The 72,089-nt window shown below is 37.6% G+C and overlaps 3 protein-coding genes across 3 annotated transcripts; all 3 read right to left on the reverse strand.

Moving 5' to 3' along the window:
• Positions 1-22,338: 22,338 nt before the first annotated feature.
• On the reverse strand, positions 22,339-23,079 carry LOC110874452 (NDR1/HIN1-like protein 1). The gene is made up of 2 exons (XM_022123100.2): positions 22,974-23,079; positions 22,339-22,847 (listed from the first exon to the last, which is right to left on the reverse strand). The coding sequence occupies exons 1-2, from the start codon at positions 23,077-23,079 to the stop codon at positions 22,372-22,374; spliced, it is 582 nt and encodes a 193-aa protein (XP_021978792.2). The 3' UTR covers positions 22,339-22,371.
• A 5,402-nt stretch (positions 23,080-28,481) lies between these two features.
• Positions 28,482-29,174, reverse strand: LOC110876008 (NDR1/HIN1-like protein 1). The gene is made up of 2 exons (XM_022124191.1): positions 29,087-29,174; positions 28,482-28,957 (listed from the first exon to the last, which is right to left on the reverse strand). The coding sequence occupies exons 1-2, from the start codon at positions 29,172-29,174 to the stop codon at positions 28,482-28,484; spliced, it is 564 nt and encodes a 187-aa protein (XP_021979883.1).
• Positions 29,175-30,473: 1,299 nt separating this feature from the next.
• On the reverse strand, positions 30,474-39,734 carry LOC110878036 (histone-lysine N-methyltransferase trithorax). Its single transcript, XM_022126293.2, has 12 exons — positions 39,638-39,734; positions 39,185-39,527; positions 36,925-37,102; positions 36,795-36,844; positions 35,842-35,934; positions 35,667-35,755; positions 34,986-35,064; positions 34,791-34,873; positions 33,366-33,444; positions 31,716-32,361; positions 30,893-31,205; positions 30,474-30,817 (listed from the first exon to the last, which is right to left on the reverse strand). The coding sequence occupies exons 1-12, from the start codon at positions 39,667-39,669 to the stop codon at positions 30,685-30,687; spliced, it is 2,118 nt and encodes a 705-aa protein (XP_021981985.1). The 5' UTR covers positions 39,670-39,734; the 3' UTR covers positions 30,474-30,684.
• Between the last annotated feature and the right edge of the window lie 32,355 nt (positions 39,735-72,089).

The following is a 72,089-nucleotide window of genomic DNA, read 5'->3' on the forward strand; positions in this document are numbered from 1 at the left end:
TTTAGAATATCACAGATATTTATGTATGGTTTATACTTAGAATATTCTAGATCATGAGCCACTAGTATGTAACACCCCAAAATTTAGAAAATTTTAATCAGATTTATAAAGTATTAATCGAACAAGAGCAAGCTAACTAGGAATCGATAACCCAGTTAGTTTCGAATCTTGAGGTGACATATAATAAGGTTAAAACACCTAAACTATAAGTTAAACAAAAGTCAAGGGACCAAATTTGTAAAAATTGAAATTTGAATGCTTAAAGTAGTAAATAACTCACCAAACACACACTTGAATGTGTGTCTGGATCGAACAGAACAAGAGGGCGACCATGGGTTTCTCTACAAACCCTAATTCTCACAAAAACTCACAAATTGGAGGCCTAAATCAAGTCAGAATCGAAATCTGAACATAGATTGGTGATCACCTCGTTGAAGGGATCATAAGGTATGTCATATTGGGTTGTTTCGATTCAACTCAAATTTCTAGTATATGATAAAAATCAAATATTTAGCTTGATTATGTGTTGTATTGATGAAATTAGAAGTGATATGATGTCTAGGGATAAACCCTAGATGATTTCTTGTTAAAATCTTGCATGATACTTGTGAGGTTCATAATCACCATTGTAGGTGATTAACGGTTTTGTAAAAAAAAAACTTGATAAACACTAGGATCATGATTCCTGTTCTAGTGTAATCTGAATTTGTGAGGTAATTTCTGAACTATTGATGTTAAAACATGTGTAGAATTACCTAATTGAAGTTGTTTTAGATGGAAATAACAAGTCATGAACTTGGTATTGATTATGTAAAAATGTGACCCGCTAGGTGTTTGTTAAAATGCCTAAGTGAGGATTAAAATGTTAAAAGAATCGGATGAAAACGCAGATTTGATTATTGTAGCGAATTATGCGTTAATGATTATGAAAAGAGTTCTAAATTTATGGTGAATTGAACTCTCTAGGCAAAGAATCCGGATCGTCGAACGGATAAGCCGGAGGGAATACGCGTTGAAGGGTGTGCTCTAAAGGTACGTGCCTTGTCGTCTCGTTACACTTATGTAGATAAACCTAGTCGTAGATATGTCTGATATTGATATAGCATAGATGATTGTGTTTGGTATGTCAATGAAGTGATGTAACTCACTCGACAACCAAACAGGTCAAAATAGTTGAATGAATATGTTTGTCGATAATATTGTTTAAAATAGCCGTGTTGGGACGTTAATGAAGTGGTGTAACCCACTCGACAAACCAAACTGGTTAAATAATGATCAAATTGGTAGTTTGAAGTGACTTAAACATCACTCATTAAGTTTGAGTTATAATAGCGTAAACATGGAATGGGCGTGATACACTAAGGTTGACGAGCCCGGGGATGGGTAATTATGGTGAGAAACCGGTGTTGATGAAATAGGTAAGTACGCGACCTATGGTTTCGATACATTACGTTTATTTATTTATATTAGCTTGTTATATTGAAAATTGGCGAAAGAGGAAACCCGTTAAGTCACGGAAGTGACGAAGCTCACAAGACAAATAAGACTGGTCAAAACATTTGTTAAAATAGAGTTTGGTATGTCTTTCGAATGGTGGTCTCCATTCGACATCCAAACGGATCAAAGCAATTTCGAGTTGTAAATGTAGAAGTGAATAACCATCACTCGTTGATTGGTTATAATTAAAGCGTAAGCCGTGAAGCGGACACGCTAAACTTGATGCAAAATGAACCCTTGGTATGGGGATTAAAGTTCAGAAATTATGCTTGTCAAATTGTTAAGAAAAGCATGTTTAAATCCTTGAAAATAAGCATGACATTACTGCGTAAGAAATCCTCGAAAGGGGAGTGAAACGCTGTAGTTGGTAAACCCGGGAATGGGTAAAATGGCTGAAAACATGAGAGGGTTACAAAACAAGTTGTAGAACTTGTAAACAAACGGGTCGAATAAACAGAGAGCCGAATTATAGGCCAACTGTGACCATCACTCGTTGATTGGTTATAATTAAAGCATAAGCCGTGAAGCGGACACGCTAAACTTGTTGCAAAAATGAACCCTTGGTATGGGGATTAAAGTTCAGAAATTATGCTTGTCAAATTGTTAAGAAAAGCATGTTTAAATCCTTGAAAATAAGCATGACGTTACTGCGTAAGTAATCCTCGGAAGGGGAGCGAAACGCTATGGTTGGTAAACCCGGGAATGGGTAAAATGGCTGAAAACACGAGAGGATAACAAAACAAGTTGTAGAACTTGTAAACAAACGGGTTGAATAATCAAAAAGTGGAATTATAGGCTAGTTGTTCGTATACTGAATTTTATGTGATTTGTGTTGATAAATGGGTCCGTAATTTAATTACGGGCGCATAGGAAAAAGAATCGGTTAAAACGGACGCTCGAGTCAAAAGTTATGATAGTTTAAAGATTTTGATATGAAAATGGTGAAGCTGGGCTTATATACAACACCAGCTAACGAACTTACTGCCCAAAAAGTGGCGTCTCGCCACGCCACGATGAAACAACCTCATGGTCGCGTGATGCTACGGCGGTGGCGGGCCGCGAAGTGTCACACCCCGATATTTCCACGTATTACCGGTGGGCCCTGGTGGGAGTATCGTGACGTAGTTGATGTCGTCATAGTCAAACAACACAATTTAAATGCACAGCGGAAGCAAATGATGAATATATTACAAACCGATATCAAGTAATATCAAAGTGTTACAAACGGAAAGTAAAGGATCCACATGCGGATCAAAGATAAATGAAACATTGTTCAACAGACTTTAGGCATCTAAGCTTGCGAGACTCTTTATTGATGCTAGGAGTAGCCAGCCTATTCCGATTAGCACCTGCACTTAGCCTTTTTGGAAAATACGTCGGTTTTCACTGGTAAATACAATTTAACTGACTCATTTTGAAAATGTTTTAAAAATTGATTTGAATGCACATGGCACAAAACTTTTTATAACTTGGGATAATTAATCAAATTTAAACTTGTAAAAGAATTACATGTTTGTTATGCGTTTAGTCGCCCGGTTCGTGCCGGGTTTAAGATTAATAGACACACCACATAGTATAAATCTGCGGCGGGAAACCAGCGGTTATACCTTAATAAATATGGACACATTGTCGGGTGTACGCCTACACCCGCGTGTCAAGGTCGTGGCCATTTCATGAATGATGCCAAGGATATCCGGGACATGGTCATTAAACTCCCAAAGGCGTAAAACAAACAAAACCAATTTTCAAACGGGTCATCTTGATAATACTTAACCACTAATCGATTAAGGTCAAATACCCGACCAAGCAGTATTTTATATACCGTACCCCAAGCCCGTATAAGGGAAAATAAGTTAAAAGTATTTACCTGAGCAAATTTATACAATTTATCCCAGCCGTATACCACCAAGCAAGTACAGATAGCTTTTACTGGGCTCCTAAATCTGGAACGAAGGTTTTTGATAACCTATTAGATTCCTAACGGGTCAATTAAGCCTAAGCTTAGACCAATTAGTTTTTAAAGGAGGATACGGTTCAATACGCATGATGATGCGAAGACCGGATTAGAATGTGGTTTAGACCCGAGAAGCTTGTATACTTGTGTAATAAGGGTAAACTAAACACATTCTGGATTTTGAGATAAAAATGATATGGTTTGACCCGTTTCGGCTAATATATGCAAACTAGTTACAAAAGCCGACCCGAACGCGAAAAGTGCGTAACGGGTAACCAAATGAGTCATATACAAGTTTATTAAGTTAATATACCTTAAATATGTTGTGACATCAGTAAGATATCTTCTATTATGCCCCAAATGAATTTAAACTCAAATTATGCCCCGTAAGGGCATTTTGGTCATTTAAAAGGTTATAAAAGAGTTTAAATAAAATTCTGAGTTTTGGGTCTGATGTAATAAGTAAAAATACTTAATTTAATAAGTTATATTAGTAGGGTATAACCTATATGTGAAATTTATCATTTCTAACCATACTATGCACCGAATGGGGCGTTTTGGTAATTTCACTTAAGGTTTAAAGGTCAAATCTGGAAATCTGAGTTTAAAAATTTTGCTTACTGCTAAGGTATAGAATTTTACTTAAAACATCAGTAGGTATCAAGCCTTATATATCTAAAATGGTTTTAATACATACTATGCGTTAAAAATGCTTAAAAAACGCTTAAAAAGACGATTTTGAGCTATTTCCGGGTTCTTAAAGGAAAGCTGATATTTTTACTATTCCAGAAGGCTTAAAATATTCTATTTATCATATTGGATCAGTAGAAAAAGGTTTGGTATCAAAATGTTTGGTAAAACTCATTTTATAGCCTAAAAGGGTAAAACCGACGACTACCGAATTAAGCTTAGAATTCTAGGTTATGTTCCGCCTAAAAATAAATAAAAATCTCCAAAAATCCCAAAATATTATTTTACATAAGTAGGTATAAAGTTTGGTATCAAAAATCGGGTTTAGATAGGCTATATGCTAATTACGCCTTTTAATTACTAAAAACTTTTTAATTACGCTATTGAGCGTAACTCTTAATCTAAACCGCAAATTAATGTCAAATTTTAGGTACAAGTTTATAAATCAGTAACTAAGGTTTCTACTCTTTTACATTTTCAAAATTCATGTTTTAAGGTCAAAAGGGCATAATAGTCAACATTTAAGCATTTAACGGAAACATGCATATGAATCGGATAACTAAGGATCCAAGTTGTATAACCTCAGAGGGTTATACTAACCTATAATATGGTCCTAAAGGAATCCTAAGGCATATCTAAACTAAGCTAAATCGGGTCAGAACTGAAAGTCAAAGCAAAAGTCTACTTTTGCGACTTTCGGTTCCGAACCGAGCCTATACTCAAAATCGTCGGGTTGAACATGGTTAAACATGTTCTTATATTAATTACCAAGTTATTTAACTGTGAAAACATGTTCCATAACTTCAGTATTATTAGTTATGATTTTATTTGAAAAGACTGACTCGTTTGACTTTTTATTAAGAAGTTTGACCCGACAATTGACTGAGTAAACGTGGTAATTAGGAGGTATAGTCACAGGAGACTAAAACCATCGTGATTACTCTCACGTTATGAAGTTCAAACGAACTTCATGTTGACCATAAACTGGTCAAAGGAGAAAGTCAAACACAGTTTGACTTTCACGCGAAAAAAGAACGAAAGAGGACTTACAACGGGTCCAAGAATGGAAATCTAGATCCAACTTGCTCAGGTATGAGGTGCTAAGCCCCAACTTAGAGCAAATAGATCAGATTGTGTGAGTTGCAACAATGAGGAGCATGGGTATTTATAGGATTTCTAGGACCGTTAGGATCGTTCCTCGAAAAACGAGCTTCGATCTCATCCGTACACATGTGCCCATGGTTTTGTGAAACCATGGGAGCCCCTAGTTTCATTAAAACTATGTGCAAATGAGGGGAACATCTGGAACAAGCTGGAATTTAGATTTTTCATTTTGGTCCCTTCCTAAGATAACTATGGCAGATTGTCAATTTTGGTCCTTGAATGTGCAAGAAATGGTTTTTGATGCATTTCTGACACGTTTAAGCCCCGTTAATCCCATTTCAAGGATCTAAAATGAAGTTGAAGTATAGGGAACATGAAACATGCTCAAAAATATCTCGGATGTCGATTCGTTTGGTCGTACGGTTGCGTTGTTCGGTTAATTACGACGAAACACGAACGAATGCGAAAAACGATCCAAATTACACGACGAATGGATTTTATCATGCCAATCACTAAAATAAAATATTTTAATGATTAGATAAATTTTTGGATGTCCGGATATATTCAGAATGTAAGATATGCGCGAAAATGCAAACTTGTGCACTTTTTGACACTTTTAGTCCCTGCATGACTTAAAAGTTTATTTTTGCGCACAAAGCACCTCTAAGCCTATATCTAAGCTATATAAAGGATAAATAGGGTATGATTAACTTATGGTCATATTCCGGAAGGTCCGATTCTATACGAATCGACATACTTTTGCAGTTTGACGTAATTAGTCCTTTAATTGCGCAAAATAGCGTGGAATGTCGTTTAATGACATCCAAGCCTTCCATGGCCCATAATAGGCATTCCCATGCATAAGTTTAACTATTACTACGCTCCCGTTCACTTAAATGGTCACCGAAAGGCGTAGATTCAAAAGTTGACGCTTTAGGCCCCTCTATTGCACAAACTTGCGCATCTCATCCTTTAATAGTATTGAAGCCTCATCTAATCCATATTAGGCATTCATGAAAATACTATTAAAAATCACGATGCTCCGGGTTTGCTAAAAGGTCATTCAGAGGTATAATTAAACATATTGACACTTTTAGTCCCTCTAACTTGCAAAGTTGCGCGTAACTTTACTTATAGGCATAAAAACCTTAGACGGCCATTATTTGGCATTCCCGAGAGTATAATTAAATATTATGAAGCTCCCGGTTTGTTAAAAGGTCACTCAGAGGTAAGAATTAACATGTTGATGCTTTTAACCTTTTATTGCGCAAACTTTCAATTAATTACGCAAACGGCTTCACTTGATTGACAAGTGGCTCATTTGTGAATATAATCGTCGTGAGAGGTTATCTAGAAATTTATTTTAGGTATGCTAACACTTCCAGTCCTTTCATAATCAAAGTTTTCGATTTTTTGAAAAAATTAGTCCCTTAAATTCAGTATTTGACTTCATTAGGGTTTATTACACGTGTCAATATATCATTGGACGTGATTTTACGAGGTGTTACACGAAGGCTTGGCCAGCCCCCGTCACGCGGCGCGACGACCTTGATAGCTGGAAATTTTGTTGTTTTGCAATATTTGAGCAATAGAATCTATATTTTATCAATTTTAAAGAGTCAAAACTAACCTTTTACGTGGTTTTTGACCATAGGTGAAGATGGACTTAATCCGGATGGCGATTAAGCACAATTACAAGAACCGAACACGAACTTTTGAAGCTTCCGCATTGATCTATTTTGTTTTAGTTAATATGTAAACTTTTGGATATTACGTTTGAAGGTTTAAAAAGTAGGATGATGTCTAGTATATGTTGTTCATGTACAATCATAAACCCAACCAAGCTTTTGTAAGCTCGCATTTTTGTGATAAATGCGTGTTAATATTATAAAATTCTGTTACATTAAGATGGGTCTTACAAGCTGGTAATCAGAGCTCAAAGTTGTTAATAAAGTGTGTTCGGTTCAAGCTTGATCAAGCATCCGGTAAGAGCTAATTGTTTTAAGTAGACTTAGTAAATATAGAAAATGAATACGATTAGATGTGCATGGGAAGAGTGCGTAATACACTCAAACCCGGAAAGTGCACCAAACATGAATGGTCTAAGCATGTAGTGAACTTGGCTAAAGCAAAGCGAAAGATGCAAATGATACAAAATGAAATGTTTAACAATTAATATAAACATCCAGATTCAAGATGACTGATGAAGGCAACGATAATGATACGGTGCCGAAGGTCACCGAACAGATGAAAGAAATGTCCGGTGTAACCGGGGGCGAATTAACATCTCAATTAACTGAAGAGATGGAAGCTAAAATTTCTGAGGAAGTCGGAAAGGCAATAGAAGCCAGTCTACCGCAGTTCGCCGAGAGACTACAAACCACAATTTTCCTAGCAGTAGAGGATATGATAACTAAATTAAAAGATAGTCCTCACAAGAAAAAGATGACGGGAGTGAGTCGGATGTGGACCCAGGACCCGTAAAGAAATCAAAGCCTGATACCCCGAAAGAGAAGACAAGGTCTTGCCACACAACAGCCGCGGAGGCTAAAGCTGAACCTGATGTCGTTTCAGGTATGCTTATTACAAATTTAATTTCGCTGTAAATTTTATTCAATACTAGTGTGAACAATAATTGCATAGGGGCATACATGAGTAGTGAAACGAGCGAGTTATGTAAAAGAAATATATATGCATGAGAAAATAAACCCAAGGAAAAAGTAATCACGATCAATATAGTTGTGGGAAGGAGTGCGTGTACACTCGAACCCGGGAACTTAATAGAGTGAATAACTGACGTATTGGGAAGAAGGGTAATAACCAGAGGGGTCTCTGAAAATTTACGTACCCTGTTCGAGATTGAAAAAATGTGCCCTTCCGTTATGTATTGTTATTATTTAAAAAAAATCAAATTAGCATTGGGCTCAATAAAACTAATTTCAAGTGTACTAAATTCTAAATCATAAAAAATTATTTGTAAATGAGCCTATATTGGAAGTGGTATGTGTTTACTGTTTAAAAAAGATAACATATACGTATCGTATTTTTTTTAAATCGCATGCCCCTCGAAATCGCGGGACTTGTGCGGAGGTCCTCCCCGCACACCATCAAAGCCTCCCATGGTAATAACACCCGATGATCAAACCCTTATTAATCAAACCCTATGTGGAAGGACGATGATCACAGTGATGGATGTGATTATATAAAAGATTAGTAAAATTAACGTTATGAAAGTGTTAGAATAAGAACGGGTAAACCCCAAAAGCCGAATAACAATAGCAGTAGTTTACCAAATAAGACTTGAGAAATGGGCCCTCGGGACATTAGTAAAAGAAACAGACCTAAGGGTCGCTAACAAAAGAAAGGTGGTGTTCGGATTAAATAAGTAAAGTGCTTGATAATAAAGGTAAACGGAAGCCGGATAATGGGAGCGTATTACACTAAGATAATGAGCCCAAGGGAAGGGATAAGAATCAAGTTAATTAAAATTATAAAACCAACAAACAAGAATGTTAAGGCATAAGGGTAAAGTTCGACTATCATAAGTAATAAAGTTCACCAGAACAAGTCAAACAAAAATGAATGAAAGAATTAAGGACTTGGTGGAATAAAGGCGACGGGTTACGCTAATACTACCGAATAAATCAAAACAAAGTCTTAATGCATGTCGTAATGATGGCTTTGATAATGAATTCGGTAAAATACCGATAGATGGGTAGGATTACGGATATATGCGTAAACAAAGAGACGGTGACGCAGATTAAAAGTCAAAAGACGATAAAATTTCGCAAAACAGAAATTTTGATAGTTATGTTTGACTATCGCAACGCCAGACGGGCTGAATAAAGTATAATACCTAACATTTCAAGTAAGTGCAAAACGAATAATGGAAGTGCGAAATATTACTGAATCTATGTGATAAGTCGTAAAAGAGTATGGAAAGGAAAACGCAAACCAATAAAACTGGAATGTTAAAAACATTAAGATAAAGAACCTGGGTAACGGGTTGAAAGGAATAGTGGTGTAAATCAAATAACGGTATGGAAAAAAGTAAACCGACGCGGAAGTGACATAAGATGTCATAGAGTCGGAAGGATAATTCGAAAGAAAGCGGGTGTAGCCTTGGCTACGGTCGAATCAATAAAATTCGAAAATAAATAAATTTTAGGCTTAAAAAGGGTGTCATGACACCAGGAATGTACTTCTAAGTATACAAAAATTTCCTTAAGCAAAGATGGTATGCGGGATCGTCATAACATTTGGAGTTATAAACAGAGTAAGGGTTTAAAGGACTAAATGAATCTAGCATCAGCAATAGAAAGAAATGAATCAAAAAGGGATGAAAGTCTAAGAAATAACCTAAGAGGCTAAGCAAAAGAACCTTCGAGTCACTCGGGGTACAGTAAGAGGACTGGATACGACCCCCCCCCCCGGCGTAATATAATAGCGGATAAGAATAAATTCTTGTCGTCAATTCCTGGATATGGGTAATTGACAAAAGTTAAAAAGAGATAAACAATTATACAGAAATTCAGTGTTAGTGAGGAACAACGTTTAACAAAAATGAATGTTATGAGACAAATTAAGAAACAGTTAATAATAAAAGACATAGGTCTTAACACCGATAGGTGTAAGGTGATACATTAGAAATAAGATAGTGATAACGAAAAGATTATCTAAACTTAAACATGACGTGATACGATCACGGGTAAGAAAAGTGATACATAATATAGTCATGTTGTAGCATGAGTTATGGGATGGAAGATTATAAACTTACCTAAGTTTGATTATGGCAAAAGGGGGTAGACGCGAAATTAACGGGGCATGAAGTGACGGTGACTAATCAGTCTGGCCAATGGGCCCGTATGAAGTCAAATTAGTGTTAGGATTTATGCAAAACCCTTGTCAAAATAGGGTTAGTATAGAATAAATATGTGGGCAACTCATACTATTGAGTGGTCAAATGTTAATTGGGACAAGTACGTGATAAGATAAAAAACACATGACACAAGTTAAAGTCCATGAGGACTTACATGTGGAAAATGCATGCGTTAAGGCAAACGATAACTTTTGACTAAAAGAAATAAGGTCAAAAAAACAAGACTAAGTTAGTTTGGTCCAAACCAAAGAGCTACTTAACGAAGGTTTCGGAGACGAAACCCTTTTTAAGGGGGGTGGACTTGTAACACCCCGAAATTTATAAAAATTTAATCAGATTTATAAAGTATTAATCGAACAAGAGCAAGCTAACTAGGAATCGATAACCCAGTTAGTTTCGAATCTTAAGGTGACATATAATAAGGTTAAAACACCTAAACTATAAGTTAAAAAAAAGTCAAGGGACCAAATTTGTAAAACTTGAAATTTGAATGCTTAAAGTAGTAAATAACTCACCAAACACACACTTGAGTGTGTGTCTGGATCGAACAGAACAAGAGGGCGACCATGGGTTTCTCTACAAACCCTAATTCTCACAAAAACTCATAAATTGGAGGCCTAAATCAAGTCAGAATCGAAATCTGAACATAGATTCGTGATCACGTCGTTGAAGGGATCATAAGGTATGTCATATTGGGTTGTTTCGATTCAACTCAAATTTCTAGTATATGATAAAAATCGAATATTTAGCTTGATTATGTGTTGTATTGATGAAATTAGAAGTGATATGATGGCTAGGGATAAACCCAAGATGATTTCTTGTTAAAATCTTGCATGATACTTGTGAGGTTCATAATCACCATTGTAGGTGATTAATGGTTTTGTAAAAAAAAAACTTGATAAACACTAGGATCATGATTCTTGTCTAGTGTAATCTGAATTTGTGAGGTAATTTCTGAACTATTGATGTTAAAACATGTGTAGAATTACCTAATTGAAGTTGTTTTAGATGGAAATAACAAGTCATGAACTTGGTATTGATTATGTAAAAATCTGACCCGCTAGGTGTTTGTTGAAAATGCCTAAGTGAGGATTAAAATGTTAAAAGAATCGGATGAAAACGCAGATTTGATTATTGTAGCGAATTATGCGTTAATGATTATGAAAAGAGTTCTAAATTTATTGTGAATTGAACTCTCTAGGCAAAGAATCCGGATCGTCGAACGGACAAGCCGGAGGGAATACGCGTTGAAGGGTGTGCTCTAAAGGTACGTGCCTTGTCGTCTCGTTACACTTATGTAGATAAACCTAGTCGTAGATATGTCTGATATTGATATAGTGTAAATGATTGTATTTGATATGTCAATGAAGTGATGTAACTCACTCGACAACCAAACGGGTCAAAATAGTTGAATGAATATGTTTGTTGATAATATTGTTTAAAATAGTTGTGTTGGGACGTCAATGAAGTGTTGTAACCCACTCGACAAACCAAACGGGTTAAATAATGATCGAATTGGTAGTTTGAAGTGACTTAAACATCACTCGTTAAGTTTGAGTTATAATAGCGTAAACATGGAATGGGCGTGATACGCTAAGGTTGACGAGCCCGGGGATGGGTAATTATGGTGAGAAACCGGTGTTGATGAAATAGGTAAGTACGCGACCTATGGTTTCGATACATTACATTTATTTGTTTATTTATTTTAGCTTGTTATATTGAAATTTGGCGAAAAAGGAAACCCGTTAAGTCACGGAAGTGACGAAGCTCACAAGACAAATAAAACAGATCAAAACATTTGTTAAAATAGAGTTTGGTATGTCTTTGAAATGGTGGTCTCCTTTCGACATCCAAACGGATCAAAGCAATGTCGAGTTATAAATGTAGAAGTGAATAACCATCACTCGTTCATTGGTTATAATTAAACCGTAAGCCGTGAAGCGGACACGCTAAACTTGATGCAAAATGAACCCTTGGTATGGGGATTAAAGTTCAGAAATTATACTTGTCAAATTGTTTAGAAAAGCATGTTTAAATCCTTGAAAATAAGCATGACATTACTGCGTAAGAAATCCTCGGAAGGGGAGTGAAACGCTATAGTTGGTAAACCTGGGAATGGGTAAAATGGCTGAAAACATGAGAGGGTAACAAAACAAGTTGTAGAACTTGTAAACAAACGGGTCGAATAAACAAAGAGCCGAATTATAGGCCAACTGTGACCATCACTCGTTGCTGAGAGACTGGCTTCTCGGTTGTTAGTAACGACTCAGACAGAGAGACTGGCTTCTCGGTTGTTAGTAACGACTCAAACGGGCCGCGAAGGCTTGGCCAGCCTCCGTTGCGCGGCGCGACGACCTTGATAGCTGGAAATTTTGTTGTTTTGCAATATTTGAGCAATAGAATCTATATTTAATCAATTTTAAAGAGTCAAAACTAACCTTTTACGTGGTTTTGACCATAGGTGAAGATGGACTTAATCCGGATGGCGATCAAGCACAATTACAAGAACCGAGCACGAACTTTTGAAGCTTCCGCATTGATCTATTTTGTTTTAGTTAATATGTAAACTTTTGGATATTACGTTTTGAAGGTTTAAAAAGTAGGATGATGTCTAGTATATGTTGTTCATGTACAATCGTAAACCCAACCAAACTTTTGTAAGCTCGCATTTTTGTGATAAATGTGTGTTAATATTATAAAATTACGTTATATTAAGTTGGGTCTTACATAGTATAAATATGTAGTGAAGGTCTCATTTGGAGATCACCCAACATCATAGCAAGTTTACATACTTGTACTTGTAACCCACTCTTGTAAACTCTCTTGTAATCAATACTAAGTTGTTTATTTGAAAGCAACACTTGTAATCATCACTTGATCTCTACAAAACATTATCATCGTTGGGCACAAAAGCTTAACTTAGATCGAGTCTAAGTCGCTACACGTGAGTCAGAAGTAACTCCGTGACATAGTACTGAGTAATTTTTCGTTAGTCAGTCCATTAATCGTTATTCGGCCTCGCCGGACCTAGTCGGGCATCAAAAAATAGTTGATTCCGGCTAAATTCCGGCAAATAACTTGTATATTTCGGCCAAATCCTCTAAATTCCTGCCAATTTCCAACTAATATATGTGAATTCCAACAATTAATTTTGTATACATAAAAGGATGAGTTGAGTAAGAGTTAAAACCTAGCTACTTAAAATATTGACCTATAAAAATGTGTATATGTATACGTAAAACTGAAAATTACATATAAAAAACGCGATCCGATTAATCTCGATTAATCCCGAGTAGTCGCTAGTCCCCACCTTATCGACCGGCAAACAAGTTCACCAACCTTGAAATAAAGTAAAGATTTTATTGAAAAGTAAAGTAAGAATTTTAAAATAAAGTAAAGATTTAATGTATTAGAAATTATTTTCTTAGTCTTTCCAATTTGAAATGATTTAAAATCAAGGAATAAGGTTGCATTTCTTTAAATTTTTTTTGTGTAAGAACGTTAAATAAATGGGGTTATGAGGAGGGATGAGTGCGGGTGTGTTTTTAGGCTGGTTGTTACTGTGAGAGTGGCAAAGCCGGGGGTATGTGCTTAGATGGCCATGCTCTTTAGACCTACTTTTGTTGTTGCTCTTACTGTAATCGGGGTTGGTAATCCTACTAGTCTTTAAAAACGTGAACTGAAGCACTTTAATCAAGTGGTTCTAGAAAAAAAAGTAGTTGGTAATCCTACGTTTGACTTTAGAAAACGAAGGCTTTTCAAGCTATTATTCAAGTAGCAATTTGGAGCATTTGGTCCGTTAGAACTCAGATAATTTTCAAAGGTGCATACCCGGCGGTGGTAAAAGTTGTAGAGGAGATAAAGGCTAGGAGTTTCCTATGGGTCAAAAATCGCTCAAAGGATCCAGCTCTCACCATGGAAAAATGGAGAAGCTTTGATGGCTCTGGATAGTTCTGTTGTTGCTTCCTTTTGTTTTCTGTTTGTTTGATATGGTGTGCCTTTATTTGGATTTGTTTGTAAAGTTGGTTTAGCTTCTTGCTAATTTAATAAATCTTTTTGTTGGCTGTTAAAAAAATTGAAAACGAGGGTGTGCCAAGCGCTTGACTTGAAGGAAGGGGGGATTGTCAAATCTAGTCAATGTTGGATACGATGTTTCTTTGCAATAAAAAACTTTTTTTTTTTTTTTTTTTTTGCAGTTTGAGAGATTCACATGCAATTTGAGAGTAGAATATCGATATTAGGGTTAAAAACGCTATTAGTGTTAATGACAATATCGATATGATGTGAGTATCCACTTTAGAGTATAAGATATTCGAATTGTCAAATACGTGTCATATCATAATAATATTTAGAAACAAAATATCAAATTAAGGTGATATTTTTTGAGGGATATTATTATATCATTCAAAAAGAAATATTATATTACCAAGCTCAAAAACCAAATTCTGCATCTTAATTGTGTAGTCTCAAATTACTTGACCTATTTGTTATAGATCGTGGTAACCAAAGTCTAAATAAAGGTCTATTAAGATTAGTATCACCCAATTTCGTGTGTTTGCATGTTTTCGCTATTAGAGGTTATTGGTCGTTTCATAATTTAATTCATATGACTAATGCGTCCTCACAAATTGGTCTAGTGTTAGTCACTTGGTTTTCCCCGGAACTGGTGGTTTGGTTTGGTGACTCAGGTATGCATTCAACTCTGACTGTTATGGAGGAGGGGATGCATTTGCTCGATTGAGGACATCCTAGGATGTTTATCCGGTGATTTAGTTGATCGTTAAAAAAAATTCATATGACAAATGCAAGTAAATAGGAAATTGTCACCGGCTCATATTAACTATTGATTTGTCTTGATCAAGATTCAGATTCACTTCTTACCACATTTCCATGAAAACACTTTTTTATTTGATCTGCCTTGTGTGCGTATGTATATATCACAATTCACAAGTTAACCTCAAAACCGATGCTATGTTGAGCATTGTAAAATTCTACCTTCATTTCCCTCTTCTCTAATTTCAGTTTTCCTTTTCTTACCAATCCGATATTTTGATTGTTTTCATATGTATATAAATATATTTTATATTTTGTGAATCCATAGCTACAAATAATAATAATAATAATAATAATAATAATAATAATAATAATAATAATAATAATAATAATAATAATAATAATAATAATTACGCTTACAAAAAGGAAAAATAAAGAATAGGTCTAACCATTAAACATCGTGATCACTTTTGTAAACATTAGCATTGTAAAAATAGTAACAAACATTCACCATTGTGTTCATCCATGTTGCAAAATCATAAAGAATTGTTGATCCAATCGTTTGTAGCTTTCAAAGAATGACAAATTTTGTTTACTTGAAAACTCATTGAATTTAATCAGGTAGTCACCAGAGTCACCACTTGTGTAGTGTTGATAAGGTATACTTTTTTTTGAACGGCCGATAAAATTTTATTCATCATAGCAAGGTGCTATACACCATAATTACAAAGTACACCAAATTATACTAGATTACACAAACAATTTAGCCAAATAAATTAAACCTACACCAATTTTCCCATGTGAGCTCCGCCTCCCTTGATCGATTTTTAATCCATAGATACGCCATAGATCTCACTTCATCCAGTACTTTAGTCGTATTTGGAATAGCTTGTCCAAATACACTATCATTCCTTGTTTTCCAAATGCTCATGTTTGTTGGTTCAGTTCTGTTTATTTCTATGAAGGAAAACAATATATAAATCATACCTGTCACCGCAGACAGTGCAGAGGAGAATCCTGTGAGGGAATTCGACATGCCTGTCATCTTGATCTGGTTCCTCCTTAGGGTGCTGACTGATGATGGGGACTTAGAAACCGAAAAGGGTATCGGTTAGGAGAGGAGGTTTCGTGATGATGTTATGGCTAATGGGGTGGTGTAATTGTGTAACTGAGTAACCCCAAAACCTCCACATAACTCTCCTTATATAAGCACCCAGGAGGAAACCTAATTAGTTACTAAGGGTAATATGGTCCATCAACAATTACCAACTAATTAAATAATAGGTTCTAATATATTTTGATCTCTATAATGTAAATGATTATGATGGCTATAGATTAAATATTAAACATAATATATTTAATCTTACATTCTCCCACTTAGCCGAGTAATCATTTACTATGAGTATTAGATAAGCCTGATCAGGAGTTAACACTCATTTTAGCCTTAAACAAGTACTATAGCAGAAAAATACAGCCGTTGAATCATTATGCGACTCAGGACCCCCATTAATCATACTATAGCCTTAATTTAAAACCTAATCATCATGATCAAAATACGCGTAAGCCCTTTGTTTGATTTGTAACTTTTATTTGTCTATATGCCATTATACCGGTTGAACATATTCTAACAGACATACAAAATCAAACTTGAGGAAAATTAACTAATACTTACTCATTCATAGTACAATATGCAATTGCGCACGACTATTAACTAATACCCGTCTATGAGCTCTCTTAATAAGACTTATGGGTAATAGCCCTTCAGTTATAGGATCCTTAAGCATATCATGAATGTATTCGATACAAAACTTAGTTTCCTCAATTCGTTCATAAACGAATAATTAATTGCGTATCGAAACTTAATGCAGCACCTCTTGAACTGTTACTGTTCAAGGAGTTATGGTAGCTGACTTTATCACACTAATTCTTCAAAACATTATATGGAGTTAATAAACTTATGAGTCCACTGATTAAATTTCCAACAACATTTAGTGACCATGTTATGTCGTTATAACTTAGGTTGTTAATATCAGTGCATTATGACTCCTCCATGAAATAGGTTTTGTCTGCTGACATAAAGATATACCCGAAACTGCATTTTATAATCTTCGAATATCTCAAAGTTAGAGTAATAAACCGGTTTTAATTCTCACTTCTTCTTTAAATTGTAGTTTCTCGTTTCTTTTAAAGATATTGTAATACTCCATTAGATGCTACACATTAATCTAGACATATCTAGTGTGTTGCAATATGAGTAATATCTAAACGAGTATAGACTTAAACTTACTTAAGGCTTCTAATTAATGAAGCATAAATAAATAATCTCATTTATCCTATTATCCTCTAAAGGAGAGCAATATTGATTGTTACATATGTAAGGACCCATTTAATGTTAAACTCATGGAACGAAACTAATATCCCATTGGGTCTATCTCAGTATGTTATGATATCAATCACGTAAGAGATATCTCTGAGTTTTATTATATCAAAGTTTGTGTTAACAATGCTTTGACTTATGTAACATATGCTTGTCAAAGAATGTCATCTATATAGACAAGTTTATTTTAGTTGCCCCCACTCATCTTGAGGTAGGTACATTAATCCACTTGATTCTTGATGAAAATAATTACGTTAGCTTTTCATCACATTATGATGTTTGCATTAACCCATACATGGATATTATTGGCTTACAAATAAAGTGTTCTTTAACCTTCAGTTTGAAACTTTAGGTTGTTATCTAATGAACATGTAAATGTGTCAGCCATTTATTAGGGAAAATCGTTTTAATGTTCATCTAATGTAGCTTAAAACTATTATAAGCTACTAGAACAGTTATGATCCTCAAAGAAATCTTTTGTTAGATATGCAATAAAGAGTCTTTAATAACTTATCTCTTCCTGAGTACAACCTTTGACAATCAATCATGCTTTTGAGTGTCTTAACGCTTATATTAGGATTTGGTTTAGTCATGAACACTCTTAGGTAACTTAATCAAATCCCTAACGTTATAAGAACACACAAAGTCAGTTTTACTAGAAAACTGTTTTATTCCATTCAAATGATTGATTTACACTAATGGCTTAATTTGAAGAGATAGGATCAGTAAACATTTCCAAAATCCATTTCAACTTCAATTAGGGAGGTTATGTAATCATCAAAGTTAGTAGGCTTTTAAACCTAGATGACCTCCTGAGTTGATTATTGGGTTCATTAGAAGTTTCAATTTTATGGATTAGCTCTTGGTTAGGTTGCTATCATTTTCATTCTAAGTTTGTAAGAGTTGGTGCAGTATAGTGTACAAGAGGTGTAATCGGAGTTAAATTCGGAGTGAATTTAATGACACTCTTCCCCCCGCCTCTTGTATTCCTTGCAAGTCATAATAAGGACTTTGACTGCTCCCACTAACCTTAGAAATCTTTAGGAACTCAGCATGCTTAGGGTCAATACTTAACGACCAACAAATTCTAATAGAGAAAACAAATTAATGACATTAGTCGTTGTAGTTTCTCTTGTTGAGGATTATGTTAGTTTAGGTAAGAAATCTAAGTGCGCCCACAATTAAGCAACAATGAAACTTTTGTAAGAGTAGCATTAGATTTAAGGAGATAAGGTTTGATTGAACAGTGTCGTGATGGAGCGATGTCTTGTACAAGAGGTGTGAATTTAATGACACTCTTCCCCACCTCTTGCAACTATTGCAAGTTATTATTAAGACACTTAATGCTCCCACTGATCTTTAATATCTCTAGAATGCTACAAGAGAAGTTTCAATGAGCTACGTGACGTGGGAACCTATCACATATATGTTAGACTTTATTTGATTTCTTTAATGTCCAGATATCATAAGAAACTTTAAGGACATATTTAATAGAAATCTGATTAACTACATATATGAATAGAGTTCTTCTAAGACCGTAGGCCATATGCGACAAAATTTAGATACAAGTTGATAGTCTTTCAAATGATAAATGAATTATGTCTGAATATTCCATTTGGAATAAGTTCCACGAATGTCAATGAATGACTTATGATGGACCCATACTTATTCCTTAAGTAATATTTAGGGCTGTAACGTCATGATTTAGAATCACTGAAAATGAGATTAGATGAAAAAATCATCCTCATTAACCATGTTATGATTTCTCATGAATTTTGGTTCTAATGGATGAAATTTATAAGTCTCATTTTCCTTTTGTCAAATTCTCATTTGCATGATGACAAAAGTTGTGAAAAAGTAAGGTATCGTCTAGTTTCATCACAGTAATGTTTCTATCCAGATATTTAGAACAAATAAGATGAGAATTTAAGATAAGTGTGACTTTATGTTGACTATGCAAACCTCACAACCTTCATAACATTGCTTAATTTTGATACTATATTCAATCAGAATATATAAGGTATCGAAAAGCGTTGTTGGAAGACTGTTCATTATGGTTCTTATAGTCTTAACATTTAATTTTGTCACTAACTCTCATGTTAGTTATTTGTCGAGTTCTGGTAAGGAAACGTATGGAACTAGAGTTAACTAATCATGTGTTAGTTGGAATATTAAAATTATCAGACTTAAATATCATTAGTAAGTTACTATCTAATTAATTTATCCAACTGTTCTTTAGAATAATGGATAGTCTCGTTGCTTATGCCTAGTCTAATGACATAATTATGCAGTGAGATTTTCCCTTGAAGAACCTTAACGTTGGGATTAGCACTTGTAATTTGTCTATGGACTTTAGAACAATCCTCTCTTAAGGTTTTAGTGGTTGTAAGGTGAATAACATCTTATTTTCCAGTTTCAAACATTTATTTCTATGTACATATATTGCTTATCAACACACTCGTTATACTTTGGTACTTTTGAGTGTTATAGCTGATTTATAATGCATCAAATTGTACAAATGAAAACTTAGTATGTAATGTACTGGAAAATGTACTTATTTCCATGCGTAAGCCCTTAACTTTATGGGTCATGGTATTGTACATTATAATATATTCACATATACCACTTAACCATATAATTTATAATTAGTTAAATGAAGACATGCACCTTAGGAGTTCTTGTAATTATTCCACAATTATAGATTAGTCTTAGGAAAAAATTAATCTGGAATAACTTTAGTGATAGCAATTATATTAGAGAGGTCTTGATTATCATAAGAGACATCATGTTCGATTTATCCTAATCATCATGCTCTACTTTTCTTCTGTAGTGCCTTATCAGAAGAGAGCAATAAGGTTATCGTGTCTTAAGAGATAATCAAGGATTTAATTTAAGAGCTAGTTCTTATAGAAACTTTAAATAAAGCAAAACATTTTAGGCTTAGGAATTAGAGTGGATGAGATATAGATTTATAGAAGAAAATTATAGTGAGAAAAAATTATGGGCACTAAGAATAAGGCAGACAAAATGATCACAAAATTAATTGAGGATCATTAATATAAGGATCATTATGTGAAGAGGTTGTGATATGTCTATTACTAATATCAAAATAATAGACTACTTAAAGTTCTACTTAAACGAAGACAAAACAGCTTTGGCCAGAAGTGTAATCATTTAAGCATATGTGCAAAGTGGTTGTAACAAATCAGCTTTGGCCAGAAATTGAGACAAACACTTTAGTTATGCACTTGTTGAGTATGCCATCTATGAATGAATTAGATCAGCTTTGGCCAGATATTAAAACATCCATGATTATGATGCACACACAACATAGCTTTCGTAATACTTGGATGATAAGTAGATGCATCAAGTCAGCTTTGGCCAGAAATGATGCATCAGAAGCTCATTCAAGTAAAGCCATTTTGGTTTTGTAAAACATTATTTGATCCTCATTAATTAACTAAATAATTACAAAAACCAATCATTTAATAGCAAAAACCAATCTTTAGTTCACATTTAAACAGCCTAAAATAATGAGATTGCGAGTCGCAACCACGATCTCGACTAATGACGTTATGGTTGCGAGTCGCAACTACGGTCTCGACTAATCACGTTATGGTTGCGAGTCGCAACTATGGTCTCGACTAATCACGTTATGGTTGCGAGTAGCAACCTCATGGTCTCGAGTGATGACGTAATGGTTGCGAGTAGCAACCTCATGGTTGCGAGTGATGACGTTATGGTTGCGAGTAGCAACCTCATGGTTGCGAGTAGCAACCTCATGGTTGCGAGTAGCAACCTCGCTAACAGCTGTTAATTGTGATATCATAACCGAAAATTCGAAATTAAGGGATTATGGGATATTATTTCCTGTTTTAAAGTGATCTAATTTTATCAACATATTTCGAAAAAATAATAACTGTTTATCTAATAACAGTTTCGAATAAAATTAAAAGATAAAATTAGATCAAACATGGAAAAAACACCCATTAATCCTAAATCATTCCAAAACATAACAGAATACTTCGAATTTTCTCAAGAACATGATGAACCCTAAAACATAAAACATAAATTCTGGAACCCGAAACCTGAATTTTAATAGTTTTTCTAAACAGATTTCGGCTAAAACATAAACCAGTTAAATTCGATTGAACATACAATTAATTCTTTTTCCCGAAAACAAAGATCTCGAGTCGATCTCCATGACTCGAAATCGGCTGTTATGTTCATAAGGTTTCAAAAAATTCCGTTTTCCAAGTTTCAATCCCAGAATTATGGATACGAAAACAGAACTGACTAATCAACATATGCTCTGATACCACATGTTGGTTCAGTTCTGTTTATTTCTATGAAGGAAAACAATATATAAATCATACCTGTCACCGCAGACAGTGCAGAGGAGAATCCTGTGAGGGAGTTCGACATGCCTGTCATCTTGATCTGGTTCCTCCTTAGGGTGCTGACTGATGATGGGGACTTAGAAACCGAAAAGGGTATCGGTTAGGAGAGGAGGTTTCGTGATGATGTTATGGCTAATGGGGTGGTGTAATTGTGTAACTGAGTAACCCCAAAACCTCCACATAACTCTTCTTATATAAGCACCCAGGAGGAAACCTAATTAGTTACTAAGGGTAATATGGTCCATCAACAATTACTAACTAATTAAATAATAGGTTCTAATATATTTTGATCTCTATAATGTAAATGATTATGATGGCTATAGATTAAATATTAAACATAATATATTTAATCTTACAGTGTTTTGTTGTACATGAAAAGCGACTACCCAATCGCCACAAACCCACGCACGTTGTTCAAATGAACGATACTTGAAAACGTGAAAACGCATTGAAGCATTAAGCGGTAATTAAATTGTTGTCGATTCATTGGTGAGACGGTATGAAAATACGATATCAAACAAATGCAGATTGCAAATAGCGAAAAAGAGAAAACATAACAGATGATATATAATATAATCGAACATATGCAAGAAAATATCATCAAAAGTCATTTACTAGAAAACAAACATGCAAGAAAATTAGATTATGAACATAAATAAAAAAAGCCCCTTGGTCATGATTTTCCATCCATTCTCTTCTAAACGTCAACATCACACCCTTTATCAAACGGTTGCTTATCGATCGAACCGATGATGTTACTATTATTCGCGTTGCCAAACACAATATACGCAGGGCACTTTACTTTCACCAGATGTCGAAATCGAATATATCCAGATTTTGATCTTAAACGTCCCGTGAGTTTAACATGAATCAACACCGTCCCAGCTGTCACGTCTTGGACCAAAGACACAACAAGATCAGGGTTCTTCACGGGGACTTGAGTTCCGTTGAGGTAAGGAGACCAAATGGTGTTGTCCGGCTTGTTGCCTAGGTACAACGGAGGAAGCACTGTTGGTGGTGTGATCTGTTGGTTCCTGTAAGAGGCGTAGACTTGAATTTTGTCCAAGTTTAAAGCGGTTTTGTCAGCGTCGGTGACTGAGGAGATGGTGATTAGGAGGCTGGTGGTGAGGGTGTATGTGGTTTTGGAGAAGTTGAAGGCGTAAAGTTTGGCGTCTTAAAGGGTGAAAGTTGGTGAGGGATCGTCGCTAATTACAAAGATAAAGGTTATGAAGAGGAATACGACGACTGCGATGAAGAAAACAGATCTTATGCAGCAGGAAAGAGTAGGGGGTTTATGACCATCGTCTTTGGTGCTACCGCTTTTGGGGCTATCGCCTTTGGAATCGCAGCAACCGTCATTGGCGTTAGGACCTTTCTCATTGCAGAAATCGCCATTGGCGGTCATGGTGGTTATAAAGCTACGGTGGAGGAAAGAAATGGGGTTCCGGCGAGGAGTATTCGAGGTTTCAACTCGTATATGTATGGTTTTACGGTTATAATACGTCTCCTGTAATTTATCTTTTAATTTTGAATCAAATTTTAATTAAAGTAATCTATCTATATATCTACTGCAAAATTTCAAATTATGAGAGTATATTCAAATCAAATTTAAGAGCATGGCTAAGCTTTTTCAACCAACTTATTGACTTATTGGCTTAATCAAAAAACCATTAAGGAGTTTTAGTGTTTGATAAATGCAAAAGTCCTTTTCAAAATGACTTTTTGAGAGGAGAAAAAGTCATCAAAAAGTCGTTTTTGAAAAGTTAGAATGTTGTGACTTTTTGAAGTAACTTATTGACTTATTAGCTTTTAGTTATTTTACATCAATAAGATAAGCCAAACACTTTTTAAAAAACAACTTATTGACTTATTGGCTTTTCCCACCCTATAAGCTAATCCAAACACTTTTTTTTAAAAGCTCCTCTTCAAAAAGTCATAAGTCAATAATTCATTTTCCCAAAAGTCCTTTTTAACTTAAATAAGCTTAGCCAAACATGCCCTAAATATCATATATATATCTTTAAATCGTAAATAATGTAATCTATTTATATATCTAAAAAAACTTTCAAAATATGATAGTACTAGGTTAGTTCCCCATGTGTTATACGGGTTGAACAATTTAAACTATATAAGAAATATTTCTTGTAAATGCAAATCAAAGACGGAGACATTTATATATATTTGATAAATAATGAAACTAATAATAATAGTAGTAAAAAAATCTCATACATGTGTACAGAGTCGTCTGTAAGAATTCATGTACCCTGTTTGAGCTCGAAAAAATATGTTCTTTCGTAATGATTTAATATTATTATTTAATTTTAAAATAAAATGGGTATTGGGCTCAGTAAGAGCATGTTTGGTTATGTTTTTTTAAACAACTTATAGACTTATTGGGGTTTTGGAAAAGTCAGTATGGAGTGTCTTATTGACTTATTGGTTTTTTCCTGTCACATACACCCATATTGTCAAACATCATTTTGTAGATTATGACTTTTCAAAAAGCCAATAAGTCAATAAATTTTTTCAGAAAGCTTAGCCAAACATGCCCTAAAGCTAATGCCAATGGGTATGGGCTCACTAAGAGCATGTTTGGTATGCTATTTTAAAAAAATTAACATAGATATCGGGTTTTTTTTTTTATGAAAAAACACGTGCCCCTCGAAATCACAGACGCTATGCGGTGGTCCTCCCCGCACACCCTTATCACCGCCCATGCATGTGTATACTCATTTAAGTAATCGATATACATTTGATGATATCCTATATTTTTTTTGTATTCAATTAACATTTTTCTTTTTAGTATTATTTGCAATTATTAACATTTTTCTAAATGTATATATAGAGTATGGATGTTACTGAATTTTTGAAGAATAATTTTTAATTTTGACATATATATTCAAACTTATAATTATATAATGTAGTCATGAATTTAAATAAAATCCAAAAAAGCGTGAAACCCTTTTCAAATTTCAATAAAAGGGTTATAATTATCAGATAAACATTTTTCTATTTAATATTATCTACAAATTAGAAGATAAATTATTAGAAAATAAATATGAAAGAAAGACGGGAAAACCCAAAAATAGGTGCATCCAATGAATGACACGTGTCACACATTGGTTTACTTTATTATATGTATAGATATTCAAATCAAATTTAAATATCATATACATCTTTAAATCGTACTAAACATCTCAAAAAACATCATTTTAATATATTTTGTTGAAAACAATTTGTATTAATTTTTTTTTGAAATTATTAATTTTTTTTTTTTCTGGGTCGGGTAGCGGCTCCCGGAGTGAGATCACTCCGGCGGTTGGGAGGACTGTGCATTATCCCCCCCCCCCCCCTAATTTTTTTTTTTTTTTTTTTTTTGAAATAACAATTAGGTTAGAACCCCGTGTATTACACAGGATTTTGGTAAGGTACGACTAGTAAATGACGAAGTCCTAGATGTTAGAAGCATGGGGGATATTGACTTAGTTACTTTAGTCGGATCTACTTGGACTTTGAGAGATGTGAGAGTTATTCCAGGCTTGAAGAAAATGCTTATTTCAATCGGGCAGCTGGATGATCAGGGTCACGAGGTTAAGTTCGGTAGTGGACAGTGAAAGGTAATTAAGGGAAATCTAGTTGTTGCACGTGGCAAGAAGAGGGGCTTATTGTATATGGTCAGTGTACCGCCTGAGGGAGAGGCCATCCCAGTTCAGAAGAAGACCAAAATTCAGTTCACAGAATCTTGGGGGCAGAAGAAGGTTTGTTTTGCAGGAGATAAACCCAGAGTCACATGTCAGATTCAGGTTGAACGTGCTAGGAAAGGTTCAGAGAAACCAGTCAAGGGTTTTCGTGACAGTGGGAGCACATGTAGTGCTTTGTCAGAGCTCCCAGACGACAGTGGGTTAAAAGAACTCGAATTCCAGGGATGAAAGTCTCTCCGGTGAATTACCTGCTTATGATGTAGAGTGTTAGTTCTCAGATTTTCTCAGGGTCCGACAGTTCGTTTAAGTGGGAGCCGGAAGGGATAGGGAATGAGTCATGAGTAGTGACTGATGAGTTGAAGCTCAGTGGGAGCTTCAACGTGCCTTCAAGTTAATTGATGAGAAGGCTGGTGGCAACTAGAGGTGGAGCTTAGAGTTTCCGTTGACAGATTGCAGAAGTACATCTAGGAAAGCAGGCGAAAGTAGTTCAAGGCCTCAGAGTGGGAGATTGTTGGGTTCGTAGGCCTTATGGGCCCTACATGGGCTTAACTTGGAGAACAAGTTTGATAAATCCTAGATCATTTTTTATAAATATTATGATGTACTTGTAATGCTTAACACCCTCAATAAAATATCCTAGTTGTCACCCGTGGACATAAGTCAATTTAGACCGAACCACGTAAATCCTTGTGTTCGTTATTGCTTTCGGTGTCGTGTTCGTGTTCGTGTGTGCACTCGGTCCTAACAAAGGAGTGAGGGAGGATTTTTTGTGTAAGAACGTTAAAAAATGGGGTTATGAGAAGGGATGAGTGTGGGTGTGTTTTTAGGGTGGTTGTTGTTGTTAGAGGGGCAAAGCCGTGGATATGTGCTTAGATGATCATGCTTTTTAAACCGAAGCACTTTAATCAAGTGGTTCTAGAAAAGAAAGTAGTTGGTAATCCTACGTTTAACATTAGAAATCAAAGGCTTTTCAAGCTATTATTCAAGTAGCAATTTGGAGCATTTGGTCCGTTAGAAATCATATAATTTTCAAAGGTGAATACCTGGTGGTGGCAAAAGTTGCGGAGGAGATAAAGGCTATTAGTTTCCTATGGGTCAAAAATTACTCAAAGGATCCAGCTCTCACCATGGAAAAATGGAGAAGCTTTGATTACTTTGGATAGTTCTGTTGTTGCTTCCTTTTATTTTGTGTTTGGTTTATATGGTGTGCCTTTATTTGATTTTGTTTGTAAGTTTGTTGTAGCTTCTTACTAATTTAATAAATCTTTTTGTTGGCCATTAAAAAAAACTTTAGAAAACAAGAGTGTGCCAAACACTTGACTTGAAGGAAGGTGATCATCATCATACTCAGTAAATCCTACCAATAACAAAGTTAAGGTAGGGTCTGAGAAGGGTAAGATATAGACAACCATAGCTCTACCCGTTGAGACCCCCGACTCGATAGTAGTTTTGCATCAAGCCTTGGACATAAGGCCCATAACACTCAGCAATTAAGACAACGGCCGATTAGTGCATGTACTCCCTTATCTTTCGGCTATCAACGCCACCACATGATGCATGATTAACCATTCCCCACTTTTAACGTTATTTTCACGAAAGTAAAATAATGTTAAAATTAGTACACTTTCACTTTTGCTGTGGGATTGTAAAATCCGACTTCTCATGAGGTGTCGATCAATGTTAGATGTGATGTTTCGTTGCAATAATTTTTTTTTTTTCGGTTTGAGAGATTCACATGCACTTTGAGAGTAGAATATGTTAGGGTTACAAACACTATTAGAATATGCTAGACCAGTGTTTCAATTAGATCACTTAGGTTTCAAAAGTGTTTCAATCAGGTCACTCAACATTCATTTTTCATTAAAATGAAAGATTTTTTCATTCATTTCATAGGTAACTGTGGACCGTGGTGATGTGGTTTTTTGTTTCTTTTTCCCTTTTATGTGATGCTAACGTCGAGTGATGACGTAGATTACAACTTGTTTGTTTAATTTTTAATGTAATTAAAGTGTTTTTATTTTTAATAAATATAATTTCATATATTAAAATAATCCGACTCTAGCATCTTATGCTCCATTTTTTTCTTGACACGTGGAAAAAAAGAAATGACTCGATTTGAATGTTAAGTTATCTAATTGAAACAAAAACGATACGAGTGACCTAATTGAAACACTTTTAAAACTTGTTACTATTCTTTGACATTTTCCTCCTTTAAAAAAATATGGTGGTAACCAAAGTCTAAATATAGATTAGCATCTCCCAATTTCGTGTGTTTGCATGTTTTTGCTATTCGAGGTTATTGTCCGTTTGGTAATTTAATTCATACATATGACTAATGCAAGTAAATAGGAAATTGTCACCGGCTTATATTATGTCTTGATCAAGGTTCAGATTCACTTCTTATTACATTTCTATGAAAACCCTTTTTTATTTGATCTGCCTTGTGTGCGTATGTATATATCACAATTCACAAGTTAACCTCAAAACCGATGCTATGTTGAGCATTGTGAAATCTACCTTCATTTCCCTCTTCTCTAATTTCAGTTTTTCTTTTCTTTCCAATCCGATATTTTGATTGTTTTCATATGTATATAAATATATTCTATATTTTGTGAATCCATAGCCACAATAAAAAAATATTAATAATAACGCTTACAAAAAGGAAAAATAAAGAATAGGTCTTAACCATTAAACATCGTGATCACCATTGTGTTCATCCATGTTGCAAAATCATAAAGAATTGTTGATCCAATCGTTTGTAGTTTTCAAAGAATGACAAATACAAACTGTTTTTCAGGTTGAGTTTTAGACACTAAAAAAACACAAAATTGATTTGCAAGACTAGCAATAAGCGGTAATTAAATTGTTGAAGCATTAAGCGGTAATTAAATTGTTGTTGTCGATTCCTTGCCTAAGAGGCCTAATGGTGAAGGAAAGCTTTTAATTCAATGGTTTGATTTACGATATTAAAATTTTCACCAACAAATGCAGATTGTAAGAAAACATAACAGATGATATATAATATAATCGAACAAACATGCAAGAAAATTAGATTATGAACATAAATAAAAAAGCCCCTTGGTCATGATTTTCCATCCATTCTCTTCTAAACGTCAACATCACACCCTTTATCAAACGGTTGCTTAACGATCGAACCGCTGACGTTACTATTATTCGCGTTGCCAAACACAATATACGCAGGGCACTTTACTTTCACCAGATGTCGAAATCGAATAAATCCAGATTTTGATCTTAAACGTCCCGTGAGTTTAACATGAATCAACACCGTCCCAGCTGTCACGTCTTGGACCAAAGACACAACAAGATCAGGGTTCTTCACGGGGACTTGAGTTCCGTTGAGGTAAGGAGACCAAATGGTGTTGTCCGGCTTGTTGCCTAGGTACAACGGAGGAAGCACTGTTGGTGGTGTGATCTGTTGGTTCCTGTAAGAGGCGTAGACTTGAATTTTGTCCAAGTTTAAAGCGGTTTTGTCAGCGTCGGTGACTGAGGAGATGGTGATTAGGAGGCTGGTGGTGAGGGTGTAGGTGGTTTTGGAGAAGTTGAAGGCGTAAAGTTTGGCGTCTTAAAGGGTGAAAGTTGGTGAGGGATTGTCGCTAATTACAAAGATAAAGGTTATGGAGAGGAATATGACGATTGCGATGTACAAAACAGAATTTACGCAGCAGGAAAGAGTAGGGGGTTTGGTGCTACCGCTTTTGGGGCTATCGCCTTTGGAATCGCAGCAACCGTCATTGGCGTTAGGACCTTTCTCATTGCAGAAATCCTCATTGGCGGTCATGGTGGTTATAAAGCTAAGGTGGAGGAAAGAAATGGGGTTCCGGGGTTCCGGCGAGGAGTATTCGAGGTTTCAACTCGTGTATATATGGTTTTAGAGTTATAATAGTCTCCTGTAATTTATCTTTTAATTTTTTTTTAGCAAAATACCTCATTCAATATAAAGTCCAGAAAACTTGTTAAGTTACATCAAAACAGAAGGTAGACGGGCAACGAGCTGCACCGCCAATCCTTTCTGAATTGCAAACCCCAACCTCCCGAACAAATTTTGAATCAAATTTTAAATAATGTAATCTATCGATATATCTATAGAAAATTTCAAATTATGCTAGTATATTCAAATCAAATTTAAATATCATATATATCTTTAAATCGTAAATAATGTAATCTATCTATCTATATATCTATAAAAACTTTCAAAATATGATATAAGTATATTCAAATCAAATTTAAATATTATATACATCTTTAAATCGTACTAAATATCACAAAAAACATCATTTTAATATATTTTGTTGAAAACAATTTGTATTAATTTTATTTTTTCTGAAATAACAATTTGTAGTACAATTATTTAAATTTATTTTTTTCTGAAATTTTAAAATATTATATTTTTCGGTTCTTAGCTAGCTTTTTTGAGTCTGTCTTGCAAGAATTTATTGTAATTTCCAACCACTTTTTATTGTGATTTTTGGTTATCATATGATTGCAATAAAGACATTGCAATTCGAGTAAAACTAACACAGGCATCGTTTTATAGTTTGTAAATTTAGTATTGGAAAACAAACACAATCCTCCCAAACTCATTTTTAGCCCAACCTGTTTGTTCCATAATGTAGTTTTCATCCTCCCATCGGCTATATTAATCTGACCCAATTGAGAATAAGCTCAAATTTCCTTACTTAATAATCCAATAAAGTTTGGATGAGCTCTGCTTGTTTAGTTGTTTATATAAAGTAGGGTTGGCAATACATAGTCATACTAAAGCTTCTATTTATTTATTATTTATTTTAATATTTTATACATTAGTGTTCGGGAATTAATAAGTTAATCTTTATAAAGCACGCCTCACCTACCTAAGGCTCTCATCTCGCTCATTGGCTTTTAGGACCTAACTGCCTTGAAGCATTTCATGCTTTTTTTTAGACCCCAACAGTTTTACCAATTTAACCAAAAATATAAACTTAAAAGCAGTTTCAACTTGGAAACTTCTCTAAACGACGTTTTTGGTCGTTTTCAAGAGCTATAGAACTGACTAGACGACTCGACCGGTGACAGGACAATTGTTTGGTTCGGTCTAGAGTGAGGTAAATTTACCTACCTATGATGGATGCTAGCAGTACATAAACTTGGACAAAGATATGTGAATGGTGAAATTAACAATACTGACTGTACTAAGCATCTGACAACAACCAAATATAATGAACAAACTACATCTGTTATACTTGCTCCCTGTCCCGACACAATCACAGAAAAATTCACAGCAAGTAGTAGAGGTTGGTTGGTTACCTCCCTCAGTATCTCTGCTTCTGAGAAACAAAACGAATTCCTTGTTTGCCAAGATCCACATTCATCGCCTTTCCATCATCTAAAGTAACTGATGCACTAGACGTATCTTCAGAGACTTCGGTTACCGTTCCCTTGTGCCTACAAGAAGAATACAGTTTCAAACATCAGATCACTCCATGATACCAAAATGACAGTTTTAACCTTTTGACTCACCAGCTATTGTTGGATGGCTGATGAACTTCCACAATCTTTCCAATTGCATGTTTTCCCAACTTTTGAATTATCCACTTTGCGTCCATGATCGTATCTTTATCTTCCTTCATAGAAGCTGGAGGCGGTGGTGATGGTGCTGGCGGTCTCTTTCTCTTAGACCTCTGACCCTTGACACAGCTCTTATCATCCTCCCCAGGAGAAGCCCACGAACTCCGATCATCGCCATACGGGTTCTTAAACTTCAGTTTCAATAAAGGCTTGAGTTCCTTTTGTGGACCCCGCGGTGGACCATCACCCATGGACGCCTTTTCACCTGTCATTATCATTTTGAAACTCTATACGATATATTTTCAACAATCTTAACTTCAATTGAAATAAAAAATAGAGTAAAACGTCATTTTTGTCCCTGAGGTTTGGCTAGTTTCCCGACTTCCGTCCAAATGTTTGTTTTTCCACATCTAGATCCAAAAGGTTTGGCTATTTTTATCTGGCTCGTTAAACTCCATCCATTTCTCTGTTAAGTCGGGTATATTCATCTTTTGGTTAACTTAAAGGGCAATTTGGGTTTTTTCACTTTATGTACAAGCATTTAGCATAATGTACAAGTATTCAAAATACCCTTACTAAATAAAAAAGACGAAAATACCCCTGACTTAACGAAGTAAAATGGATGGAGTTAACGAGCCTGATGAAAATGGCAAGATTTCAAACATTTTGGATCCAGATGCGAAAAAACAAACCTTTGGACGAAAGTCGCAAAACTGGTCAAACCTCAGGGACGAAAATGGCATTTTACTCTAAAAAATATTGTAAAAAAACTTACTGTTGGAAGTTGTCAACACTTGATCTGGGAGAGACTTTGAAGGAGAATTTACTACATTTTTATTTCTACCACCTAAATGAATAACCAACTTAGTCTTATTGGATTTGAATCCAGTATCATCCAACAGATTCGGCCCGTGATTTTTCATTTTGTGTCTTGAGCTTCTATGATCAGTTTTCACTGGAACCACATTAACAAGTTTGAGTTTCTTAGCCTCCGGCTGGTCAACAGGCCACACACCGTCGGTCAAACTAGCTTCTTCATATCTACGGGACTGCACGTCTTCATCCTTGTTATCCCCTGTGATGGATCCAATAGACTGAGCATCACTGTGTTCAATTCTACCAAATGTAGGTGCGCGAAACCCCTTTTCGCGTGTGTACTTCTTGTTTGCAGATTTCTTTATATGATCCTTATTCTTTTTGGGTGATTTGTCAACTAACCCTTTAAGAGAAAATTTTATTGAATGGCCGTACTCTTTCTTCAATGGAGGTCCATCGTCCTCGTCATCAGAATAAGGTGTGATTGCAAATATTTCTTCTTGAGTTGGCAATCCAGCAGCGGCCCTTAGGCTTGCAATTAAATCTTGGTCGGCTTTGTCTCTCCTCCTCCACAGCTCTTGAACAGCATCTTCAAGATCCCTAACCTGAAACATCAAACGGGTCAAGATAAACCCGAAATAATTGACCTAGAGGTGACAAAAATCGTAAATAATTAATGTGTTATGCGATTCCAGAAACTATAATTAATACATGGGGAAATTTCATATATGATAACATATTAATATAAATACCCAACCGAAAAAACTATATCAAATATTTACCTATTTCATTGAATACAAGTTATAATATTGCTATCATACCCTACTTCTTCTGCTTACACTTCAAACACTCATAACCTTAGACTTTACATAAGGGAAGGGTATTTATGTCATAAATATGAAAATGGTATACTTGATGTTCAAGTATTTTTATGGATAAATATGGTATTATTCAAGGGTTTGAGGAAAATATATGAAATTTTCCCTTATTACATTGAGGGTTAGGATCAAATACAAAGTCTCATAAAAATAAGAAGTCGTAAGAAGAGTATCAAACGGACTCCAATTGACCTCATTCAAGCGGCATTGGAACCGTCTCATCGAACTCTACGATGTGAGATTTTAGGTTTTTGTTTTTAGATGTTTAGCTTGTAGATTTTACACTTTTTTGTTTACATCATTGTGTTTTTCTTATTTATCATTGTGTCTTTTCTATACTTGCATCATTGTGTCTTTTTTGTGACTCATTGTGTCTTTTTTCTTCGACATTGTGTTATATTTTTCGGCATTGTGTTATATTTTGCTCGACATTGTGTTATATTTTGTGATTCATTGTGTCTTTGTACACTTCTTATTTTTAGGAGCCTGTGTAGAATAACTTTACCCATTAAATCTAAATATTTGTATAAAACAATTTAGAAGATTTTATGCATTAAAATAGCTTTTGGACAAAATTTCAACCTCATTTAAACGTTTCCCTTTCAACTTTTTGTATTATAAAGTTGACCGTACAAGATCATAAAACATAACCCAAATTAATCCATTCATAAGTGAATGGGTTGAATTGCCACCTCTAGATTTACCACTCGTAGCTGTATCTCTATATGTACCTGGTAACATTCTCCACGGCATGAGGCACATCTGTACTGCAGATGATTATTAACTTGAAATTGCAAATATTTTTCATCGCTGCAAAAAAAAAAAAAAATATATATATATATATATATATCACAGTTAATAGAAGTACTGTTAAAAAAAGGGCATACCTTCATCCTTTGGCACACACAAATTAGAGTAAAGTACATGGATGGTCCCTGTGGTTTACTAAAATTTTGAATTTGGTCCTAGCTTTTCAAAAGTACACGGATGGTCCCTGTGGTTTGTATTTTGTAATGTGTTTAGTCCCCAGCTTTTTCCAAAAGTACATGGATGGTCCTTGTGGTTTGCAATTTGTAACACATTTAGTCCTTAACTTGGACCTGCTGAAACCTTTAGATTTGTTGGCTAGGGACTAAATGCGTTACAAAGTGCAAACCACAGGGACCATCCGTGTACTTTTGAAAAGCTAGGGACCAAATCCAAAATTTTGCTAAACCACAGGGACCATCCGTGTACTTTACTCAACAAATTATAATTTAATGTATTTCTCCTTTCTTCTGAATTTCAAAACTCTATATAAATTAGTATGCACATTGTTTGCAATATGTAATGAATTTAATAATCAATCAATTATATAGAAAACCAACAACAATATACTCTCCATTATTAAATTTCATGTCTTATTTTTTAACGAGAAACTTCCAACTTCCAAGTGACCAACTTATTATCCCATTCCATATATGCATATGGGCACACACGATAAGCATATTTAATGGATACCTTGTATTTTGCATTAGAGCTTTCAGTTTAGATACCAAAAGCAACACAAATCCTGAAATATATCAATCTTTTCAAAATATTAAAGATCCTATTTCTGTGCATTTACCGTTTGTAGCTTCTTAAGCATAGTATCATTCCAAACATATCTTATTACTGATTTGCACCTCATGCAGCAAGAATTTAGTCCAACAGAATGAGGATGAAAACAGCGTACAAATAGCAGTTAAATGCAACAAGTCTCATCATCATCATCATCATACTCAGTAAATCCCACCAATAGCAAAGAAAAGGTAGGGTCTGAGGAGGGTAAGATGTAGACAGCCTTACCTCTACCCCGTAGGAATAGAGAGGCTGCTTCCAGTGAGACCCCCGGCTCGATAGTAGTTTTGCATCAAGCCTTGGACATAAGGCACATAACACTCAACAATCGGGACAAAGACCGATTAGTGCATGTACCCTTTTGTCTTTCAGCTATCAACGCCACCACATGATGCATGATTAACCGTCCTCAGCTTTTAACGTTATTTTCACAAAATTAGTAAAATGACGTTAAAATTAGTGCACTTTCACTTCCCCCCCCCCCCCCCCCCGAGGGCCCACACATATATACATTAAATGCAACAAGTCTATAAAAGCATATCAGGTGGAAAGCAAACCTAATTCCGTCACAATGACAATGCACCCACCGCTGACAGATATCACAACAAACCATGGGTGTTGATTCAGAGTCTCTATACACCTGTTGTTATTTATAACATCAATTAAATATCAATAGATAGCATGTAACTACCAGAATAAAGCTTCTGAAAAATGCAAGCAATAACATACTATACACCAAAGATTAATGTTACCTTTAGACAAACAGGGCAATAATTTCCCTTCACAAACAATCTTCCACAAGCATCACAGCAAGTATACCCTAGAAACCACCTTCAAAATGTTGTATTGAAAATGATCAACAATCTTGATAGAATGTAAAAGATACCATTATCGGTTTACAAAAGCTAATGAACAGATGGATTAAAAAATATGAGAAAGTGAAACGTATAAAGAAGATTATATCAACTATCAGATACTGACTATGTAACCTTATCATGAATAAAATGTCTTCAGGGTGTAAAAATCATTAGTATGTAAACAACGATAGGTATCAAGACAAACAATTAGTTACATTGTAAGTAGAGGTGGCAAGATAAGTGGATTGGGCAGGCTGGGTAATGGGTCAAAACAGGTTCAAGTTGAAACAGGTCACTTTTAGTATGGGTCAAAATGGAATGGATCGAATTGGGTCTACCCACAAACACTTTCTTAAGAAACATATAAATAATGCATTAGTTATGATTACAAAAACAATTAACACAATGAATTTTAACCAATTTGACCTTGTTCAACCCATTCACCTTTCAGTTTTTATTTTTTATTTTTTTATATATTTTTTTTGCATGCTTAAGATAAAACACATCCCAGATAATCCTATTCATAAGTAAATGAGCAGAATTTGTTACATCTAATAGTGATTAATTAAGAAATACCTGAGACTTGAACCATTCCCTGGGACTGTAGATGCACAGCTGTGACAACTTGTATGCTTGGGGCACAAATAAGGTCCTCTGCTCACATTCTGAAAAATCTCAACACATTAGAAACATTGGTGTACGACTTTACGACTAATAAGTCATAACAGAGCAAAAGATCCACACATTTTACCTTGTGTGGAGGGTGCTGACAGTAACAGTGATATGCACCATCACATCGTTTGCAAAACATGAGCTTGCTTGGATCACCAGTTCTTCGGCATACCTAGTTTACAATGTAATTTACAAATTGGAATAATAAGCAAAACAATTACACAACCTTTAACAAATGTCAAACAAAAACAATATGCTCAAAAATTGTTCTGAACTTATTGCTCTTCAGATTTCAATTCAAATCATATAAATTTCATTACATACTATTTAAGTAGTCACAGAACTACAAAATCGTTACTTAAAATTGTTTTCTGATTATCATTCCTACGTATTTGGATTCCAACTGAACTAATGCGATCCTTTATGTAACTAATTTAGTGGGTTAAAAGTGTGGGTACCCCCAACCCAAGTGAACCAGAGTGGGCATCATGAAAGTGAATCCTAATCATAGTTGTCAATAGTGAATAGCGGTAAATAGCGACAAGCTACCAATATGCTACGTAGCGATAGCGACGAAATAGCGCCCACTATTTCATGTTTAGCGATAAAGTAGTAGAAAATTTAAAAAATGCTTTACATGTATATTTTATCAAAATACGCTGTTTTTACATGCATATTTCATCTAAATATGCTTTTTTCAATCGTGAAACAAAAAAATCCTAATGGGCATCGGTATCTATATTTATAAAAAAAATACAGGAAAAGTCGATACTTGTCGCTAAGCACCTTGTAGCGCCATATGGGCACATCGCTACGTAGCGCGCTATAGCCGCTATTGACAACTATGATCCTAATCGAATTAAAAATAAAAAAGAAGAAATTGTGGAATTTCAAACACGTCAAATAAAATCCAAACAACAAAAGTAAAAGGCCCCAAACCCCAAAGGGTTAACACTTATCACCATATGTTATGTTGTGTGTGTATTCCTCAACTTATGACATTAAAAATTAAGAATTAGCACATCGACTAACCTCACATACACGGCATGAAGGACATGTCCAAGAGCTCCAGTGAAACAAATCTGCAAAAAATGTTTCAATTATCAAAAACAAGATATAAGCAAGTAATGCAACATGACGTATTAGTCACAATAAATTGTACCTCTATCATGAGCCCAAGCTTTCAAACAGCTCCTGTGATACTTCTTGGTACAGCTTTTGCATGATAGCATCTTCCTTGCTTTCTCACTTCTTTCATTTTCTCCAGAGAAGCAAAGGCGGCACATTATTTTGGCATTAGAGACAACTTGCTCTTCTCCACCAACATCATTAGCGTTGCTCTGTGTAAAGCATATCATTCACACCGCAAAAGTAAATTTGAGTGAACAAAGTTGAAATTTCAAGTCTTGACCTTTTGGGTCCGCTTGAAGGCCTAAAAAGATTAAACTTTTTCCTATTATCTTAATAATGAATCTTCAAATAATATAATAGCCTTAACTATTGAAGCTACAATAATCGACGTTTTAAATATTATGACTGAAACAGACAAAAGAATAGCATTGTGCAAAAGTATTACATATCACTCACTTTAAGCAGAGATTAGTCAAAGATATACAATATGTAGAGCATTCAGGTTAAATCTTGACCGGAGATTTGTCTAAAATGAAATCCTAATAAAATTAATGAATATCTCTAACAATTAGAACTTAAAAGGTACCACTGGCAAGAAATAAATACTTCCGATAGTGTGCCGCATTGAGTTAACACTTATATTACAAAGAAATGAAGAAAGGCCAATTCAAACGTGATCGGTAATGCAAAAGAAAAGAAACATATATTCATACGATTCTGCATTACTGTGGTGATGGTGACCTAAGAAAAGCTTAATGTTCAAGTAACACACTGTTATAAAAGGAAATCCCAAACTATCCAGCAAAAGTTTAATGTCAAAAGGCCATGGACCATCAATATCCTGTAACTGTTTATTGCAAATATATGCCTGATTGCCTGCTAGTTAAAAACCAAAGAAGTATAACCCAACCTCAATGCAACCAAACTCAATTGAACACACAGTTATAATGCCACTGTCAGAACGAGGCTAGCATATACTTTAGGACAATTCATGCAACTAATGGTAGTCTAATACTGATTTTGCAGCCTCCTGTTTCGGAACAAATAGCTGCACTTTTTTGTCCACTTAAACCTTTTCTTGATCGTGTTAGTAGATAACCGAGGTTTCACATGGTATCAGCGATAGCCCCATTCACATAAAGGCTTCAACAATATGACTTGACACCACCACAAATGTCATTAACTAGGAACTACTAAACTATTTCTATCATATTTGTATGAAATTCTACACAAATAAAGCAAATGATCACAAAAGGTGCAATTTCTTGTGGACTGATAGTTAACTGAACCACCATCTTTCAATGGAGTTTGCTTCCACCATTTATGATGCCCAAAGCAAGAAACCCAATCAATAGAAACACAAAATGGCTAGGTGAAGAAGGAATTCTCTTTTGATGCCCTAAATAATAATGCATGAAAAGTGATGTTAGCCAAGTTTTACATAAAAGTATATAACAAGAACCTTCCTAGTGCTATAATCAATTCCCCTAATGCCTCAACTCCACTATCAAAATTCGGTATTCTCAGTTAGCTATCAGTAACTGCCTTCCCATGATTATTACACAGATTTCACTAGCACATTCAACTTTCACACAAACATATTACACACATGATATCAGATAACCACATTTCGTCAATACAGATATGTTATTGTCTCAGATGTTCTACACTGACTGTGACAGTTTAAAAACCTGCTCAAGCTATAAGGCATGCCATTATGCTTTCCCCAAAAAAATCCCAACCCTATAATCGAGAACCTTGATAGTGCTATAATCAATTCAATTCCCCTAATAGCTTTACTCCACTATCAAAATTAGGCATTCTCCGTTACCTTTCAGTAACCGACTTCCCATGATTATCACAAAGATTTAATCATTAAATTCAACTTTTACACTAATAACATAAGATAACAAAATTACATCAATACAGATATGTTATTTAGCTCAAATGTCCTACGCTATCAATTCCCCTAATGGCTCTATTAAAAATTCAGCATCCTCATTTACCTTTCACTTTTCAGTAACCACCTTCCCATGATTGTCACACATATTTCATCATTAAATTCAACTCTTACACAAACATATTACACACATGATACAAGATAACGACATTTCATCAATACAGATATTAGCTCAAACAGCCTACACTGACTATGACATTTCAAAACCCTAAATAACCAAACACTTATCCATAATTCACTTCCACCACATTCTATCAAAAATCACAAACACTCAATTAACTTCAAACTCCACAACAAATTCAACAAAAATAACTAAAACAAAACAACTCACCACCGTCTCGCCGGACTCAAACCTCCGAGCATAATCCTCCGCCACTAACAACGCCGCCGCAGCCTGCTTCTGCACCGCCGCACGCTTACTCCGGGCCGACAGCATCTCCTCCGCCTCACCGCCATCCAAAACCGCCGGATCTACACTCAACCGCGGCCGAACCGGCGGAACCACAACCGTTACCTTGGGAACAACAACCTGTACCGTCTTCTTCTCACCTTTAATCAGCCATGGATCCTCCAGAAACGCTTTCAATCTGGCGATTTCATCCAGAAAACCGTTTTTTCGGTCATCGTTCTGCAAGTCGTGTGGAAACCCTAGCGAGCAGTAGCAGATTTTACGACTGGAATCAAAGGAGAAGAAACGGTTACAAAAAGCGGGAAATATATACGTAAAGATGTGTGTATAAATATGTAAGTGTGTGTGGGGGATTTGAGAGTGAGTAACGATTACCATGTAATTGGGCAGGCGACGTGAAAGGCCATGATGCGCGTAGCAATGAAATTGGGGGTTTTTTGATGAGATTTTAAAGGCTTATTATTATTCTCGATTTTATTTATTTTAAAAGGTTTTTTGAAGGATCTAAAAATGGCCCACGTGTCTATAAGTTCAATTTTATCATTATCACTAAATGATAAAACTAATAACTTGTTAACATTTAAATTTAGAATAATGTATGTGAAACTTAATATTCAAATGTTGGATGATGTTTCTCTACAAAGTGTAGGAAGTGTTTTAGATTATTGGATGAGTGTTTTTAATGGTAGAGATCATTTTGATGACATTTTAGTAATATTTATGTTTTAAATAAGGATTGATGTGTGTTTTATATTGTGTCTACATCGAATTAGACACTGGTGTGTTTTATGTGTGAGTGGTGTGTTTAATTGTGGTAACAGATGTAACACAATGTGAAAAAACCAAAAACTAATAAGACACAACGTCAAGAAATAATGAATGTGTTTTATGTTTCGAAATGTGTAAGGGGTATGTTTAATTGTGAAAATTGATATAACACAGTGCGAATAAACCATAAACTGATAAAACACAACATCAAGAAAGAATTAATTTGTTTTACGTTTCGAACTTCGGATGAATGATGCTATGTTTTATTATGAAGATTGATATAACATAGTGTGAAGAACCAGAAACTAATAAAACAGAGCGTCAAGCAGTAACTAATGTGTTTTACGTTTCGAACTTCGGATGAATTAATCATGGATATGAAGGATGTAACTGCCGATTTTTTATAGTTAATAGATATATGGTTTCCATAAAAATAGTCTTTTATTGTTTAATAGATATATTTTCCAAAAATAAAATTAATTATTGAATTACCTTTATGCTCTATAATACAAAAACCCTTGATGTCACGTGTCACTCTTAGAACATTTTCTACACTTTGTAGGAAAAGTGGACTTTGTAGGCAACTCCCACCCTTCAAAGGTACATTGTGGCTATTACCGCCAAGATACTTTAACGTATTGTTAATGTATTTTAATAGGATTTATATTATGGAGACGACAAGGGATTCTGATAGCAATTATTATGATCTAAAGAATTCATGAGAACCCGAATGTATTTACTTGGAAGTCGGATTATGAATTTTCGGGGTCAAAACAAATGAAATTAAGATTGGGGGACCTAAAGGAAAAATTAGGTGATTAAATCACGGGTGTGAGTTGGCTACAAAGTCCATTTTTCTTACAAATTGTAAAAAGTCATAAAACACCATAATATAAACCATAAAACACACTCAAAACCCACAAATAACATAGTGAAGATTACTAAAACACCATATTTGTGGGTTTTGTGTTGTGTTTTGGATGATAAGGCTTTGATTACCGAATGACTAACATTAGTGTGTTTTATGTTGATTATTGTTTTGGTCAAAAATTACCTAAGCAATTTAGTGATCAAATTAGTTAAGTGAGGTAGTGTGCTAGAAAGTGTTGTTGAAAATGTGCTTGTTAAGTTGTTAATAAAATCAGTATTCGGGATACGGCTCAGGATATCGAGCTGTATCAATGATCAAACAATGAGCAGAAAGTAAAGTAAATGACACGAGATGTACGAGGAAAGCCCTTGATCAATCTAGATCGCCGGCATAAAACCTCGGGAGCTGACAATCGCAGCTGCCTTGTTCTTCTATTGCTTCAAATATCAGGATACAGTGCAGGATGTGGTGCGGATCAACTAAGTGTTACAATATGATTTCGATACAAGTGTGGTTATTGCTGTGAACTAGAGAGTAAGAGCGTACGGAAGTGTTGGTAAAAGAGTGTGTGCCTTAAACTGATCCGCCACATCTATTTATAGTAAAGATAAACCAACAAACTATCCTAAACTTGCGGGATTCACCGGATATTCCTTCATTGAACGTTGTAGACCTGGTCTTTCGGGCTCAACGTCTCTTCTTCAACAGATTCGTCCGAGTCTTGAGGAGAACAAGTCCTTTCGACCGTTAGTAAGCCTTAACCTTTAACCTGCACGTGGTTAATTAATAAATCTCAGGATATTACCCAAGATGTCAGCAATATCCTCTTCCAGCATCCTGGTCACAAGTGAACAAACAAAGGCAGGATATTGGTCAGGATATGTATGCTTAGAAAATGACCCATAACAATTGTCCCCAAATATATCTGTTGGTGTACCAATCCAACGGATATATTTTGAAAATCTTATCCCATAACTCATGGCATTCAAAACGAAGCGACGGTCAAGATCACATCGTAACTTCCAATGCGTTTTTTACTCAATGGAGATTTACGATACCCCTATATCTTCTCTCTTCTTGTTTGAAAAGCAGATATCTCCAACAGAACCTTCAGGTAATTTCTTCATTTCAAATTTTCTTCCTGTCAATTTACTTCATTTCGCTTGTAATGGATACCGAGATCTTCACTCAGCAGAATCTCCTTAAAAATCCCGAAAAGGAGGTCTGCTCTTTTGACAATGCGGACATCGCAGCTTTAAGAGCTTCCGGCGCTTTTCCCGACAGCACAGTCTTCAGACCATTCGATCGGTCAGTCCGATCGGATGTTTCTTCAACCGAATGGATTTGTTTTCCGGCATATCCCTTTTCACTAGGTCTTCGGTACCCTTTTCCTGAATTCATGATGCAATTCTTTCGAACCACCGGCATCTCCTTTGCCCAAACCATGCCCATGGTTTGGAGAGTACTGATTGTACTTAATCAAATAAAAAATCTCCACTGTTCCGACCTTCGCATCGAGGACTTGCCTATCGCTTATCGTCTCCGATCCCACGGCTCTAGCCGATTCTTGCTTTTCTCGACATCCAGCAAACCCTTGGTTCTCAAAGCCACCAAAAACGAAGACGGATGGCAACGCAAATTTTTCTTTGTCAAACGAGATTCCATTGCCGAGGGTGCCAACCTTCCGGTGGAGTGGTTAACCACCGGTAGGATCATAAATATCCTCATAGACCATTTAATTGTTGTCTTCTATTAATACCCTTCTTTTTGATCTTTATGCAGTGAACTTTAAGGAAGTCGCTCCCCCTAGCGCTGACTCAGAAGAGAGAATCAATACCATTTACCGGTTACCTGCAAGAGATAGAACTTTCACCACACACGTCCCGAGTTCCAGCCAATACTCATCATCCGAGATGTCTGGTAAGAATTTCTTTCAGAATAATTAGTCACAATAGTATAATGATAAAAATAAAGATTAAGACTTTTCCCTTTTATGCAGCGCCAGCTAAGATCCCTGAAGTTTTTGATCTTGACGAATTGGACAGCTATTCTGATCAGATCCAGGTCAAGAAAGAGCCTAACCCCAAAACCACAGCTACATCCAAACCCAGCAGCTCCAAAGCCATCGTCATACCTAAACCTTCACCGGCCACCAAACCCCGGAGTTCAAGCTCCCGCAAAAGGAAAGAACCTGATTCCCCTGTCATTTCTGACACATTTCCTTACGAGAAGCATGGGTTCATTGAAGCTAGCGGGTTTATGACTTCTTTTCTTAATCAAGTCAGTATCCTCATACCGTATCCTGCAATTTACACTATTATCCAAGGTTTATCAGTATTAATACCTATCTTTTTACCTTTGCAGGGTCTCGAGCGTTTGGTTAACCTATATCAAGAATCCTACAAGCTTAACAAGACACTCGAATCTAAATTAAAGGAAGCAGAAGCCACGATCTCCGACCAAGGTATGATTGCGGCCGCCAAATCTCGTCATTACGAGGAGAAATACAAAGCTATGACCCAAGAACACCAAGCTGCTCTCAACCAAGCCACTCTTCAAGCCCATGCCGATCTAGAAGCCGCCCATGTGCAGTACGAGAGGGATATGGTTAGCTACCGGGAGAGCCTCAAAAGTTCCGTTGTCATTTCTCTCCTTCAAGCCAGGTTGAAGATGGCTCACGAGGCCAAAACATTAGGCTTCGACTGTCCTTCCTGGGATGTTGGTGCTTGGGAGACCAAGCTAAAGAACATCGGCGGCACCTTTTCCAAATCAAATGTCGACGAGTCTTCCAAAGCGGCCGAAAAAGCAACCGATGTTGAGAAGGATGCTGAGGCGGATCCCAAGATGGATGTCGCTGAAACCACAATGGACCAAGAAGGCGCTACCCCCTAGAACTTATTTCCTTTGAATTATTCGAACAATTTTATGTTTCTAAGAACAATTTACGTTTTCGTACCTAAACAATTCGATAGCCGAAGGTGGATGGGTCCTGGGTTTCAGGATGAAACCTTCGGTTATCAAAGAATAATTTCATCTCTTTATATTTCTAAGTATAAATTTTAGCTTTGCAAAAATTTCATACTGTTATCTTATAATATATCCTGATCAGTATCCTCAACAATATACTGTAAAACTTTTTATTAGATAGAACTTACAAACATCCCTTCAATTTTGTAGAAAGTTTTAGATAAACGACCAGTTCCAAACTATCATTAGTTTCAAACACCCTAATCAAATATTCTGAAAAAAGACTTTGAGAATATATCAGGATACTTATCCTTTTTATAAAACATAATGTCAGTAAAAACTTAAACGATGTTCACAAAGGAAAGATCATACCTGTTTTGGTCAAAAATCACACAAGGATAATGCAACCAAACTCTTTGTAAACGGGGAATGATGCTTGGTATGATGAACAAAGTAAAGGATCACTTAAATGTAGATTGCACAAGTGACACAAAGATTTATACGAGGAAAAAGCCCTTGATCAATGAATGATCTCCGGCACAAAAAACCTCGGGTGATGGAAACTACCGATCACCAAACTTCAATATAACAAACAATGTTTACAACTTTGGATGGTAACGAGCTAGGTACAAGGATCACTATAGTATCGTGTGCTAAAGCGTGTGAGAAATGTGTTGTGTCTTCCGAATGCTGTAGAGTGCCATTTATATAAGTGTGTGTGGTCGTATTTTAGGTAAATCACCTAACTACTAGCTCGTTACCTGTAACAACTGCCACTAAAATCAATAATTAGGACAATAATTAGTCAATAAAAAAACCCTAATTGAGACACCCAAGTAATTTTGCACTAACCTTAATATTTTCAGAATAATCAGAATCAGGATTAGGGCCCCTAAAACTCAAGGGGGGTTAAACCCTAAATGATAGTTATCTTCGAAAATTCGTTGTCTAAATATAATTTTCGTTGAACGTCGACTCAGCAAAGCTATACCACGACAAGGCTACTCTAGGCTAGATATGCACCCCAGGCGAGTCGCGACAGGGGTCACGACTTCTTCCGCGACACGCGGGGGAGTCCAATTTCACCTATAAATACTAGGCCCTGGGACTTGAAATCTGACACTAAAACGACGTAAAATTTCTGTCTGTACGTCGAGTTAAGACCGTTATATCACAATTAAACACACACACTAATCACGAGGTGCTGCCACAATCAGGGTAATAACTCGATCGCTATTACGATTCAACGTCCGATCGATTATAACTATCCAACGATAGTCCAGGTGCTGCTCAATTGAGCTTGTACTTTGATTATTTGTCGTGATTTCGACTTGAATATTAGAGTGCTGTTCGAATTCGGACTATGCTCTGTTATTCGTTGTGAATCCGATTGAATTATCGAGTATTGCACTGATTAATCGTTGTGAGGGTTTAATCTCGTGAATTGACGTAACTGCTGTATTAGTTACTAACCTGCCTGTGTGTGCATTGTGTTAAATTAGGTTTAATCAAGGCTAATCAGTAGGCTTATATCTTGCTCGTTAATCTGCAATGTGAGTCATTCTTCTTTTTAAACTGTTTTCTCACAGTTTGTGAGTAAGTATTACAAAACTCCAAGTTATTTTCAAAGGTTATAATTACAGGGATTAAGTCTATGTAATCACCATATTACAGCCGGTATGTGGGGTTTTGTATACATTACTTATTTCCCGTCACACTTGGACAAACGGGTGGCCAAGGGGTGATCTGACCACAGTCACAGACACCATTGGACAAATGGGCTAGCCAATGGTTGGTCAAGTGACAAATACTGTGGGTAGTTGGTTTGATATCAGAAACATTGTAATTCCCCTTAATACTGTAATTTATAGCTAACGGGTCGTTTTAGAAAACAGAATGATTCACTCAGTATTTCCCCGCTGACAAAACCTTTTTCCAAACATGTTTCAGGTGATCTGTGTGATCCAGAAAAAGTGCAGTAAAGCACTACAAGCTCAGAGAAGTGGCTCATTGTGAATAAATAAATAAAACATGTTTTGGCAAATAATGATTTCTGTGTGAAATCAACGTATTGTAAATTATGGGAATTTATCCCTAAAACTTTGTATAATATATTAAACGAGAAATTTTTACGGTGAAAAGATCCTGTAATAAAAAGACTTCCGCTGCCGCTTAAATTAAATACCACGGGTACCACTGGACTGCTCGCGGCTCCTGATTCCGTCCAGGGTGGGTCGGGGGTCGTGACAGTGAAGGTGGTATCAGAGCTAATAATTAATAACTATTGAGCCACTGATCGAGCTACTGATTTAAGCCTATTACGGAATTAAGTATTTGACAAAATACTTAATCCTATTAGTTATCATTCTGTGATTATTTGTTGTACTAACTGATTATTTGTTAGTAACAGTATGGGTAAACAAAAGCTGTCTGCTATCTACCACAAATTAGATATTGTATCTTCTTCTAAAAATCCAGTAAACCTAGAAGAAGGAATCTTTGTCCGCAAGGCAAACTATGAGAATCCTCTTTCCCCAGAGAAAAGGGATTCGATACTTAAAAAGAGTCAGGAGAAAAAGAAACCCCGAACCCAGAAAGTTAGGTTTAACCCAGAAGTCCAAGAGTTGGGTAATAGTACACCTTGGGAAGATAAAATAGACAAGAAATGGGCAAATCTCTATATGCTAGCTACTGTAGCAGAAGATGCCAACCTCTAAATATCCGATAAGTTGGGTCTAGTAAGAGAAATCACAATCCAGTAAATAAATAAAGTCCTAGTGTGTTTATTTCTGTTATCCTTTGTATAAATTAGTATGCAATAAAACTTCAGTGTTTGTTTGTTAAACTTTGTTCCAAAGTTTTAACATTACATTCTTGTATTTTGCATATATACTATGCAGCATGAATGAGATATCGGAAGCATTCCAGAATCTCAACTTATATCCAGTGCCTATCGAAGTCTCTTACAACTTTACTGGTTACATTGCTGACATAGAAGAACCTGTGGAATTCCAAGCTCCACCGCTGGAAAAAGCCAAACCTAAAAAGAAAAGAAGATACGTAGGGTGGAGGAAAGTACGCCGTAGGAAACCAACTACTAGGAGACTTCCTAAAATAGAAAATCCTGTGAGCATGAACAAGGGAAAGGAAATAGAAACTGGAGAAAGTTCGAAACCACCAGAAAAGGAAATAGGAATAGATCTTAAGCAAAAGGGAATAGAAATTGGAGAAAGCTTTAAACAGTCTGAGGAAATCACGTTCCAGGACGAAATAGACCGCCTACTGGATAATTGTGATGTTCTAGAGCCTATCAACGATAATCTTTTCTCTTATCCTGCTACAGCACAATTCCCACTAAACCTAGGACCAGCTATTCCAGACCCACTAGTTCACACCAGACCATTAGGCCAAATGGAGGAATGGTGGACTAATGACTGGCAATTCCAAAATATAGTTAATAGTCCCTATAGTTTTCTCCCACAGTTTGATCCAGAACCTATCCCTAATCCGCCAATGAGCTATGAAAATTTAGCTGAGTTACGTCAGTTTGGTGAAGAACTGATAGGCACCGGGAATAGGATCCGGGAAATGGGGGAGCAGATCTCTTGGAAGTACGACGAGAGGGAGCGTCGTTACTAAAACTGCCAGTAGACCAAAAGATAGGAAGGGCTGGAAAAAGTTTGTCTGTATTATAACTAATATAGTAAAACTGATTCTGTAAAATGGGCAATAAAACCTTGTAAGATATGGTGTGTAAGGATGCATATACAATATACAAAAACAAAATGAAAGTCGAGAAATCGACAATTTTGGTTATGCTTGTATATTGTAGTAATTTATGTGTTCATCTGTGCTAAATTTGTTATTAATAAGTTAGACACTAATAAATTCCTACTAATTAGCAGATGGAAAACGCTAACAATGAACCAATTAATGAAGTAAATCAATCTGAGCAAGAACCAGAAGATCAATATATAACCCGACAAGATATTGAGCACTTTATCGCCCAAGGGATAGCCAATGCTATTCCAGAAATTGTGGCTGCTGTTCAGAAACCTGCCGAACCACAATTAATTCCTAGTAAACGTATTCCAGAATATAACGGCAGTAACAGCATAAATGGAGGCGGCAATCATGACGATCATGATCCGCAACAGGCCCCACTCCCTAAGAGAATAAAAGCTGCAACGCCTGGTTGCACTTACAAAGAATTTCTTGCTTGCAAACCCGCAGAATTTGCAGGTAATGAAGGGGCAACTGCAACACTGCGTTGGGTAGAGAAAACCGAGGCAGTAATTGCAATAAGCAAATGTGCCGAAGAGGATCAAGTGATGTATGCATCAAATCTGTTCAAAGAAGGAGCACTAGAATGGTGGAACACGGTCTTCCAGGCAAAAGGGAGAAGGATAGCCTATGCAATGAATTGGGAAGAATTTAAGAGTCTTGTCGAAAAAAAATTGTGTCCCGAATACGAGAAGGAACAAATGGCAAACAAGTTCCTGAGTCATCGTATGTTAGGTGTAGATTGTCGAGGATATACTTCGACATTCTTTGAATACGCAAGGGTGGTGCCAACACTGGCTTCGCCAGAACCGGTACTCATTTCCCGTTACATCTGGGGGTTAATTAGTGAAATCCGAAACATCGTTAAAGCTGCGAGACCTCGTACCATTGACGATGCGGTAGAATTAGCTAACACCCTAACGGATGAATTGGTGCACACAAGAGAAGAAGACCGGAAAAAGGAAATAGCTCAGAAGATTACCCAAGGGTTTCGTATGGGTAATATCAAGAAAAGAGGAACAGGGCAATCCTCATCACCTTCTTTCTGCAGAAATTGCAAAAAGAAGCATTATGGACAATGCAATATAGTTTGCAATTTTTGCAAGGCAAAAGGACATCGTGAAGAAGATTGCAGGAAGAAAACAAGAATTTGTTATAACTGCAGAGAAAAGGGGACATTTTCAATCCGAATGTCCTAAGCTAGCTAAACTAGTAGACAACAAAGCTAAACCAGCTGAAGGAGCAACCAAGAAGAATGTACGCGCATTCCAGCTGACCACTCAAGAGGCCGAACTCATTCCAGATGTGATAGCCGGTACGTTCCTAGTACATGACGTATTTGCAAAAGTATTATTTGACTCTGGTGCGAACCAAAGTTTTATTAATACTTCATTTTGTCAAGCTCTTAAGTTACCTTTAACCACTCTTAGGCAAATTTTCACAGTTGAAACTGCAGAAGGAAATTCTGTGAAAATAGATAAAGTCTGGCAAGAAGGAAAAATAGAACTATTAGGCCATAAGTTTTCTGCAAATCTGTTACCAATGAATTTAGCCGGGTTCGATGTAGTATTAGGAATGGATTGGTTAATAGCCAACCATGCACGAATCCTATGTGACAAAAATGCAGTAGAAATTCAAACCCCTTCAGGAGAGGTAATTGTAATTACTGGAAATAAACCTCGAAAGCCACTGAAATTTATCTCAGTAATGAAATTGGCAAGCTATTCGAGAAAGCAGGAAATGGTGTATATGATTTCAGTAATCATTAACACTAAAGATAAGGAACTTCAGGATATTCCAATAGTCTCAGAATACCCAGACGTTTTTCCAGAAGAATTACCTGGATTACCACCTGATAGAGAAGTAGAATTTAGAATTCATTTAATTCTAGGTACTGCACCAATAGCCAAAGCACCATATAGATTAGCACCTACCGAAATGCTAGAATTGAAAAAGCAATTAGATGAATTATTAAGCAAAGGATTCATACAACCGAGTTCATCCCCTTGGGGTGCACTAGTACTGTTGGTGAAAAAGAAAGATGGATCGATGAGAATGTGTATCGATTATAGAGAATTGAATAAGGTTACGATTAAGAATCGATACCCACTACCTAGGATTGATGATCTTTTTGATCAATTGCAAGGAGCTAGGTATTTCTCTAAGATAGATTTAAGATCTGGATATCATCAGTTGAAGGTACAAGAAGAAGACATACCTAAAACTGCCTTCAGAACTAGGTATGGTCATTATGAGTTTACAGTCATGCCCTTTGGATTAACGAATGACCCAGCAGCATTCATGGACATGATGAATCAAATCTGTAAACCATACTTGGATAAATTTGTGATCGTTTTCATCGACGATATACTTATTTACTCCAAAAGCCAAAAAGAACATTGTGAACACTTACACGTTCTCTTAACTTTGTTAAGAAAAGAAAGGCTTTATGCCAAATTCTCGAAGTGTGAATTTTGGCTGCAAGAAGTACAATTCTTAGGTCATGTGGTAAATCATGAAGGTATCCATGTAGATCCTCCTAAGATAGAAGCAATTACAAAGTGGAAAGTCCCACAAACAGCTATGGAGATAAGAAGTTTTCTAGGCTTAGCTGGATACTATAGACGATTTATCAAAGATTTTTCTAAGATAGCCATACCATTAACTAAGTTAACCTGTAAAGCTGCAAAGTTTTAATGGGGACCTAGACAAGAAGAAGCCTTTAAGATTTTAAAGCATAGATTGACGAATGCACCAATCTTAGCTTTACCCGAAGGAACATAAGACTTTGAAGTATATTGTGATGCTTCAAAATTAGGCTATAGATGTGTGTTAATGCAACGCAAGAAGGTAATTGCGTATGCTTCTAGACAATTGAAAAAGCACGAAGAAAATTATACGACTCATGACCTAGAACTAGGAGCCATAATTTTTGCCCTTAAGATATGGAGACATTATCTGTATGGAAGTAAGTTTACTGTTTATACAGATCATAAGAGTTTAAGATATATATTTGGGCAAAAAGAGTTAAACATGAGGCAAAGAAGATGGATGGAGATACTAAGCGATTACGACTGTGATATCCAATATCACGAAGGAAAGGCAAATGTAGTTGCAGATGCCTTAAGTCGTAAGTACCATGAGAAACAGAAACGAGTCCGTGCTCTGAGGATAAATCTACAAGTAGATTTAATGGCACAAATCAAAGAAGTTCAGAAAACAGCAATCAAAGATGATGCTGAAGGAATGAAAGGTTACCTAAAAGAACTAGAACAAGGAAACGATGGAATTTGGAAATTCCATAAGAAACGAATTTGGGTACCTAAGCAAGGAGAGTTAAGAAATAAGATTTTAGAAGAAGCTCATAAATCTAGGTATACCATGCACCCAGGAAATAATAAGATGTACCAAGATTTAAGGAATAATTTCTGGTGGATAGGAATGAAAAAGGATATAGCCGAATACGTATCCAAGTGTTTAACTTGTTCACAAGTTAAAGCTGAACACCAGAAACCTTCAGGACTACTACAACAGTTAGAAATGCCTGTATGGAAATGGGAACTCATAACAATGGATTTTGTTACAAAGTTACCCAAAACCAAAAGAGGTAATGATGCAATTTGGGTAATCGTAGACCGATTAACCAAGTCAACTCATTTCCTACCAATGAAAGAAACCTTTAGCATGGAAAGATTAGCACAACTGTACGTGGACGAAGTAGTATCCCTACATGGAGTCCCGCTCTCCATTGTATCGGATAGAGATAGTCGTTTTACATCTCATTTCTGGACAAGTTTTCAGAAAGCAATGGGAACTCGACTAAATCTTAGTACTGCTTATCATCCACAAACAGACGGACAGAGTGAAAGGACAATACAAACTCTAGAAGACATGCTCCGAGCATGTGTAATTGACTTTGGTGGTAATTGGGATAGCCATTTGCCATTAATTGAATTTTCCTATAACAATAGTTATCATTCGAGCATCGAAGCTGCTCCATTCGAAGCACTGTATGGACGTAAGTGCAGAACTCCAGTATGTTGGGCAGAAATCGGAGAAGGTCAATTATCAGGTCCTGAAATTGTACAAGAAACTACTGACAAGATAACTCAGATTAAAGAAAGATTGAAAACGGCTCGAGACCGTCAGAAAAGCTATGCAGACAATCGTCGCAAGCCACTCGAATTCCAGATAGGAGACAAAGTACTGTTAAAAGTATCTCCTTGGAAAGGATTCGTACGATTTGGTAAGAAAGGAAAACTGAGTCCAAGATATGTTGGACCATTCCCAGTGATCCAACGAATCGGACCAGTAGCTTATCGTTTACAACTACCAGAAGAGTTAGCTGGAGTACATGATGTATTTCATGTATCCAATCTCAAGAAATGTTTATCAGACGAATCCTTGGTAGTCCCTCTTCAAGATATAGAGGTAAATGAAAAGCTGAAATTCGTAGAGAAACCCCTACAAATAGAAGACCGGAAGATCAAGTTTCTCAAACACAAACGACTAGTGCTAGTAAAAGTCAAATGGGAATCCAAGAGAGGACCAGAGTATACTTGGGAACTGGAATCAGAGATGAAGCGAAAGTATCCTCATCTATTTCAGTAAATCTCGAGGACGAGATTTTTCTCAAGGTGGGGAGGATGTAACAACTGCCACTAAAATCAATAATTAGGACAATAATTAGTCAATAAGAAAACCCTAATTGAGACACCCAAGTAATTTTGCACTAACCTTAATATTTTCAGAATAATCAGAATCAGGATTAGGGCCCCTAAAACTCAAGGGGGGGTTAAACCCTAAATGATAGTTATCTTCGAAAATTCGTTGTCTAAATATAATTTTCGTTGAACATCGACTCAGCAAAGCTATACCACGACAAGGCTACTCTAGGCTAGATATGCACCCCAGGCGAGTCGCGACAGGGGTCACGACTTCTTCCGCGACACGCGGGGGAGTCCAATTTCACCTATAAATACTAGGCCTTGGGACTTGAAATCTGACACTAAAACGACGTAAAATTTCTGTCTGTACGTCGAGTTAAGACCGTTATATCACAATTAAACACACACACTAATCACGAGGTGCTGCCACAATCAGGGTAATAACTCGATCGCTATTACGATTCAACGTCCGATCGATTATAACTATCCAACGATAGTCCAGGTGCTGCTCAATTGAGCTTGTACTTTGATTATTTGTCGTGATTTCGACTTGAATATTAGAGTGCTGTTCGAATTCGGACTATGCTCTGTTATTCGTTGTGAATCCGATTGAATTATCGAGTATTGCACTGATTAATCGTTGTGAGGGTTTAATCTCGTGAATTGACGTAACTGCTGTATTAGTTACTAACCTGCCTGTGTGTGCATTGTGTTAAATTAGGTTTAATCAAGGCTAATCAGTAGGCTTATATCTTGCTCGTTAATCTGCAATGTGAGTCATTCTTCTTTTTAAACTGTTTTCTCACAGTTTGTGAGTAAGTATTACAAAACTCCAAGTTATTTTCAAAGGTTATAATTACAGGGATTAAGTCTATGTAATCACCATATTACAGCCGGTATGTGGGGTTTTGTATACATTACTTATTTCCCGTCACACTTGGACAAACGGGTGGCCAAGGGGTGATCTGACCACAGTCACAGACACCATTGGACAAATGGGCTAGCCAATGGTTGGTCGAGTGACAAATACTGTGGGTAGTTGGTTTGATATCAGAAACATTGTAATTCCCCTTAATACTGTAATTTATAGCTAACGGGTCGTTTTAGAAAACAGAATGATTCACTCAGTATTTCCCCGCTGACAAAACCTTTTTCCAAACATGTTTCAGGTGATCTGTGTGATCCAGAAAAAGTGCAGTAAAGCACTACAAGCTCAGAGAAGTGGCTCATTGTGAATAAATAAATAAAACATGTTTTGGCAAATAATGATTTCTGTGTGAAATCAACGTATTGTAAATTATGGGAATTTATCCCTAAAACTTTGTATAATATATTAAACGAGAAATTTTTACGGTGAAAAGATCCTGTAATAAAAAGACTTCCGCTGCCGCTTAAATTAAATACCACGGGTACCACTGGACTGCTCGCGGCTCCCGATTCCGTCCAGGGTGGGTCGGGGGTCGTGACATTACCCCTTTAGGAATAGAAGTAAATTTAGCCTAACTAAATGCCTGTAATTTGTGCTAAGTTTCCATATTCTCCATAACGTCCATTTTTGGTTATGCATGTGCGAAATTAGCGTGACAGATTCCTTGATAACGTTGCTAAGACCAGGTTCAACTCGTAATTCCTGCAAAACAATATTAAATTCAAAGAGAACAATCGTTAGTATGAGGATCCTTAGGATGATCCATGATCCTGATCCTGAAGCTCTTCTGAGGATCACTATCTGCCAAAGAAACAAGGATCACTTGTTAGGATATCATGTAAGGATCACAGGTCATTAAAATCCTGCCCTAACAATTGCCCCCAAAATATAAGGAGTAATTATGTAATATTAACGAGTTATATTTTGCCGGATCTTATCTATAACTAACTCAACGGATATATAGCTGTTAAGAATGAACTATCCGTTGTGATCTGACGTCATGGAGGTGACAGCCCTGCACAAATCATCATTATAAATAGAAATAGGGATAGGATCGCTTGCATTTAAATTCAAGAACTCTTCCCTTTATAACCGCGATCAGAGGATTGAACAGGTATTCCCCTTCTACTTCTCTCTTGCTTACTCTGTTTTTCTTTCTTTTTCCATCGTCTTGTAAAAAATGTTGCTCCGGAATTCTCCCAGCAAGGATCCTAAGAAGAACAACCCTTTGAAGGGTCAAGGGATCATCAAGGATTCCCCTACCGAGAGGTGTTGTTTTACCGACCCTCAAATCGACAAAATCCGTCGTTGCTTTCCGGCGGAAACCCTTTTCAAGTCTTTTAGTCCTACCGCTTTGAGTGATTTCACTTCTGAGACTTGGGTAGCTTTCCCGGTCACTCCTTTCATGATAGGATACTCGTATCCTTTCCCTCAGTTCAGTCAATCCTTTTTCTCCCTTACCGGCATCTGCTATATCCAGGCTATGCCGATGATCTGGAGGGTGCCCTGTGACAACTCGAATTTCCAAGATTTCTATTTCGCATTTATTGCACGTTCTTGTATTGCTTAGTTGATTGATTGCACAATTAATTGCTACGAAATTGTATGCGTTTTAAATACAATGAAGTGTATTGTGTGATTATGCATGGTTATGTATTACTTGTGAATGATTTGACAAATACTTAAATGTGGTGGTGAAACTGTAAATTGTATATATTGTGCATGAAATATGTGATAGATAATTCCTTAGGGTGTTTTGTGCGAATAGTGAAACTTTAACAACTTAAAACCCTAATCTCCTTCCCTAATCATTCACTAATCATTTTCACAAGAAACCAAAACACGTAGTTCACATTCGCTAGCAATCATCACCAAATCATTGGCAAGACATTCATCACTTTTGTTTCTACATTTTCTCTAGAATCAACACAAGGTAAATGATTTATGTTTATTGATTGCTTGATTACTATTAATCCTTGATTCTTGTAATTCTTGGTGAAACCCTAATTCTTCATATGATGCACACTGTGATTATTGATTTGTTTCTGATTAAAGTGATGATGTTATTGCGTAGTGTAGAATCGATTGACTGATGATGTAGATGCAGGATATGTGGGAATATGGATTGTTGTTTTGATCAGTACAATGCAAAGTATGTATTTAGGGTTTCACGATCGTAGGAGAACAAAAACGTAACTGATACAATCTCATGGAACAGAAACACTCGTATGTTTAAATTGGTTGTCTGAGGTTTGTGAATGAATGTAATTGTCTGAGTTTCTTGTTTAAAAGTCTGAACCCCTTAACAACTAGCTTATTCCGAATTTTAAACCAAGGAACTTTTGTCTGAGTTTTGTAATCAACATGCATGACCCGAGTTTTGTAAGTAGGAAATACTTGTCTGAGTTTTTGACTAAGAAAAACACAAGGTCCGACTTTTTTATGCTCTTGTTTGTCCGAGTTTAATGAAGGTAATGAGGGTCCGAGTTTAATGAAGGTAATGAGGGTCCGAGTTTAATGAAGGTAATGAGGGTCCGAGTTTAATGAATCTGATGAGGGTCCGAGTTTCATGCAAGGAACCCCCACCCCCATCTTGTTGGTCCGAGTTTAAAACCCCTACCCTCCTGTCCGACCTTGTGAAGCCCCTACCCCCATGTCCGAATTTTGAAAGGAAACCCCCATGTTCTCTTGTCCGAGTTTTAGGCCACAAACACAAGGCCTTGCCCGAGTTTCATGTTAAATAAGACAGGGATTGTTAATCGTCTTTATATGGGCCGCACACCTCTGATTGGTGGGCCGAAATTTAGGGGATTATTATAACTTCATTTGGTAAACTAGCATTAATGCTAAGGTGGTCTTGTAAATCGTATTTGGACTTTAGAATAGATTGGGTTGCTATGTTTGGGCCGGGTAAAATGGGTGAGTAACAATTGGGCTACATGTTGACTGATTCGGGTCCTATTCTCTTGTGATGATCAAACTAGTTTCATATGATAAAATAACACATGCGTGTACGGCTCTAACTTGCAATGTGAACGTGTGACGGTATGGATACTTGCTACAGCTTGTGTGATAGTACGAACTATGCTTGTTATGACATACGCGATGTTATCTGTTAGTTGTTTATTGTTTGAACAATATGTGCGTGATTGGAATACGTGAATTATGAATTCATGAAACTGACCGTTCTCTGGTAACCACCATAGGGTTTGATAGATCATTGTGAGAACGTAAGTTAGCATACCGAGCAAACCAAGGTGAGTTCACACTCTTACTAAGGCATGGGATTCCCAGGGCACGGGAATTGGGATTGAAGGATTGAGATTGAATAGAACTGTACTTACACTATTACTAGACTACCACACCATCGTCCTCGGTTGTGCAGGACACATACGTGCAATCTACGTACACATATACATACTACTATCCTCGGTTGTGAAGGATACTTATACATATTACTATCCTCGGTTGTGAAGGATACTTATACATATTACTATCCTCGGTTGTGAAGGATACTTATACATATTACTATCCTCGGATGTGAAGGATACTTATACTTAATTACTATCCTCGGATTGTGAAGGATACTTACGTAAGACCTACGTGAACTTATACTTACTACTGTTCTCGGATTGTGAAGAACACATATGGTTACGAATAGTCTAGTAGTTATACAACATGGGAAGCCCCCACCAATAGAACGTACTAACGGCCCAGTAGAGCCACCTGTTACAAACGAACTTACTATTACGCATTTACTTTCTGTGAACTCGCTCAACTAGTTGTTGATCCTCTGTTACATGCCTTGCAGGTCGTTAGGTATATGGAGCTTGCACAGGGAGGAGCAGGTCGTTGTGGGCTTGGATCGTGATCGTTCCTTTAAACACTTATGACATTACACTATTAATTATGTTGGGTTTACTTACATGCTTCCGCTACTTAAACAATCGTTTGGTTTTGAACATCAATCATGTCTTGTTGAATTATGTTATCTACTGTTATTATTAAATGCTATGTTCGATATGATTGATGGCTTGATCCTGGTCAGTCACGCTCCCAAGCGGTGATACTCCGCAGGTGGATCTTGGGGGTGTGACAGATTGGTATCAGAGCCATTGGTTATAGAGAACTAGGTTTTAATATGGGGAAAACGCTTTTATTAAAACCAGACTATAACCAGAACAGTGCTCTCAACGATCCACAACGACGCTTCGCTCCACGTGCAAGACTCGACATCCTAGGTAATAAGGTTTATGTTTATTGCCTACATGCTAGAATTGCATAGAACTTTGCTCGTAGTATGCTTACGTTACTTTGCTCACTACTTGATACTGCTTGAGAACACCTATGTGCCTACACTTTTCTGTCATCGCACTACTCGCGAACCATTCATACTTATGCTACCTTTACTGTTCGATCATGTCTGGACGTGTTAACCTGACTCAAGCCAGTTGACGGCTCTCATTAACGAACAAGTTGCTGCGGCACTTGCAGCCGCACAAGCAGGAGGTATAACCTGCTATTCCAGACCTATCCTAGGATGTTAGATCCTACTCTCGTGACCCAACTTTCGCGCTTAACCTTGACCTATCTTTCTCGCGCAACGGGTCAGAACGCACAGCAACCTGTCTGCACATTCAAGAACTTCATGGACTGTCGTCCAAGCACATTCAGTGGCACGGAAGGAGCAGTGGGACTACTCCATTGGTTTGGGAAGCTCGAGTCAGTATTCGAGGTGTGTGAATGCCCTGAGGCTCGTAGGGTCAAGTACACCGCTGATACTTTGGAAGGAATCGCGCTAACCTGGTGGAACGCGCAAGTACATATACTAGGGTTGGCAGCTGCTAACGCCACCCCCTGGAACGAATTCAAAGAACGCATTAAAAGGGAATACTGCACGCGTGATGACATCCACAAGTTGGAAGTGGAGCCTTACCATTTGAAAATGACAGGGTCAGAGATTGAAGCTCATACGAAACGGTCGAACGAACTGGCCATTTTGTGTCCAACCATGGTGGACCCTCCAAGAAAGCGTATCGAATTGTACCACATGGGTCTAGCCTCAGAGATTCAGAGCCATGCTACATCGGCTAACCTCGACAATATCCAAGACATTCAGCGTCTTGCTCATCGCCTCACGGATCAGGCAGTGGAATAGAACGGGCTGCCTAGTTGTATCAGCGCTATTACCACCGCTACCACTTCTGCTACTCCCGCTACTCCTAGTGACAACAAGCGGAAATGGGATGGGTATTCCAGCAAGGGTTCAGCTACCGTTCGGTCTTGAGTCATGAAGCTAAGGATTCAGGAGCCCACGGCCTGCAAATCGGAATCGCCAGCAGCAACAGCAAGCAGAAATCCTATGCAAAGAAAAGATTGTTTGCATTCCTCGTTCTGGTCAAGAACCTCTCGAAGTTCAAGGCGACAAGAGTGGTGCTGTGGTTGGCATCACCTCTTTCTTGAAGGCTTAGAAATGTTTGCGGAAGGGCCACACCGCAATTTTGGCTCTCGTTACTGACGCATCAGCGAAAGAAAAGAAGTTGGAAGACCATCCAGTTGTACGCGACTTTCCTCAGGTGTTTCCTAAAGATTTACCTGGTCTACCGCCTCATCGTCAGGCCGAATTTCAAATCGAGCTCGCTCCAGGAGCAGCACCCATAGCTCGAGCACAGTATCGCTTAGCTCCACCAGAATCGGAAGAACTGTCAAAGCAACTACAAGAGCTCTTGGATAAGGGCTTTATCCGACCTATCTCTTCGCCTTGGAGAGCTACAAGAACTCTTGGATACCAAATATCTGTGAAAAAGAAGGATGGCACCTTCAGGATGTGAGATTGATTACCGTGAACTGAACAAGGTCACAGTGAAGAACTGTTATCCTCTTCCACGCATTGACGACTTATTCGACCAGTTGCAAGGGTCGAGTTACTACTCCAAGGTTGATCTAAGGTCTGATTACCATCAGCTGAGAGTCCGGGATGAGGACGTCTCCAAGACAGCGTTCAGAACTCGCTACGGTCACTACGAATTTCTTGTCATGCCATTCGGGCTTACGAACGCGCCTGCAGTCTTCATGGATCTTATGAACAGGGTGTGCAAACCTTATCTTGACAAGTTCGTCATCGCCTTCATCGACGACATTCTGATCTACTCCAAGAGTCAGGAGGAGCACGAGCAGCACTTACGTCTTATCTTGGAACTGCTACGAAAGGAACAACTGTACGCAAAGTTTTCTAAATGCGACTTCTGGCTTCGTGAAGTCCACATCTTAGGCCACGTGGTGAACAGGGATGGGATTCATGTTGATCCATCCAAGGTAGATTCGATCAGGAACTGGCCTGCACCGCGTACACCAACGGAAATACGCCAATTCTTGGGTTTGGCGGGGTACTACAGACGATTCATTAAAGACTTCTCCAAGATCGCTCAGCCGCTTACACTGCTGACACATAAAGGTGTTACCTACCGTTGGGGAGATTCCCAGGAAACCGCTTTTCAGTACTTAAAGGATAGGCTTTGCAGCGCACCTATTCTCTCATTGCCAGAGGGCACGGACGATTTGGTAGTATACTGTGATGCATCCATCCAGGGTTTTGGATGTGTGTTAATGCAACGCGACAAGGTCAATGCTTATGCTTCACGCCAACTCAAGGTTCACAAACGGAATTACGCGACGCACGATTTAGGGCTGGGAGCTATTGTTTTCGCGCTTAAGATATGGCGACACTACCTGTACGGTACCAAGTGCCCTATTTACACCGATCACAGGAGTCGCGAGCATATCTTCAAGCAGAAGGAATTGAACATTCGTCAACGATGATGGGTCGAGATACTTAATGACTACGAATGCGCCATCAAGTGCCATCCAGGCAAAGCCAATGATGTGGCTGATGTCCTCAGTCGAAAAGACACTCTACCTAGGCGGGTACGAGCTTTGTAGCTCACTATTCAGTCTGATCTCCCTGCACAAATACGAGATGCTCAGGTGGAAGCATTGAAACCGGAAAACGTAAAGGATGAAGCTTTGCGTGGCTCAAGACAACGATTAGAACAAAGGGAAGACGGCGCCTACTATGTAACAGGACGTATTTGGGTCCCACTATACGGCGGTTTACGAGAACTTGTGATGGATGAAGCACACAAGTCTCGCTACTCGGTACATCCAGGGTCGGATAAAATGTACCACGACATTAGAACTACATATTGGTGGCCTAGCATGAAGGCCCACATTGCAACTTACGTCGGCACATGTTTGACTTGAGCGAGAGTCAAGACAGGGTACCAGAAACCCTCAGACCTACTTCAGCAACCCAGGATACCGCAATGGAAAGGGGAAGAAATTTCCATGGATTTTGTTACAGGCCTACCCAGATCCCCGCGTGGGAATGATACTATATGGGTGATCGTGGACCGACTCACCAAGTCTGCGCACTTCCTGGTTATAAAGGAAATGGATAAGTCCTCCACTCTCGCAGACATCTATCTTAAAGAAGTTGTTTCGAGGCACGGGGTGCCCACCTCCATCATTTCGGATCGGGATGCACGATTCACGTCGGAAATGTGGCAAGCGATGCACAAATCTTTCGGCTCACGATTAGACATGAGCACAGCGTATCATCCTCAGACGGATGGGCAGTCTGAGCGCACGATTCAAATTCTAGAAGACATGCTTCGGGCGTGTGTTATCGACTTCGGCAACGGCTGGGAAAAGCATCTCCCGTTAGTGGAGTTTTCGTATAATAACAGTTATCACACCAGCATACAAGCCGCTCCATTCGAGGCATTGTACGGGCGTAAATGCCGGTCACCTCTCTGTTGGGCAGAGATGGGGGATAGTCAGATCACGGGTCCGGAGATTGTAATGGACGCCACAAAAAAAAAGATTGCACAAATACGACAACGCATGGCGGCAGCACGCGACCGTCAGAAAGCATACGCGGATAAGCGTAAGAAGCCTTTGGAATTTCAGGTCGGGGACCGGGTTTTATTAAAAGTCTCACCCTGGAAGGGTGTGGTTCGTTTTGGTAAACGAGGCAAACTCAATCCACGGTATGTTGGACCGTTTGAAATCACTGAAGGAATAGGCCCAGTAGCCTACAAGCTAAACCTACCAGCTGAACTCGGTGCAGTTCATAATGTTTTCCACGTGTCGAATCTGAAGAAGTGCCTGTCAGATGAGACCCTCATAATTCCTTTTAAGGAACTCACTATCGACGAGCGGTTGCAGTTCGTCGAGGAGCCAGTTGAAATCACGGACCGGGATGTTAAGGTCCTCAAACACAAGAGAATCCCTCTTGTCCTCAAACACAAGAGAATCCCTCTTGTCCGAAAAGTACCCCCAATTATTCGAAACCAATGCAACCACTACTGAGGCTGAAGCTACTACTACTGAATTTCGGGACGAAATTCCAAATCAACGGGGGGATGATGTGACACCCCAGGAAAAACTAGTAAACGATGCAACTTACCTAGCTTCCTCAGTGAGTGTGTACCAAATTTCGGGACGAAATTTCTTTCAAACTGGGGATAATGTGACAACTCGAATTTCCAAGATTTCTATTTCGCATTTATTGCACGTTCTTGTATTGCTTAGTTGATTGATTGCATAATTAATTGCTACGAAATTGTATGCGTTTTAAATACAATGAAGTGTATTGTGTGATTATGCATGGTTATGTATTACTTGTGAATGATTTGACAAATACTTAAATGTGGTGGTGAAACTGTAAATTGTATATATTGTGCATGAAATATGTGATAGATAATTCCTTAGGGTGTTTTATGCGAATAGTGAAACTTTAACAACTTAAAACCCTAATCTCCTTCCCTAATCATTCACTAATCATTTTCACAAGAAACCAAAACACGTAGTTCACATTCGCTAGCAATCATCACCAAATCATTGGCAAGACATTCATCACTTTTGTTTCTACATTTTCTCTAGAATCAACACAAGGTAAATGATTTATGTTTATTGATTGCTTGATTACTATTAATCCTTGATTCTTGTAATTCTTGGTGAAACCCTAATTCTTCATATGATGCACACTGTGATTATTGATTTGTTTCTGATTAAAGTGATGATGTTATTGCGTAGTGTAGAATCGATTGACTGATGATGTAGATGCAGGATATGTGGGAATATGGATTGTTGTTTTGATCAGTACAATGCAAAGTATGTATTTAGGGTTTCACGATCGTAGGAGAACAAAAACGTAACTGATACAATCTCATGGAACAGAAACACTCGTATGTTTAAATTGGTTGTCTGAGGTTTGTCAATGAATGTAATTGTCTGAGTTTCTTGTTTAAAAGTCTGAACCCCTTAACAACTAGCTTATTCCGAATTTTAAACCAAGGAACTTTTGTCTGAGTTTTGTAATCAACATGCATGACCCGAGTTTTGTAAGTAGGAAATACTTGTCTGAGTTTTTGACTAAGAAAAACACAAGGTCCGACTTTTTTATGCTCTTGTTTGTCCGAGTTTAATGAAGATAATGAGGGTCCGAGTTTAATGAAGGTAATGAGGGTCCGAGTTTAATGAAGGTAATGAGGGTCCGAGTTTAATGAATCTGATGAGGGTCCGAGTTTCATGCAAGGAACCCCCACCCCCCATCTTGTTGGTCCGAGTTTAAAACCCCTACCCTCCTGTCCGACCTTGTGAAGCCCCTACCCCCATGTCCGAATTTTGAAAGGAAACCCCCATGTTCTCTTGTCCGAGTTTTAGGCCACAAACACAAGGCCTTGCCCGAGTTTCATGTTAAATAAGACATGGATTGTTAATCGTCTTTATATGGGCCGCACACCTCTGATTGGTGGGCCGAAATTTAGGGGATTATTATAACTTCATTTGGTAAACTAGCATTAATGCTAAGGTGGTCTTGTAAATCGTATTTGGACTTTAGAATAGATTGGGTTGCTATGTTTGGGCCGGGTAAAATGGGTGAGTAACAATTGGGCTACATGTTGACTGATTCGGGTCCTATTCTCTTGTGATGATCAAACTAGTTTCATATGATAAAATAACACATGCGTGTACGGCTCTAACTTGCAATGTGAACGTGTGACGGTATGGATACTTGCTACAGCTTGTGTGATAGTACGAACTATGCTTGTTATGACATACGCGATGTTATCTGTTAGTTGTTTATTGTTTGAACAATATGTGCGTGACTGGAATACGTGAATTATGAATTCATGAAACTGACCGTTCTCTGGTAACCACCATAGGGTTTGATAGATCATTGTGAGAACGTAAGTTAGCATACCGAGCAAACCAAGGTGAGTTCACACTCTTACTAAGGCATGGGATTCCCAGGGCACGGGAATTGGGATTGAAGGATTGAGATTGAATAGAACTGTACTTACACTATTACTAGACTACCACACCATCGTCCTCGGTTGTGCAGGACACATACGTGCAATCTACGTACACATATACATACTACTATCCTCGGTTGTGAAGGATACTTATACATATTACTATCCTCGGTTGTGAAGGATACTTATACATATTACTATCCTCGGTTGTGAAGGATACTTATACATATTACTATCCTCGGATGTGAAGGATACTTATACTTAATTACTATCCTCGGATTGTGAAGGATACTCACGTAAGACCTACGTGAACTTATACTTACTACTGTTCTCGGATTGTGAAGAACACATATGGTTACGAATAGTCTAGTAGTTATACAACATGGGAAGCCCCCACCAATAGAAGGTACTAACGGCCCAGTAGAGCCACCTGTTACAAACGAACTTACTATTACGCATTTACTTTCTGTGAACTCGCTCAACTAGTTGTTGATCCTCTGTTACATGCCTTGCAGGTCGTTAGGTATATGGAGCTTGCACAGGGAGGAGCAGGTCGTTGTGGGCTTGGATCGTGATCGTTCCTTTAAACACTTATGACATTACACTATTAATTATGTTGGGTTTACTTACATGCTTCCGCTACTTAAACAATCGTTTGGTTTTGAACATCAATCATGTCTTGTTGAATTATGTTATCTACTGTTATTATTAAATGCTATGTTCGATATGATTGATGGCTTGATCCTGGTCAGTCACGCTCCCAAGCGGTGATACTCCGCAGGTGGATCTTGGGGGTGTGACACACCCTTGAGAGGATCATTGAACAAGAGGGGATTGACCTCGGTATGGCGGAGTTGGCTGAGATGTATGATCTTACTACTTTTGGATCCCACCGATACTTGTTCAAACGAAAAGCTGGAGAAGATCACCCTGTTTTCAAAGTGACCAAAAATGACACGAACTGGAAGCGACGATTCTTTTTTGTTAGGAGAGATACCATCCCTAATGGGAAGGATTTGCCCAAGGAGTGGGCTACCCATGGTAGGATAGAGGATCCTGGAAGGATCACCATAGAACTTGTTCCTTGGTATAAGGATCACTGATATTCTCTTGTTTATTGTGCAGCTATATCCGTTTCTCATCTTAGGTTGACTCCTGCTGCAAAAGAGAGACTCTTGGCCTTTAAGAAGCTTAATCCGGAGATAAGAACTTTCCAGGTTGCCACCCAGGATTCTCAAGAAGTATCCTCTGCCTCTGCCACAATGTCAAGTAAGTATCCTCATTTAAAAAGTAATTCTATGTAGGATTTCAAGTTTAATTAGAATACTTATCTTATTTTGGTTGTGTAGGTGCTGGAAAATCCTCTAAGTCTGCTTCAAAGTTTGGCATCGATGATCTAACTAACGTCAAATCCTCAAGGAAGAAGACTTCTGCTAGCCCAAGTGCTTCAGCCCCTAAAGCACCAATCAGGGGAAAAGGAAGCAAGAAGAGAAAGGCCTCTGAGGATTTGCAAGGTCTGCCCCTGCTTCGCCAACAGTGTCTGGATTACATCAGCGAGGTAAGGATCACTGTCCTGTTTGTGTATCCTGCTGGTCTAAGGATCACTTGGTTTCTGACATTATTCCTTGTCTTACTTGTAGAAATTTGCTGAAGTAGAGACATATGTTGGCCATGTTGAGGATCAGGATCGCCAGATTGCTGACCTTCAACAGGTTGGGGTGTTGAAGGATCTCAAGATAGCCGATATTCAGAAGGAGCTCCAGGCCACCAAGAATGATGCTGCCAAGATGCTGATCAACTTTGACTATGAGAAGCACGAGATCACCCAGGACGCCAAGGTCTCTGCCGCGATAACTATGTACAAGATCCAGCTGCAGATGGCTGCGGAGGCTCAGGATCCTGCTTTTGACAAGAGCACCTGGGACGTCGAAGGCTGGAAGGCTAGGCTGGCTGAACTGGAGGATGATGAGGAGGCTGAGGAGGTTCCGATGCTTGAGGGTGGAGACATTGGCAAGGATCAGGGTGGAGAGGCAAGTGGAGCCGGTGGTGATGGTGCAGCGAAGGATTGAGCTGCAGGATTGGGCAATGATGGAAATTTCTAGACATAGCCGGAGCCCAATTTTTTTTTGTTTGGTGGTTTGTGATGTTTTAAAACAGTTATGGTTTGTATTTGAACAATAGGTTTAGGGTTGAGGATCTAGGATCCTGTGAACAATAGGTAGGATTACATATGGTGGAGGGATCCTCTGTTTGGGGGATGAAGCCATTGTGATCCTGCCGCTTTTAATTTCCTGCACTTGCTATGACCGCGTGAACAATGGACACCCTTTGCCAACCCATGTGGACGGGCCACGTTTTGCTGGTAGAAACGTGGGTTGGCAATTTTGACAGCTTTGAAGGGTTTTAAACCTTTGTTAATAAAATAACTCTAATCATTTTGGCTTATCTTGTGTTGTTATCCTTTTCATTTCCAATTGTTTTGATATATATTTGTCTGAGTGAGAAAAGTTAAGCAAATTATGTTTAAGAAATTTAGGATACGATCCAGGATCAAGTATCCTATAGTTGAAAACTTCCAAAAAGTAATTCATTTTAAGGATCATAGGTCCAGTTGTCAAGGTCTAAGGGTTATTCAAATGAATGAAATTAAAAACAGTTAAGGATCATACCTAAGGATCCTATTTAGGATCCTAACCTTTAATCAGGATAACCATAAGGAAAACTTTAATGGGTAACAAGGATTGAGGATCCTTAATTGTTTAACTTCGAAAACCTGAAAAATAGGATATAACTTGGGACTAAGCCAATACAAAAGATGAGTTAGTAACTGGGGACAAGCCCAAAGGATAACTGGGGACGAGCCCAAGGATAACTGGGGACAAGCCCAAGGATAACTCGGGACAAGCCCAAGGATCGTGTGTAAAATGGAGTATGGCCCTCACTGGCGACTATCCAAACTTAGTGACATGAAAATGCCAAAACCTTAGCTAACGTGAAAACGTTAGAAACCTTAGGAACGGATGTATGGTACGTCTACCATTATACGTAGGATCCTAGGTATAGCCAGTACGATGGGGTTATCAGCCCCTAAAGCGAGTACTGGTCCCAAAGACGTGAACTATACCAGGATCATCGTGCGCTACAGGCGAAAACTAGGGACAAGCCCAAGGATAACTGGGGACAAGCCCAAACAACTAGGGTTGAACCCGAGGATCTGAGTTGCTTCTGAAGATTGTCGACAATATGCTAAGGATACCTGGACTATCAGAACTCAAAATCTCGTGAGAGATGGATGAAGGATACATGATCCTTATCCTTAAATAAGAAAATATGTAAATAAGACTTCAAGCTTAGGACATTACCAGAGTAAGGATCATTGATACTTCAGGGATCCTCGAAGGATACTTCTAATGTGAGGATTGTATGTGCCAGAAGGATCCTGCTCACATGAAATATTTCTTTAAGTGGACAGCATTCCATGCTCTTGGTAACAAATTACCCTCCATGGTCAGCAGTCTATATGCCCCCTTTCCTGCTTCGGCTTCGATCAAATAAGGGCCTTCCCATTTTGGTGCCAATTTCCCATCAGCAAGATTGGTGGTATTCTGGAATGCTTTTCTCAATACCATATCCCCAACTTGGAATTTCCTTATCCTGACATTTTTGTTATAAGCACCAGCCATTCTTTGTTGGTAGCTAGCCATCCTTATCCTAGCCAAGTCTCTGATTTCCTCAATAGTATCCAAGTCTTGAACCAAGTTCTGATCATTTTCCTCAGGATCACGGGCACTTGTTCTAGCAGTTGGAACCACCATTTCTGTTGGGATCACTGATTCTGCCCCAAACACCAAAGAGAAGGGTGTTTGACCAGTAGCATTCTTGGGAGTTGTCCTATCAGCCCAAAGCACATAAGGCAATTCCTCTGCCCATTTCCCCTTTTTGGATCCAAGTTTCTTCTTCAGATTGTTGATGATGATCTTGTTGGATGATTCTGCTTGACCATTAGCTTGTGGGTGGACTGGTGTTGACGTTATCATCTTAATCCCCCAGCTGTCACAAAAGTTAGTAGTTCTGCTCCCAATAAATTGGGAACCATTATCACATACAATTTCAGAAGGAATGCTAAATCTAGTTATAATATTTCTCTTAATAAAGGATATAACTTCCTTTTCTCTGACTTGGGCAAAAGCTTCAGCCTCTATCCACTTGGAGAAGTAGTCAGTCATAGCAAGCATGAACACTTTCCCACCAGGTGCCTTAGGGAGCTTGCCAACTATATCCATCCCCCATCTCATAAATGGCCAAGAGGATGGTATAGGATGTAGAAATTCAGCCGGCTGATGAAGGATATTGTTGTGTCTTTGACAAGGATCACACTTCTTAGCATACTCCACAGCATCCCTTTTCATAGTTGGCCAGTAGTGTCCTGTCCTTAAGATCCTTGAGAACAATGCCCTGCCCCCAGTGTGGTTTCCACAATCTCCTTCATGGAAATCTTTTAAAACTTCTTGAACTTCAGGATCCTCGATACATCTTAAATATGGTCCTGCAAGAGATCGCTTATACAGCATATTATTTAAGATTGTGAATTGAGATACCTTAATTCTGAAAGCCCTAGGGTTTTCTCCCATAGGAATCTCTCCGTGTTGTAAGTATCTCATGATTGGTGAGATCCATGATCCTGAACAAGATTGAGTATCCTCACTAGGGATCATTGCAGAATCCTCTTCTATTTCTATGGCCACCTGATTTTCAATAGCAGGAGCCAGGATATGGATGATGGGGATACTTATATCCTCTGGGATCTTCAAAGATGATCCTAGATTGGCCAGTGCATCAGCTTCTGTATTTTCTTCCCTTGGTACCTGTGTCAAACTGAAGAAAGCAAAGGAGAGTGCCAATTCTTTGACTATCTCTAAATATTTGGTTAGTTTTTCACCTTTAACAGCATAGGATCCATTAAAGTGATTAGTGATTAGCAATGAGTCCACGTATACCTCAAGATACCTGATCCCCATATGCTTAGCAATTTGCAAACCAGCAATTAAGGCTTCATATTCAGCCTCATTATTAGTGGCTTGGAACTCACAAGCTATGGAGTGGGGTATTATGTCCCCCTGTGGCGATTTTAGTAGTATACCAAGCCCTGTGCCTTTAATATTTAAGGATCCATCAGTATGTAGTATCCAAGGATCCTTGGTTTCATCCAGCTGCTGGACTTCCAATTCGGCTTCCTTTTGTAAATCACTATTGAAATCAGCCACAAAGTCTGCTAATGCTTGAGATTTGATGGCTGTTCTAGGCTCATATCTTATATCATGGGCACTAAGCTTTACTGCCCACTTAGCCATCCTTCCGGACATCTCTGGTTTCCTGAGGACATTCTTAATTGGAAAATTAGTTCTAACAACAATAACATGGGTTTCAAAATAATGTCTTAGTTTAGTAGATGCCATAATTAGTGCAAGAATAAGTTTTTCAAGGTGTGAATACCTGGATTTAGCATCAAGTAAACTCTTACTTACATAATAGACAGGATATTGTGTACCTTCATGATCCTTAACAAGGACTGCACTTACTGCTTTTGAGGATACCGCAAGGTATAAGGATAACACATCTCCTTTTTCTGGTTTCATCAATGCTGGAGCTGAGGACATGTATTCTTTTAGGGCTTGTAAAGCATTCTCATGCTTTTCAGTCCATTCGAATTTCTTGTTCTTTCTTAGGATATCATAGAATTCTTTACACCTTTCTGAGGATTTGGATATAAATCTGTTTAGAGCTGCTATCCTGCCTGTTAGCCTTTGCACATCCTTAGCGTTGGCAGGGGATTTGATATTCACCAATGCTTTGATTTGTTCCGGGCTTGCTTCAATGCCCCTCTGGGTCACCATATATCCTAAAAATTTACCTGCTTTAACACCGAAGTGACATTTTGAAGGATTAAGCTTCATTTTATAATTATCAAGGATATCAAATGCTTCCTCCAAGTCCCTTAGGTGATCCTCAGCTTTTTTGGATTTCACCACCATATCGTCTATGTACACTTCCATAGTTTGTCCAATTTGATCTTTGAACATCATATTCACCAGCCTTTGATATGTTGCACCTGCATTTCTTAATCCAAAAGGCATAGCAATATAACAATATAAACCGGTTGGGGTCATAAAAGTCGTATCCTCTTGGTCAGATGGTTCCATCTGAATTTGTTGGAATCCAGATGTTGCATCCATAAAGGTTAACAGTTCATGACCCGCCGTTGCATCCACCATGGAGTCAATGTGGGGTAATGGGAAAGGATCCTTGGGACATGCCTTATTCAAATCAGTGAAATCGACACATACCCTCCACTTTCCATTTTTCTTTTGAACAACAACCACATTGGCCAGCCATTTTGGATACTTCACTTCTCTAATCATACTTGCTCGTAGTAATCTTTCTACCTCTTCCTGGATAATGGCATTTCTTTCTGGTGCAAACTTCCTCCTTTTTTGATGGATTGGTTTAACTGACCTGTCAATGCCAAGTTTATGAGTGATAATATCCTTAGATATACCTGTCATATCCTCATGTTTCCATGCAAAGGTAGATTTTCTTCTTTTGAGGAAGGATACTATGTCTTCTTTCATTTTATCAAGGATCCCTGATCCGATGTAGATTTTGGATTCAGGATCATCAGGATCCAAGAGGATTTCGTCCACATTCTGCTCTCTTGCCTCCAAGACATCCCTTGGAGGATACTTTAATTGCTATTGCCCCCTTGATTTCGAGGCTGGTTTCATTGATGAGGTGTAACAATCCTTAGCCTCCTGCTGATCACTATCGATCTTGATTATTCCCCATGGGCTAGGGAGCTTCACACACTGATGGTAGGTGGATGGGACTGCCTTCATATCGTGTATCCAGGGCCTGCCAAGGATAACATTACAACAAGACAAACAGTCAATAACACAAAATTTTTGATAATTATGTAATCCTTCCACATAAATTGGGAGTTTGATGTCCCCCAGGGTTTTCTTAGTTTCGCCACTAAATCCTACAAGCACGGAGGATCTTGGTGTGATATCTGATTCAGGGATACCCATTTTCTTCAGAACATCAAGCTGGATAATGTTTACTGAGCTTCCTCCGTCAATAAGGATCCTGCGGACAAAGTGGTTAGAAATAAAGAGAGTAATAACTAAACTATCATGATGAGGATCCTGGATGTCAACTCGATCATCCTCATCAAAGGTTATCACTTTTCCTTCCGAGACACTTGATGTTCGCATAGGTCTTTCTCCGTTATCCATTTTAGCTTCCTTTGCATGCCTTTTAGCTGCTGAGAAGGATGTACCACAGATGTCTGATCCTCTAGAAATGAAGTTGATCACTTGTGCATCTGCCGGAGGGGCTGGAGCTCTTTCAGGGATCCTTTCGGGATCCTGAGTCCTTTGCTTTTTTCTTCCCAACAATTCTTTCAAATGCCCCTTGCTCAGCAGATATCCAATTTCTTTTCTTAATCCGATGCATTCCTCTGTCAAATGCCTAAAATCCTCATGGTATGCACACCACTTTGATTTATCTTTAGCTGCGGCTGGTTTGTCATTTTTTCTGGGCCATCTGGCTTTTTCTCCTAGATTCTGCATTGCAAGGATTAGTTCATGGTTATCAACGGAAAAACAGTATTCAGAAATCGGAGGATAATCCTCATTATCCTCTTCTTGGTCAACAGCATGCACATTCTGGTTGTCAGCTCTATTGTAGGATTTGAATTTGTTGCTTTTGAAAGAGGATCCTTGCTTTTCTTGTTTTGAGGATCCTACTTGTCTCTTCTGGATCCTCTTGTCATCCTCTAGCCGGATGAATCTGAGTGCCCGAGTCCTTACTTCGTCTAGGTTCCTGCATAGTGTCATAACAAGATCATCATAGAACAATGAATCCCTAAGCAATCCCATTTTGAAGGCCTCAACAGCTGTGGCCAAATCCAAGTTGGGAATGTCCAAGGATTCTTTACTAAATTTGGTTATATAATCCCTTAATGATTCATTATGACCCTGAGTTATCCTATATAAATCACTAGTCAATCGTTCAAATTTTTTGCTACAAGAAAATTGATTATTGAATAAGTTAACTAAATTAGCAAACGAAGTAATAGAGTAAGGGGGAAGACTTAGCAGCCATTTAAGAGCTGATCCAGTAAAAGTGGATCCAAATCCCTTGCACATGCATGCTTCCTTTAACCTTTCTGGAATTGGATTGATCTCCATCCTCTCCTTGTATTGTGCTATGTGTTCCTCAGGATCTGTTGTACCATCATACAGCTTCATAGTAGGGATATGGAATCTTTTGGGTATCTCAGCATCACAAATTGGTGGTGCAAAACGAGATACCTTATGGCTTCCATCTGCAATCTCCGGGATAGGTTTGACTACCCCTGGAACACTTGATATTATATCCTTCAGTTTCTGTAGTTCTCTGGCCATAGCATGGTTGATACCTGTATTCTGCATGAATCCATGGTTAGTGGTAAGAGAATTATTAA

The sequence above is a fragment of the Helianthus annuus genome, chromosome 11, assembly GCF_002127325.2.
Source record: "Helianthus annuus cultivar XRQ/B chromosome 11, HanXRQr2.0-SUNRISE, whole genome shotgun sequence".
Taxonomy (NCBI): Eukaryota; Viridiplantae; Streptophyta; class Magnoliopsida; order Asterales; family Asteraceae; genus Helianthus; species Helianthus annuus.

What these genes read in the sequence shown, in the direction of transcription:
- LOC110874452 (XM_022123100.2), bottom strand. Translation starts at nt 23,079, where the DNA reads ATGACCGCCAATGGCGATTTCTGCAATGAGAAAGGTCCTAACGCCAAT. An exon ending in CGGTAGCACCAAAGACGATG is followed by an intron (nt 22,848 to 22,973) that starts GTCATAAACCCC and finishes TCACCCTTTAAG; the next exon opens with ACGCCAAACTTTACGCCTTC.
- LOC110876008 (XM_022124191.1), bottom strand. Translation starts at nt 29,174, where the DNA reads ATGACCGCCAATGAGGATTTCTGCAATGAGAAAGGTCCTAACGCCAAT. An exon ending in AGGCGATAGCCCCAAAAGCG is followed by an intron (nt 28,958 to 29,086) that starts GTAGCACCAAAC and finishes TCACCCTTTAAG; the next exon opens with ACGCCAAACTTTACGCCTTC.
- LOC110878036 (XM_022126293.2), bottom strand. Translation starts at nt 39,669, where the DNA reads ATGGCCTTTCACGTCGCCTGCCCAATTACATG. An exon ending in GTCGCCTGCCCAATTACATG is followed by an intron (nt 39,528 to 39,637) that starts GTAATCGTTACT and finishes CTTTGATTCCAG; the next exon opens with TCGTAAAATCTGCTACTGCT. An exon ending in TGTCATTGTGACGGAATTAG is followed by an intron (nt 33,445 to 34,790) that starts GTTTGCTTTCCA and finishes TTTTTTTTGCAG; the next exon opens with CGATGAAAAATATTTGCAAT.